Below are 72,089 nucleotides of genomic sequence, written 5' to 3' on the forward strand. Positions count from 1 at the left end.
CGCTATATCCATCCTCATTTCAGTGAGCAAATCCAGAAGTTTGTCATCTCTCCCACCTTCACCACCACCTGTCTGTCTTTTGACAGGTTGAACAACTCCATTCAAACTTGAATCCTCAGCCATTGTTATTAAAGAGAGAATATTCTCAACAGGACACAGGAGCTCAGCACCTAAGCAGCCATCTCTGGAGCAGGCAGTTCTAGAATCCTCAAAAAATACAAAGGTTATGGTGTTTAAGCCACAGTCTGCCAAATACTGCCATCTGCTGATAAAAGTAAATTACGTTAGATTAGAGCAGGTCAAATGTTTTGATAACTTGGGCGTCAAATTTCAAGACTCTGGTGCATGGTCTCAGCAGGTCCTTAAAGCAGGGACCAACGTGGAGAAACATAGTGGGGGAATTAATTCATTTTTTATTATATATGGCAGTGGCACAATATCCCCAGCTTTTGTATAAGAAGCAGACTTTACCCACAGCTATTTAAGGTACTGAATTTTGGGGATATGCCAATACTGGGAATGTAGCTGCCATAGAACACACATTTTTTTAAACAATAAACTCTTCTTCCAAGCATTGCACCTTCCTCACTGGTACAACTTGAATGTAATGTTGTCCCGATAGGTGACCAGACAGAGTTTAAACCTGCTTTATATTGGGATCTTTTATGGAATACAGATGATCTGGTTATTTATTGCGAAGCTTTAAAACATTTGGTATCATTGAATGGGGCTTATAGTGTTAAATGGATTACACATCTGAAACACACTCTTGGAGCTTCAGAAGTCTGTGACCCAACAGAATATGCAAGAGTTTGCCCTGGTTCCATGGCTTCAAATCTGAAGGAGGTGATACAAATAAAATTAAGGGAGGAGTAAGAAGTTAAAGCCGTATTGCTTAAATTGGGTCCGGATTATTTATTCTTACAGCCACTGGTTGATGATCATATTTATCTTGATTTCATCTTTCCCCCCTTTTAATGCTCACTATCTGTTTGAGTGAGACTGGGGATTCTGCAGACAGCTTTCTTTTTACCAAAACATAGTATGAAAATGATTCAGGACTATGCCCCATGTGCAGATTAGCTACTGAAACGTTAACTCATTTATTGACATGCCCCTGTACACTTGATTTGAGACATTGTTACCTGAAACCTTTATTTAGGGAAATGGGGATCCGTTGTGTAGACGAGGCCATCAAGTTTTTAAGACAAGATTCACAACCTCATGTTATCTTTGCAACCGCTAGATACTCACAGTGAGTGAGGCTACACAGATCAAAGATTTTAAAGAATATTTCTGAGGGAACGTAATGTACTGAGCCCTGTAATATCTATATCTCTGTGCTTTAATATTGGATTATTGTTGGATGATTCGGAACATTTGATGGACAATTTGGTTTGACTTGAAAAGTGATAGCGGTGGCCACTGACTGAGCTCATTAGATTTATTTGTTTATAATTTATGATATTGAACTATGATTGAGATGAATAAGACTTCTTATTTTATTTATTGTTCTGGAAACTGTAAGGGCTGTAAGTTAACACTTCCTGTCAGTATTCTTGCAATTGGATTTAGTTTTTGTGTCATGATCTTTTTTTCCGCATTATCACTTCTCCACTTTACTATAATGTTCTCATTCATTCTATTCCACCTTCTGCCTACTTTTTGAACTGTATGAGGGGAAATGTTTTATGAATTTTTTATCATTATAGAACTTGAAGGCTTTTGAACCCCAAATAAAAGTTTGTTTGACTGACTGATATTTAATTATCCTTCCATTTGCTTTTGTTACACTGGAAACGTCCTAAGTACAAGTGACAACCATAGCACCTTTGGAATTAAGGTGTGGTCTCCAAAGGGCTGAGGACTGTTATGGTTTGTTTTATATCATAGCAAACTGGTTTTTCCTTCCTCCTTGCTAGTTGTCAGGAAGTGTTATTGCCTACCCACAGTGATCATCCAGACACTGTGTGGTATTGATATGATGTGATATTTTATTTATATTGCGCTTATATACAAGTGTTTCAGAGCGCAACCAAGCAAAGGGAGGGGAACAGGGGAGAACAAAAACAACGATCTTACCAGGCCCAGTGACATTGAGAACGCGCAAGTGCATGGGAGAGGGAAAAAGGGGGAAAGTGCATATAAGGGGGAAGAGGTGGAAAGTGCGGAACAGAGGAGAGAACAGAATAAATAAATAAGGGCGATAAAACAGTGGTAGTGTATCCAGCAAGTGGCAAGTGCTAGGCTAAGCAGATAGGGTATATCTGATAAGTGCTGAAGAGAAGTGGGTAGGTGACTGTATGGGTACAGATACAGACCCCAGTGCAAGTGGTGGCCAGGAGGCAGTGCAGGGGGGTGGCAGGGTGAGCACATACTTGGACCCGAAGGACAGAGGGTGGCTAGATGCAGGGTGCCGAGAGAGAAAACAGGTCAGCAGGGGAGAAGAGGGGCAAAGGCAGAATCGAAGAGGAAGGTCTTGAGGTGCTTCCGGACCGGAGATGATTCTCCTCAAGTTTCAAGGTGGCAGGGAGGCTGTTCCAAAAGAAGGCCCCAGCCAAAGACAGAGATCTATCCCTAAATAAAATAAATAAATAAAAGAGTTTGGCCGAGTTGTTAGATGCCGCATAGACACAGGTTGGATGTGGACTCTCTTTTTGGTGCGGACAGAGAGTCAGTATTGCCTTTGGAGCAGGACAGTTTGTCAGAGGATGAACAAGAAGACCTCTATTTCCTCTCAGCCGCCCTACACTTACGTGTAAGTGTAGCTAGGTCAGAGTCATACCAAGAATTGCACTTGGCTTTGGACTTCAAGAGGATCCTCATGCCAGGGGCAAGAACATCAAGAATTTATGGGGGAATTTAATCTTTATTCTTATGTATTGACTTTCTATATGTAAAGAAGGCACGGCACTTGTCCCCTGAAGTCCCTAGATGCTTTCTTTCTTGCACAAAGTGTTATCCTCCTTCCTTTAATGACAGATCCCTTTCCTGTTTGGGCAGATTTTGCCCACATTAGTGGGTCCCCTGTGGACCTCGACATTGTACCCGCAGTTACTACACTTCACAGCACATTATGATGTCACTGAACATGTGAAGACTTGGCCACAAGCCAATCTGCTACTTGGCCACTTCGGCATAAGCCTTCCGCTGAGGTCAAGAGGAGAACAGTAAATGAAACAAATCTGGGGATCATCGGAATGCTGGTGTGCTACTTCATGCCTATAAATATCCCGTTGATTTTCTCTATGTACTTTTCAATTTTTAAAATTTGTATTGTTTCGAAACAGTTTTTTTGAATTCATGGTTTATTTCTGCAACTATAGAAAGACAGGTAGTAAGAGAAAGCACGGAACTGGTTAACACTTCTATGAGTCATATCCCAAAGATTCATGTCTTCAAATGTTCATGTAAACAAGATTTCTTCCTAAGGTTCAAGAAATATCTGGCAAAGAGCAGGGTCATTTGCAGGTCATCCATGCATATGTGATGAAAGACAAAATAAATCAAGGGGAGGACCCAGAAATATGTATGTGTTTGGGGACTGTGAGCTTCCTGCTAGAGACACTCACATGCCTTGGGCTCCGTGGGGAACCCTTGACTAGTGGAGCTCCACCGGGGTGCTCTTGCTCACAAGGAATTGGAGTGAGCCGGTCCAGAAAAGATGGCAGTAACTTTTTACTGGCACCTTTATGTACAGACTGGCTCACTTGTAATGAGGCCTCCTGTCTAGTACTGTAGCTTGCACACTCTGGGTAGTTGATCATTACTCTGCGGGGTGGGTGAGAGTAGCAGGTGGCCAAGGTTACAAAGGGAGGTGTGGGCTTGACTACCTACACATTCAGGACAAGACCATTTTCAAAATAGTCTGCCTAGCCTTTAAATGCCTTTACTGCCTATCACCACAGAACCTCCAATCCATGCTACTAAGGCAGCTCAGATCGTTTGACCTCCTAGATTCTCCTCATTGTTACCCTTTGCTTTTGTCTTACCTCCAAGGAAGGCAGACAGACTCTATGCAACCAAAATGTGTAGTACCCTGCTCCTTCCTTCACCAGAATTCCAATCTCCTCCTCTTTTGGTGAAAACTAAAACAATGCCTCTTTTATCCTGTGTATCATGAATAATCTGTAAACAACTAGGTCTTCAAATTAATCATAAAGACAAGATGGATCCTTCTCGATACTTCTCATAGGCTAAGGTCTTCATATATTTCTTGAAGAGACTACAGTCCTGATGCATAATTTCTGATACATGAAAGAGACAGATCTTTATTTTCTAAGACAAGATGATGATGCCTTGTTGAATAACAGATTTCAAATATGGCACTTCATGATGGATTTCTCCTGCTTCTATGCACTCTATTGGAGTTATTATTACTCAATGCAATGGTATTCAATGTATCAACCTCAGAGGGATAAAAGGCTGAGTTCCTGTCTGGATTTGAGCCTATTGCCCTGCAGGCTGACTCTACAGATGTCTGAGGCAGGCACTAACCTTGCTGGGCTGTGTTTCCATCGGGAGCAATACATATGGCGGATCCACCTCTGCAATGACACAGATGGGCTAGAAAATGGTGCTGCAGAAGGCTGCTGAGAGCGTTGCCTGTGGTGGAGATTGAGATTGTGTGGATATAGTTTGTCTCCCTAGCAAGAAGCAGGCCTTCAAAGGTTTACCAAAGAGAAGATGGTGTTCACCAGGACCCAAAAGCGACACAGCTCTTGATCTGGTATTTGCCAACAAAAAAGGCAACAGAGGGTGGAGTATGCTGGATGCAAGGTAAACCCAGACTTTATTCCCAATACACAAAAGGCCGGGGGGAAACAGGATTAACAAACAAGCTCTCACTCTAGTTCCCCAACAGATTACAGCAGTTTATAAAGTGCTGATTTGTCACTGTTGATGTCATGATGACAAACAATTTGCAAAAACCTATCTCTATCATTTATTGGCTCACACTACTTAGGTTACATATATTTGATATATGTACAGCAGTCATGATAGGAGGGCCCCTATCTAATAGTTCCACCCTGGGGACCACCCAATTCATATAACACATGTGTTACTTCACCATTAATACATTTCGTTGGTTGGAATTAAAATGGGGTAAGTATGAGCTCTCATTCATTGGCAGATAGTGTGGCCACCCTTGGCCATTGATAAAGTGTGATGAATTTGGAGTTACATAATGTGGGTAGCGAGATCTGTGTGCCACTGTTATTTTGAATAAAAGAACAGCTCTCATTATCCCAGTCCCATGTCTGTGAAGATCCAAGGCTGCCTTTGGACGTTTGTCTGTGTGGCACCCCCTTGCAGGTGCATTATCTCATTCTTGGCTCCTTCTAACTAACAGCTGCTTTAGATAATGTGCTACTGGACCGTGTTTCAATTTGCAAACATTTGCATGTATTCAGATTTTAGCTATCTCTGCACGTGCGTGACTTTTCCTGCTGGCTATTTCAGGCATCTATCATTGCATCAGCAAGATATTTCTTTTACTTGCTGGTGTTTGCACCTGGACATTAAAAGTTTGTCCGCTTTCCACTGCACAGAATTAACTTTAATGGTGGAACACTCACATTCCTGTGAAAACCTCCCTGCAACTTTGACATTCCTTTGTCGTGAGTGGCTGTGATGCTCTTGCAGGCTGCTAAGATTTATTTATTCCATGGCTCTTTTTAGGCCTAGATCAGTTTGTAAAGCCTGTCTTGCTGTCCATTTGCCATGTTTTAAATATGGCAAACGCTGTATCTAATGTACTCCTCATGCTGGCATTTATCTGCTGTATTTTTACTGGGATCTAATGCATTTTCTGCCATACATTGACTTCCCTGTAAATGTGTTTTGCATCTATCCCTGCATGCATTTGAATCTGCTCCTAGCAGTGTAGCGAGTCCCTCTCTTTGGTATGCTGGAACCAGGCTTCTCTCTATCCTGGTGTCAACAATATGCTCTATTTTTTATCTAGTTTTAGTTCATACACCATTGTCATTTCAGCTAACTATTTCTTTATGTAAGTTTACATGTGGTGCTTATTTAAGTGTAAGTCATGGATTCTGCATTAAGGGATGTGTTCTGTTCACATTTATATTTCTGAAATGGAGTAAGGCTGTCTCAGCTTGTATCATTTTGCACCTGCTCAGTGCTGGTGAGTACGGTTGGCAGAAGTTGGTACTTTTGTGTTTATCTGTACCCTTACAATGGTTTCTTGTGGAATATGTATGATGTATAAAAGATCAAGGTAGTCTAATTTTTCCTTTTGCATATCATGTATGAGGGCAAGAGGTTCTAAACACAGATCCCTTTAAAACCAGGAACATCCCATCTTATCTCAGGAAAAGAGTATTATGGTGCTTGCATTAGGAAGCATTGAAGAGAGAGCCCCGACCTAAGGTTGTGTCTTGTGGGCATTTTGAAATGATATACATTGAAACTTCCTCATGTAAGATCAAAAGAAGCAAGGGCAAACGTTTGACAACAGATCAGATCTTGATATTGAGCCAATGCAGGAATTCCAAGAGTGGGACTATGTGATCCCTTAATTGCAAGGCGTTTATCAGCTGAGTGGTGGCATTCTTCTCAGCTGGAAGAAAAGAGAATAGTTGAGTTGGCATTTCTACAAAAAGGAAATTAGGCCTCATTACAGGTCCAGAAGTAACCCTGCTGGTGCTACCGGCGGGTTGCTGCCGGACCCTAAAATATTACCGGCACTTGACTTCCCGGTGTCCAGGAAGACAGGCGCTGGTACTTTCGTTAGTCCCCATTCCCATAGAGTCCCATAGGTCTCTATTGGAATGGGGACAAAGGAGCACCGGCAGTGTTGCTAATAGTTGCGGTGCTCCCGTGAATACTCTGAGGGCGGGTGCCATCAAACCTGACAGGTCGGACCTGCTGGGTGTGAGGGAACCGGCCCACAGAGTTATAGGGCCTCATTACAAGTGACACGCTAAGGGGTTAACAGCGCCAGTAAATGTGCTGGTGCCGTTAACTCCATACCGCCTCATTATGAGGTTCCCTCGTGGACTCGCTCTGGACGTCTGGTCAGACCAGATGTCCTTTGCGGCTCCCGTGAGGGGACCAGCATGCTAACAACGGGCCCGCCATTAATGGGCCCGTTGTTAGCTTGCTCCCCATTCCCATTGAGCCCTATGGGGGCGTAAATGGGAATGGGGATGGTCCGGGTTCCCTGAACGGGGAAATACCGGGCGCTGCAAAGTCAGAATGGTCTGGTATTTCCCCATTCAGGGACCACGGACCCGGACACACGTTTGGAGGCAGCCATGCCCTTTTTAAGGGCATGATTGCCTCCAAACTCGTAATGAGGCCCATAGTATGCCAGTCTGGAAACAACAGTGTCGGTAAGCTTACAGGCACCATTGTTTCCGAACAGGCACACTTAGAAAGAGGCCCGCTGTCATAATTTTGGTGAATTAGTACCTGGCAGACCATTAAGGTGGCCATTCTTCTTTACAAAGCATACTGCAGGAGCTGTAGCAGTGCTAGTGTGAGCATTAATGGTCAGTACAACATTGCATTTAGCAGCAGATGAGGAGACTAGTTTTGGGCCGTGGGTAGAGACTGATCTTTCAAAACAGAGTTATACTCTAACACTCAAAAGTTCCTTATTAGACTTACTTTGGTTATAGCTGATGCGTGATGTGAAGTCATCCAGGTTTCGATATATTTTTAGGACTTTAGCTAAAGATTGACAACAGTGTAGGCTATCAGAGAATTCAGACAATGCTGTGTATCTCCTGCATGAAGGATACACTTGAATCTGCAAGTAAAGATCTAATCCATGGGGGCGACTATGCAGATGTTGAAAATCAAAGGTGAGTGGATAGCACCCTCGGGCACTCCAGAGAGGGCTTCAGATGGAACAGTTTAGTATTTTTATTACGGAGGTCAGGTAGGAAGCGATTAGTCTGTACACAGGGTGGGTCTGAAAGCCACAGATACATTCCGTTATGATGTCATGGGCAATGGGTTTGAATGCAAACTAAAGGTGGCTTCTGGCATTTGAAGCTCTGGGATTTTAGGCAGCAAGATTAATTTATAGTTGCCTAAATGAGAGAAACAACTATAAAAGCATGTTGTTGGGAAGTGGAAAGAATTTGGGGTAATAGATCCTTGAAGGTTTGCTATTAAAGCATGGTGGGAAACCTGTTGGTAGACTAGAACCCTCTGGTTATCCTGACAAGTGCGTGGATTGCAAAATCACAAAGTCTCTGCCTTGCATACAACATTTTGGGGCTAATTACTTTGGAGTGGGTACACTGGATGGGAAGAGAAATAAAGTAGCTGAGATGTTGAACAAAGGACAGCGGGCATACAAAAGTAACCAGCTTGCTAGGTGAGTGAATTAGAAAATAAAGAAAAAGCAATGACCAACATGCAGCGCCCATAGGCCCATTGCCTTGGGCGCACCTTCACCTTCCTCTGCACCACAAACCTTACAGATAGCTAAACTCCATTATGCTTTGAGAGCATCTGCACCGCTCACGCAGCCAGACCAAGTAAGTACTGATGGTTCTTCTAACTGCAACAGCTACTATGGGGCAGATGGCCTCCTGGTAAGGGTGCTAGTGCTCTGCCCTGGTAGGCCACCAAGTAGCAGGCCAGAGGTGTTGGATGGATAGCAAAATAAAGGGCTACTTTCAAAAGCAATTAATTTCATTCAAGGTGCACCCATTTCTAATCTTAAAATGAATTATTAATAGTATCGATAAAGCAAGAGATTCAATTTGTGTTTATTTCTAGAAGAGGTGGGAATGCCACATTATGTCCTTTCGACTCGCAGCCAATTGGTTCCTGCAGCGGTGGCATCGCTGTGGTGGCATGCATGACAGGATGTCACGACAAAGCACACCAAATCTATCCAGCTTACAGTGTGCACAGAAGAGGCTGGGCCCTACGCTCACGGACACTGCGCTAAGCATCTCTCTATATTTCTTTTTTCTTTCATAGCAATGGATGTTTTGGCTCATCATCCACACAACTATAATTGTTTTACTTTTCGAGTGCTAACATCTTCCTATTATAGTCTCAGTAACATAGGAATGCAGTTTACCACCACAAGACCATGCAAAGCACTGGAAGTGAGATGGCTGTGGCTGATGCATTTATCAAGCTCATAAATTGGCTGTTTTTTAGCACTACATGTTGCCATGCAGGTGTTGTGGGTATGGAGGTTGGGCTTCTTTTTTTTTTTATCAGTGTTGTTTGTGTGATGCAACCGATCTTAAGAGCATCAGGGCTTGGAAGAAGAGCTGCTAGTAGTGTGTCCTCTGGTTTGTAAGGACCAGTCCCTCAGGTGAGAGACACCCAAACTGTCAGAGTCAAGCACTATAAACCTTCAAAAGTGAACCCCAGAAGCAGGGAGTAACAGTGGAAGAATCCAGGACCTGGCAGTGAGTTACAAACATAGGGAACAGCTAGGGAGATAGCCACTGTAAAGTTAATTTGTTAGCATAAATAAGTTGAAGTACAACTTACTGAAGGTATAAAATAGTTTCTTTATAATTATGGATGTGCCTACAACCGACATGTAGATCAATGTTCCAGTGGAGCTTTGGAGACGTGGCTTCCTCCATCAGCCTCAGCTCATTCCCTGTGTGTGTGTGCTACACCCGTGCCGCCAAGCACTCTGTCACAAGTAGCATGCCAAAATGACGCGTAGTGAGGCATGCGACCAACGCGAGCGTAACACTACATCATCCCCAATTGTCATTAATAAAGTTCATTCCGACTGAAAAGTTCTCCTTCTTGGTCTATCCATTTCTGGTGGCATGCAAGTTTCTCTTATCTTCCTATGTGCTATCTTCGTCTTCTCTTGAACCTTCGTCACGGTTATTTCAACTTCTTCCTCTTCAGTCAGTGAGCTGTTTTGTTCTGCTACTTCAGGTTGAGAAGGGAGTTGATGCAAATTCTTGGTTTTACGTTCCTATTTTCAGGTTCAACTTCTTTGTTTCTTTGATATATATATTTTTTAAATATTAATGAATTAGGCAAACAAAGTTGGCCTTACACAAATAGGTACACCACAACGTAAGCGTGTAATGAAAAGAGAAAAAGAAAAATACGCACAATAATAAAATATAATCACAATTGAATAAATAAACCAATACAGTACAAAACAATACAATACTTAACAATCCAAGATAAAAGAGATTCATACTCATATCAATGTAGATATATCACTACTTCGGCCATGTTCCATTTCTTGCCACCTTCAATGGTGTCACCATGCACATCAGCGACAGTCATAGGTCTCATGCACCTGAAGAAGAGTTCTTGTCCTTCTTGTTTTGGTTGCCTTTACTTTAAACAACACTCCACGTTTTGGTATAGACATCTAAGCTCCAGGTAAGGCCACATATTATTATTCAATGGAGTTGGTAGACTTACTGACCTCAGTAGGATAGAATGCCGAATACCGCTGCTTGCGATAAAATAACTAGGTTCACTGGTCCTCCCATCTCTCAGCTGAGCTATCCCCTGCTCCTGTGGTTTTCCTACAGACATGCTGGGCGACTAACTCCCAAAAGCTCTTGTTAGCAATGATCCTGAAAGCTTCCTTTTTTGTGCATCAATGAGGGCACAAAGAGTGTTTGTTAAACCGATGTTGTCTTGGGAGGATAGCTCAAGGACAATGTGCTCGTCTTGGAAACAAGAATACATGGAGCATCACAGGTTCGATCCCTGGGTCCGCGCTTAAAAACCTCTGGGTAATAAGCGTGTTATAAATAACCCATCATCATCATCATCAGGTGGTGAAAAAAGTTTTTATTAGCAGTTTGGAAGTGAATGGAAAAAATAGGACGTCACAATATTACTGCCTGTTTCTTAAGTCTTCCTGATGATCAGTTTGCAAACACTGAGGGAAAATACTTCTAGCGTATGTGTGCATGTGCATATACTACCTCCAATACCACTGGAGCTCTTACCTCCGGTGGTATTAACATAAGAGATAATACCTGCATTCACCATTGCAGCCCGATGGGTATTTAGGAGGGGGAGTAACACAATCTCATAATAGGGTGGATAATCACCCGTTATCAGCGGTGGTACATTTAATTCCATTTGTGGCTATTAGCTGTGCCAATACCTCCAAAGTGTGATGAGCTACAGGTCATACACATACGGCAGGAAGCGCATGGTGCCTAAGAACTGTGTGAGGAGCTTGAAGTTACATCAACAGGATAAGCAACTTGAGGCGCATGGCCTGCCAATGAATGGTGTGTGTGAGCATGGACAGGACTTATAAGAAGCTTGGGACCACTGGATAGACAGTGTCATGACCTTTGGGCACTCAGACTGGATAAGAAGGTGAAAAAGACACAGTTGATCAGGGTGACCAAACGACCAAATACCCCACTTGTATACTTCAGTGAGTATTAAAGACACATATGACTTTACTGTTATTTTGCAAATACATTTTATTTTACTCAAATATAGGTAATTTGGATACATTCATGAATTGACAAATCAAAATTAAACAGGACGAACGCACACGTGTCAACTGTACTAATGTAACATCTTTAATACTCACTTAGGTATACAAGTGGGGTATTTGGTCGTTTGATCACCCTGATCAACTGTGTTTTTTTTCACCTGTCTTACCTTGGTAGGTCAGGGTTTTGCCAGGAGCCCTATAGATTATACTGGATAAGAAGGTGGACTGACAGACTGTGCAGTTGAAAAACTAAGGTCCTCAGCCAATGGTCATGAGAATGACTAGGCAAATGCTCTGACTACCATAGCCTGTTATGTTCAGCGGCAAACTTCATGTGCAGCTCCAAGGTACTCTTACATCTGATTCCGATGGGGGAGGACATGGAAAGAAAGCTGGAAAACAGCTTTCGATGCTTTCTCTCTGGATCTGCTCTTTTCTCTGAGTGAACCAGTTCTTAGGGCCAGACAGTAGATGAGCTACTGGTCATACACAACTATGGAACTCACTTCCACTCGAGCTTAGATCTGAACCGTCCTTTCACAGATTTAGACACTGTGCCAAAACATGGTTACTGACCAAAGAAATGCAAATCTCTCATCCTGACACTATTAGCATGCCTTCAGCCTGCAACCCGTGTAAATTTGGCTTCCTTTACAAAACCCTCTACACTATCTGTAACTGCTTGATAATGCTCGAAACTCTCTGGACTGTCCACCAAAGGACCATGTTGTATTATATCTGTATATATGTAACTGCCTGATAATGTTCTAAACCTCTTGTACTGTCTTCCGCAAAACCATGTTGTATCATACTGCTATGTTGTATTCATCTTAAGCGCCTGGATGCCCCAGGGCCAGGCGGCGCTATACAAATAATAAACTAAACTAGCATTCCATGGAATATCTGCACAGCAACATCCATTCGCATGGGAATACCACTCGTGTAGGGGACATTGCTTGCACAGCTATTCTAAATCGTTGCAAAGATGCTACAGCATGGGGAAAGCCCTCTAGTAAATGACTCCATTGGGGAGCAGGCCTATAGTGGTGCCACAGCAGCCAAACCCCCAAACACATTCCACCGCTCACCACGGATGGCACAGGAACTCCTTCCCGCATCACACTGAGAGAAATGCTCCTCAGTGCAGTTGGGGCACCTTTGGTGCAAGGGAAGAAAGAGCACAGAAGCAGCCACAGGAGCGAGGACAGAGACACCACCGCCCTTCCTGGCCCGCATGTGCTCACCACCTACAGGCTGTACCTGGCGCCATCAATGACGTTACTCTGTGTGCTAGCCTCCACGTGCACCTTTATGCAAGGCTTTTAATGCAAGCATTTCATGAATACCTTCGGAATTAAAATGCTGATTTTAGTAATCAGATGAAGACTAATACAACGTACACTTTATTTTACTTCTCAACAACCAATACAGAGGTCGCATTGGTTGTTCAGAAAAGTATGACGTTCCTGGCAGGCAAATCGCTTCAAAGAGTTGAACAAAAATAACAATGGGGATGTATTTGAATAGATGTGCAGTAGTCAGCTGTTCTAAAATGTTGTCTCCTTTTTCAGTGTGGTCTTTATTTACACAAGTTCCTGCACGCTATAGAGTATCGCCGCTCCAAATGTCAAATGCCATTAGGACCACAAAGAAAGCAATAGACAGCGTATCGACCAGTGGACCCCCACCCTTCCATTCAAACATGTTCCCATCTTCTTTTTGGCTCACCTCTGCGAAGCGTTTTGTCCACAATTAACTGCATACTTTTCTCAACCGGCAGTATGCCTCGATAAAGATCACGTGTGACCCGAAAATGTTAAAATTAAATGTACCTTAACATTTACATTTGTCCTCAGTTGATTGAAAAACATTGAAAAAATACTTCAACGTGATATGTTAAGTGTTTGCATTACAAGTCTTAGTAAAAGGGGGACTGGGCCCCATAAACGAAAACATGCTCACATTACTCTTTTTGGGGTCAGAAAGGAGCCCTATTCAGGAAGACACACACAATAAACATTCATTTCCATCTAAATGTGACCAGGTTCTCTGCTGGGATTCAAGGGTGCCTATTGGGGTGACTCTAAAATCCTCAAGGTCACCACTTCATCAGCCCTTCCCCAAAGCAGGGAACTTCCACATGCTTCACCCGGCAGTAACCTCTCCACATGAGCAAAGCTTTTCCCTAGTTATTCAGGCCGGTATGGAAAAGATTAGACACGACCACTGCCATTCCCAGAATTCCCCACTCAGTCAAAGGCAATACCTGGCCAGGGAAAGACCGTGACTGGATCCACAAAGGGCGAGTGAGAATGTGGGAGGGAGACCCCAGGGTAAATGTCCAAGATGGTTGATAGAATACCAGAGTATATGTCCCAACCCAGGCCATTCCAGTTGCGGTCCCAAAACAGGAACAGGAGGACTACATCTTCAATAATACCCTTGGTGGGTTAAAGTAAAACCTAGACTGCCCCGGGATACAACAATCACTACCACTGGGACAGGGGAGCTAGGGGACATGGGGCCAACCCACAGAGGTTCTCCTTAAACCTCACCAAAGGTACCACAGCAGAGCACACACCCCTTGTACCTAAGCGGGGAGAGGGTACACCCCCTCCCTGTCATATTGACACAAGTGGGAAACCACATTTACGGCCGAAGGACTTGAAACCTGCCTGCGTGACCTGTTAAATCAGGGCAGATGGGTGAAGATACATATGTGGAAAAGGGCTTATCGAAGGAAGTTGGAGGAGGGAAATCTCCAAATTTAATAACAACACAGACTGTGGAAAGTGAGAATGAATTAATGACATCAAAGGAGGATAGAGGCAGAACAGATAAGGAGGCGGAGTGTGATTATCAGGAGTTGGAGGAAGGTTTGGATTATCCAGAGAAGGACAATATGACAGGAGAGGTGTGTTGTTGGGACCAGAGGAATTTTTACAGAGAAAACTGGCCTTGGTGAGCAGCGAACCATATATCTGACTGAACAGGGCACCATATTGCTCGGAGGTGAGCAGGACAAGTATCTCTGAGGGAAATTGAAGTTGTAGATGGAAGGTGAGAAGTGAGGAAGCGGTGGGTGAAACAGCAGGAGTAGTTCAGAAGAATTTACGGGTGGGGAGGGGCAAAGGATTAAGAAGGAAGACATGGCCCAAAAAGGTGAAGAATGCAAGGAGGGCCCCAGAGTGCTGAAGAGCAAGAGGGAAGAAGTTGAGAGGGACCATGGGAGGTGAAACGGGTAAGGGGGTAAAGAGTGCTCAAGAGACCAAAGCAGAACAGATTGGCTAGATCTCCTTTCTCTTCTCTAACCACCCTGCCACTCACCTAAACCTGGTCCTGCCTGACCAGCCAAAGAGACCCTAGAAGACAAGAAGCAGTGTGGTGGTCCCCTAAGCCTGAGGACCTTTTTGTGCCAGGCGGTCCTGGCGAGAAGCAGGCTGTGGGCTCTCTAAAATCCGACAGCAGGACAATTCAGGGGTGATACCTGCACACACTTTGAACATTTCAGTTGGACATTTAATTTGTTCACTTTCCCTAATAAATAATCAATTTATCTTTAGTTGATGTATGTGTCTGATCATTGATTACCCAGCAACCATCCTGACATCTTAGAGCTGAATTTAATTATGCTGCTAAACTTCAGTGGTGCATGCTCATTTCAGAGCAGGACAGCCATTGTTCAATGCATCACCCACCCCACCCACACACTTTTTATTCATCAACACGTTAAAGCCATAATGCAGCAGATGGACACCATACGATATTCCAAAACAACTTGTGAACTCTCAATGATAGCTGGACAGTGTTCTGGGACATAGTGGGCTTACTAATGTCAATAGTGCATTTGACCACACCCATGTTATCTTAGCTCTAGTACAGGTCAGAGAGTAGAGCTTCAGAAAGAGTTCTGCTCGGCACAGAATTACTACCCACATGCTGTGTGATTCATGTATGCACTTCTGTGATGGGTTCCCTGGATCAATCTGCGACTAAGTCATCAAGAAGAACAACTGTCTGCCCCACATAATAAAGCCATCAAGTGCCATGACAGACAAAACAAAACAAGTTGATTTATTTTGGATTTTTTCTGTCTATGTAAACATCTTTTGGTTATGTATTTGGTAGGATGACATGTCCATGTCAACACATGTATTCAATATTCGACTAGATGTTTATTTCACGAGTATGTTGATTTTTGTTTGACAACACTTGAGCATAATTCTTTCCTCTGTCATGCTGTTTATTCAATGAACTTCTACACATATGCATTATTGTCAAAATAGTTTAGTAGAAATGTTGTGCTTGACATGGCTCCTGGGCCTACCTGCAGACTGCTGTAAAGAGGATGTGGAAGGAAGGAGGGCAGAGATCGTGGAACTGTCCCCGGCACACCAGCCTGTGCGGAAAGGAATCTTGGCGCACACGTAGCCAAGCCAGGTTGGCATTAACCTGCACATGCACACAATTGACAGATACCATATACCTGCCCAACAAAAGGTTTGATGATGCAACATGATGCAGGGCACGTGCCGAGCAACGAGGCTGTTCTGGAACTTGGAATCTTGCTTCTGGTCGGGGATCTATCCTTCCAGAGAGGAAGCTGGGAAGGGGTCATTTCCAGTTTCAATGTTAGTTCCAGCTAGGTCGAGTGTGAGCCCTGACATACTGGCAAGGATTGATGGTGATTGAGAGGAATCCCCCAAGGGTGAGAACCAATATGTCTAATCAAAAATAGGAGTTTATAGGTACTCACTAAGTATGTAAATATCACATTGAAATGCGCTGAAAATGTAGGTGGAACTGTTCTGTTGGATATTTTAAAATAAGAAGCTAAGATTATGGCACAAGTGGGCCAAACGGATTTTTACTGTCTCTTAATTAGAGAGCCAACACAGAAAATGATTAGGCAGATTGCAGATGTCGTGACTGAGGGGGTACAGAAAGAGTGGCTCAGTCACGAGCAAGAGGAATTTTGAATGCAACAAGAGGCTATCATTCCACCACTGTACATCCACTCTAAAATACCTAATGACTCACAGAACCCCCTGGATGAATGATTGGAATTGGATCTGCGCTTGAGCCAGTCTCATTTTATTGCACAATGTGTTAGAGCATCCGTAAGAGATAAATCATATGCAGATTCTCTGCCCATAATTAATTTAGTCAACAATGCAGGCTTTGATGCAGCTACTTGGATTTTAGTCACTTTGGAAGTTATGAGTCTTTATGCAAATACTCCTCAAGACGATGGAATTCATATCTAATTGAGCACCCTTGAGAAGGCTGGGTAAAAGTCCCAGGCACATTTCAAAGAGAAAAACTAAACTAGTTTAGCATTGACAAAATGTGTTTTCACTGTACGCACAAATGCAGAGTTCTGCAACCGTCAGATCACCAGATGTTTTGGACTAACACTCCCATAAGCCTAAACCAGGATACTCAATGGTGAACGATTTTAGGAGTCATAGGTCAATACATGCTGAGAGCCACAGGTTGCAGAGCATGGACTCAACCTCTGTTCCCAGTGTAGAGCAGCAGACATATACGTCTTCGCTAGTGCCCGCCCACTCACCCCTGTCATACTGGAATAGTAGGAAACGAGCACTATGTTTGACACCAGATATCGTTCCAATACCGCATCGAAGATTGAGAGACATTATGCACTCAGACAACCATATCAAATGTACCCTTGCTTTGACGTGGTGGAAGGATGTCTACATACACCATTGGACATAGAAGAGCTGTAATTGAAATTAGGCTGGGGCAGAGTGACGCCATGTAGAGAAAACACAAAGATGCACTGAAACACTATGTACATATATAAAGAATAAGAATGTAACTGAAGTAATAAGAGAAATATTTAATCAAATGCAAAGAAATCATGTGCACCAGGGAGACAAGTGATAAAAGATGAAGTGAATGTACATACACAGAAACGCAAGGTATATGAGACATACAGAAGCTTGCTGCAGAAGAAAATATAATGCAATTAACCCGGACTCCTGTTGAAACCAATCAAGCTACCTCAGAAACAGACTGGGGCTGCAGAGGTAAGAGGCACTGGAGAACAACTTTGTGTGAGGAACAAAGAATATCTATTAGCCGATGATCAAGGATGCCACATCAAGAAATAATTGCAAGGCACAAAGGAGTCAAGAGGATAACCCATGTAACTAAGATATTAAGTAAAGTACTCTTGGATTAAGTAAAGAAGAAAACATCTTCAAGTGCCAAGTACTGGACAAGCAAATATGCAGAAATCTTGTGTGAGGTAGAGCAACCAAGTCTCTAGAGGTCATGATGAGTAATGACACTCAGCATAATTGAATTAAATAGCACTTAATAAAAGGTAAAAATGGACAAAACCGTGGTCTCCACACACATGATTCAGAACAAGAATACAAGGCCTATTCATTAAGCTCCCGACGAAAGTAGTGGTGTACCTGCACTCCCTTAAAAGTCCCAGAGAAGAGAACAGTCTGCAAGGTCAACTACAAAGAAGGAGCTTTGGCATAGGGCCTGACCGAAGAGAGATGATAGACTAATTGGGCGAGTGGGTAGTCAACGTTGTTCTCTCCACCCGGGTTTCCTTTTGCTTACGTGCTGCTAACAAGCTGGAAGTCCAAGGTTGGGGGAGAATGCCAACCAGTCAAAAGGATCTATGTAGCAGTATACTATACAATGTTGCAGAAGGCAATCCTCTGCTGTTATTTTGCTATTAATCTGTATTATACATATTTAGAGGTAGTTCAAGGCGTGCCTACCAGATAAGGGGAATCCAATAATGATACTAACACTTATACAAACTATAAGTACATATGTTCCCATAACCAATACTGCCCATCAATACGTTTGTGAAGTTTGCCTTGTAGGATGACATCATAGCTGATGTACATTGAGGTATAAAGCCTTTGTATAATCAAATCAGTATTGGGAGTGTGTGGACAGCAATTTGTTATTGGCAAGGTTTCCCTACTTTTTTGAGCTGATAATAAAGTAGTATTTTGGCATATTCTCTGGGTCTGTCTGGTTATTTGGGTCTGCGATCATTATTGGTAATTCCATCTAGCACTTTGAACACTCCAGGTATGACTGCACATCTTGGTAGCAGTCTGGATGGTTTTGATCCAGTCGGCCAGGCCCAGATCCAGACTCTTGAATTATCAACAGCTTTCACCATTAGCCATAAGATCAGAGTTTTCTGCAGAGGGCAAAGTAATGACACATGTGTGACAGTGAGACGGTTGGCAGGGGCCCCATTCGTAAAATTCCTGTCCGGTCCCAGCTGGTGCCCTGTGGACAGAAGGCAAAGTGGTCAATTGGGGAAGGGTCGATAACGAGGGACTCGAGTTGGGCACCGGATGTAAGTAGAGCATCGAAAGTGGCAAATAAAGTGGGAGGTAATGTATTGTAAGAATATATATATTACACGGCCCACGGTAGTGGCCGTGTAGTTATGGTTAAGTTGCTGTTTCCATAGGAAGAACACTTTTTGGGCGGCCTATAACTTCGCTTCCCCTGGACGAATCCTCACCAAAATCTGTAAAGGGAGTATATGGGCCACTTTGAATATTTTTGTAAAGTTTGGTGAGATATGGTTCAGGGGGGGCAAAGTTATAGGGGGGGGTACCAAAATATCTTTTTTCCAATAGACTGAATGGGGGAAAAACTTTGCTCACGCCTACAGCCCACACCGCTGGATGGATTCTCACCAAATTTGCGGCAGGGGAAGCGGCTTGGTCCCGAAAGCATGCTTTTGTAAATTTGGTGAAAATCCGTCCAGTAGTTTTTAAAAAAATAACCAAAAAGTAGGTCACACAAAATTAGTGATATCTATGCCCGATCCGCGGACACACTTCCCTGTTCGGTCCGCGGACAGTGTCCTGATTGGTCAAACGGCTTGCGTCATGTCTGCGGACATACGACGTGTCCGCTGATTGGATGGTGAAGAGCGTGAAGTGCGTCAGTTTTTTGGAAACGCCTGCCATCTTGTATCCGTGGACGTCCGCGGACAGCGCAGTGTCAAATGGTGGGGAAATACAATTTTGGCAAGTGTGTTGGTCTGTAAGATTGTTTGGGGATGGTGGGGGGTAAGAGATGGTTCAAATATTGTATCTATTTAGGTGGTAGGCACCGCTGTTGTGTTCGTTATGTCCACAGACAGTAGCGCTGTCCTTGATGTCCTTAATCGTCCCATATGGGGATGTCCCAAGGACACTATACCTGTCCGTACTGTTCGCAGGCAAGTTGAAACTGTTCTAAGAACACACGCCGTGTCCGGGATGTCCGCAAATTAATGCAAATGGAGGTGTCCTGAGGACACTATACCTGTCCGTATTGTTCGCAGGCAAATTGAAACTGTTCTAAGAACACACGTTGTGTCCGGGATGTCCGCAAACAAATGAAAATGGAGGTGTCCTAAGGGAACTATACTTGTCCGTATTGTTTGCAGGCAAGTAGAAAGTGTTCTAAGAACACACGCAGTGTCCGGGATGTCCGCAAATAAATGGAAATGGAGGTGTCCTGAGGACATTATACCTGTCTGTTTTGTTCGCAGGCAAGTAGAAACTGTTCTAAGGATACCCAAGGTGTCAGCAGACATAAAAAATGCCATGAGGCCTAGTTAAACATGTTTGATTCTATGGGTGTGATCATAGTTAAAAATGTTTGATTCTATGGGTGTGATCTATGGGTGTGATATGCTGCGGTGGTTGCCACCAGGGCCTAGAGTCTTCGGCCATGCACCCAAGACTCTAGGCCCTGGCAGCAACCACTGCAGCATATCACACCCATAGATCACACCCATAGAATCAAACATGGGTGTGATGTATGGGTGTGATATGTTTTGGAGTTGTGGCCAGAGTGTACCCAAGACCAAAGTTATAAGTACTGAAGTTATAAGCTACTATGGGTGTGATATGTTGTGGTGGTTGAGGCAGGGTGCATGGGTGAAGGCTGTAGGCTGTAGGCTGTTTACTTTGATTTGTCTACTTTGATTCTATGGGTGTGATCATAGTTAAAAATGTTTGATTCTATGGGTGTGATCTATGGGTGTGAAATGCTGCGGTGGTTGCCGCCAGGGCCTAGAGTCTTTGGCCATGCACCCAAGACTCTAGGTCCTGACCACAACCACTGCACCATATCACAGCCATAGATCACACCTATAGATTTGATTATCTTTCAAATGGTTTCAATTATACTTACTGCATGATTTGTTGACATTCAATACATTTTTTTACATGAGTTTGGTACCTGGAGGAAGTATTCTTTTTCAAGTTCTGTGATAAAAGAAAAGAGCATGTTAGTGTATGTATTCTATAAAGACTTATTACATTTCATAATAGATATATCAGCTTTTTTTTTTTGACCCTCATATTTGGTTTACAAACCAGTTTACTGTGCATTTTGCTCAGTTTCTGTGTTTGTTTTTGAAATCATTGGGTCTGTGGGAAAAATAAAATCCTTGTCGGATTAAAAAACCCTACAGTCTATTTGTTTGTTTCCTTTCAGTGTTTTCTTCTCTTTTCTGGTTAATGTTCTATCTGTTGGATTGTTGCAGATTTCTGAAGCAGTTAGATGCCTGTTGGCATATTCTAACTGTCTATTTTCTGTTACAATTTATTGGTATTCGTTTATCTCTTTGGTAGTTATACAATCTTGGGCTAGTTAGATACCTGTTGGCGTATTCTAACAGTTTGTAGCTTTTTCATTGATTTTTTTTAATGTTGAAGTACAGATTAGTTATTAAATTTTGGTTTTAAGAAGATTAAAAAAGTGTTTGTAAGGTTTGCTGGTAATCTCTGCTTTAAAGTAACCATCCACATTTTTGTTGCAGATTTCTGAAGCAGTTAGATACCTGTTGGCGTATTCTAACTGTAATTATATATTTTTTTAAATTTAGTGATATTCATTTATCTGTTTGGTTGTTGTAGGCCATGCACCCAAGACTCTAGGGCCTGGCCGCAACCACCACAGGATATTACACCCATAGATCTTGTTGCAGATTTTTGAAGCAGTTACATATCTGTTGGGGAATTCTAACTGTCTATTTTTTGTTATAATTTAGTGGTATTGATTTATCTGTTTGGTTGTTGCAAAATCTTGGGGCAGTTAGATACCTATTGGCATATTCTGTCTATTTTTTGTTATCATTTAGTGGTATTGATTTATCTGTTTGGTTGTTATAGAATCTTGGGGCAGTAGGATACTTGTTGGCATATTCTAACAGTTTATAGTTTACTAATTGAAGTTTTGTTAATGTTTAAGTACAGATTAGTTATTAAATTTGGTTTTAAGAAGATTAAATAAGCGTTTGTCTCTGCTTTAGAGTAATGGTACTATCATTACATTCGAACCATCCACATTTCCTTTTTATATATGCGGTGTAGTGACCTGCATTGGTTGTGGCTCCTGCGTGGTAGGATATACCTATTGTTGTGAATGTTTTTTTACCAAGTGATACTTGACCATGTGTGAATCCAGTCAGCTTGCAGTTGTTTTTGGTACCATCTGCATTGTAAACGTAGAAGCATTAGTATTAAGTATTTACTATGTGTTTGTATTAGTAAGGTGGAGAGATTATCTGAATTGCAGGTAGTACACAATCTGCCATGGTTTGCATGTTATACAATTTGCTGAAATGGAATGGATTCACAATTTGGTATGGATACATACACAAAGCACTCGTTAGGGATTTCTTCTTGTGTAACATTGTTGCAGAGAGTGCAGGTATGTTTTCACATGTATGAAATCTGGAAGATTTCATTTATAGGTATGTTTTTGTTTTCTAATTATTCAGTAAGTACATTAGAAATTCTTGTGGATCTTCTTGTGAGTTTATAGTGAATTTCACCATTCCAGCACAGTAGTCCAATGTTTGTTTTATTCCGTGAACACTATACGTGTTGTCAGGATTGTTTGTTGCGTTTCTATGAAGGACTAACATTTGCAAACACAATTGGTCTGTACTGTGTAAGTAAATGGTGTCAACAATTGGTGGCAGTTGAAATAGAATATTCATTGCTACATTTGCGTAACAACTTACACCAGTTACATTTGAAAATTTGAATGGAACAGGTAGTTCTGTGTCCAAGTCATTTTTTCGGAGTGTATGTTGCCTCTCTGAAGAAGTACCTAAGTTACTTTGACTTATAGGTTCTTCTTTACCTATGGTAAATGATGAAGTATTAGCTTCTTTTACTCTCTTTGGAGGATTTGCAGTCAGATTCTGTTGCATTTCTGTTTGAATTTGTTTTCTTTTACACCGTTTGATTTTTTTGTGGAACAGGATATGCTTTTAGATTGGGGGTGTATAGTGAACGTAGTCTATTGTATTCTAGAATGCAATGAATATCAGCGTTGACTTTACTTGCATCAAAGTTGATTAGAAATAGACGTCAACTGTACGTAAGCGTAATAGTGCTACGTAGCTCATGCCTTCTTTAAAGACTGTGTTACCAATATCTATCAATGCTTTTTCATAGGGTAAGACCTTGGGATATATGAATGGTGACTGTACATGCAAGAGTTAGAGAAAATTGTTCTCTGCGTACATAAATGTCTTTGAAGAGAAGGAATTGAGCTGTTGAGCGCCCTATCCTTTTTATTTCTGAAAGTTTGTCAAAGATTATATTGACAAACTGAATATTGTTGTCAAGTGGGTATGAAAGCCAACAACTGTACCCAGTGCCCATTTACTAAGCCTTGCTCCACGTCCAGGTTACGTTTAAGCATTACTCTACAGTTTAAGGATCATTTAAATATTTTTTCCAAGCCAGCTGTGTTGGAGATAGAATTTTCTAAGGTATTTAGTCTGTTTTGGCTTGCATTTCTTTTTTAACTTTGTTTCATTGAATTTGGAACAGCTTGCAAGAGTTGGCATTATCAGAAATGTTGTATGATTAGAAACCTTGGACCACCCACTTGGTTTGTTACATTAAGCTGTGCAGAATATGCATGGGAAGATTTACATGATTTCCTATGCATATTTAACAAAAACAAAACAAACATAGATATACTAACACCTGGAGAACTTTGCTCTCTAGAGCCTGTTAATGTTTCAAGATATTTCCACCATCGTTTCATTGCTATGCTACACTTTATTTGTAATAAAACTGTTCCTCCACTAGGAGAAGTGCAACACTTCTTTTGGAGAAAAGAATAAAAAGCCAGAGGAGCACCACATATCCACATGCTTTTATGGATTAAAGATGTTCCTAAATTTGGTCAGGACAGTGATGCCACAGTTTTGCAGTTCATCCAAAAATATGTCACTTGTGAAATCCCTTCGCGAACGACAAATAGTGACGGTCATGCACAAATTGTACAATTTCAAAGACACAAATGTGGCCAATATTGTCGTTGCAAATACAAAAAGAAAGGGAAATACTACACCAAATGCTGGTTTGGTTTCCTCTAGAACAGTTACAGAAACAGGTGAAGTAAACAACTTCATGTCTTCAGTTAGACATAGGCCCTCATTACGACCCAGGTGGTAAGTTACCGCCTGGGCCGTGACTTTACCACCATGGCGTAAACTACGTTTACGCCATGGTGGTTGGCGGACTTACCGCCCCATTCCGACCTTGGCGGGGCGGTAAGTCCCCAATCCCCATTTACCCTTCCCCATTCCCATTTTTGCCCCATGGGGCATAATGGGAGTGGGGAAGGCGTTAATTACGCCACCGTAAATTACGGTGGCGTAATTAACTCCATGGTCCCTTAGCGCCATGGATTTTAACACCTGCTAAAAGTAGGTGTTAAATCCGCCATGGCGCTAAGGGACCTCGTACTCAGGCGGTAAGGGTCGGCGCTGTTTACGCCGGCGTAAACCCCTTACCGCCTGAGTCGTAATGAGGCCCATAGTGTTAAAGGTGAACCACCTAAGAAAAACGTATTACATAAAAAGAACAGAAGAATCAAAATATATCAATGATTACAATTAAATCATTGCCCACTTATGGAATGCAAACATAGATGTGCAGTACATTGCAGACAATTCCACTGCAGTTTCACGATATGTTACAGCATACTTAACAAAAGCAGACAAAACAGAGCTTCAAGACCTCTGGAATGACCTATCATCAGACAAAACAATATCTCAGAAATTGTACAGTTTAGGCATAGAAATGCTCTCTCATAGAGAATATGACGTCTACGAAGCTGCAGATCATTTAACCGGTACTGCTTTGCATGTAAAATCTGAAAGTATAGTATGGCTAAGTCTTGGTCCTGCTAAATCTAGAAAAAGAGTTCTCAAATCATATGATGACATAGAAGCAATAGCCAAAAATGATCCAAACAGCCAAGACATTTTGAAAAACAATATACTAGACACATACTACCCGAACAGAAGTACCCCTTTGGAAAACATGTGTCTATAACACATAGCCCAAAACTTTGCATACAAAAATAATCTAAAACCTGATGAAAACAAAGGTAGATATACAGTGACAGATTGTGAAGGCAGCTCAGTAAAACTTACCAAACCAAGTTTAATTAATCATATCAAAATGTCATTAAAAACTCCTCAACAGAAAGAACTATATTACATGTCCCTCTTACAACTTTTTAAACCATGGAGAAAATAAGAAAAGGTACTAGATAACTATGACTGCTATGAAGACGCTTTCAAAGCAAATGAAAGCACTATCACTGATGTAAACTTTATGCAGTACAAAACAATGTTGCAAAATGAACAGCAACATCAAGAAGAACTCTAGGCCCAACTAGATAAGGACACTCACGACATTAGTCAACCTTCTGTAACAGGAAGCCAAGAACCACTGGGACAGCCACTAATAGCAAATGAAGTAGAATTAATTATAACAGAAGTAGAAAACACCATGGGCCTCATTACGAGGTGGGCGCTAAGGGATTACCAGCACCGGTAATCCCTTACCGCCCTACTACGAGTTCCCTTTGCGGGTCCTTCCTTAACGCCAGGCGTTAAGGACGGGACCCGCAAAGGGATACCGGGGTCAATGATGGTACAGCAATTTGCGGTACTGTTATTGCCACCTTCGCATTGAGCCCAATGGGGGCTCAAATGGGAATGGGGAATGTCTCTGGTGAATGGGAAATTACTGGTCCCACCAACCTCGGAATGGACCGGTAATTGCTCCATCCACCAGACCCGAGTCGGAACGATTTTGGAGGCAGCCATGGCGCTAATAGCGCCCTGGCTACCTCCAACCTCGCAACGAGGCCCCATGTGTCACTATGAAGAAGATACTGAAGACTTTACTGCACTACAATCAAAACTAAACAAAGAGCAGCGCACCATTTTTGAAGAAGTAACAAAAGAAATTGCACATGGTGTACAACATGAAAATAAAGAATGTACCTGCCAAAATTATAAACTCAGTGGTGAAGCTGGTTCAGGCAAAACATTCTTAATCAAAATCATCAGCAAGTTCCTTCAACAATTGACAATCAACAAACTGTCAGCTGTTGTAACTGCCCCCACAGTTTTAGCTGCCTACAGCATAGGCGGTGTCACTTTACACCGATTACTGCTCCTTCCAGTAGAACACCAAAACAAATTAGATTATTACAAACTTTCTACAGAAGCTGCAATGGAACTATGCAGAGTGTTAAAACAAATGAAAATGCTACTAAAAGATGAAGTGAGCATGGTCTCCAACCTAATGTTGGCTTTGATCCATCTCAGATTGCAAGAAGTACTTAAAACAAACTACGAAGAACTCTTTGGAGGAAAACACATTATTGTTTTCGGAGATCTTCAATTGACACCAGTGAAAGGTGAACCTATTTTAAAAACCTTAGGACACAAACTCTGCCGTAACACTATTGGCAGCATAGGAAATGTCAACCTTTGCAACATTTCATATACAAAGGATTAACGGAAAACACGCGCCAATCTAGAGACATCACCTATGCTAACATTTTAAAAAGTATTAGAGTTGGTGTACTATCTCAAGAAGCACAAACAATATAAAAAACCCGGCACATCCATGCACTTTATGGCAATAACTCATCTGCTACTGATGTTATGGAAGAATTAGCGCAGAAAAATGTCAATTGTATGGCCTTAATGCCAACTCTTGAAAGCTGTTCCAAATTCAATGAAACAAAGTTAAAAAAAGAAATGCAACCAATAATTGAAATTTGCTCCACAGACAAACTGGACGTACATGGTATTACACTACCAATGTGTCAACAAGCCACAACAGACTAAATACCTTAGAAAATTCTATCTCCAACACAGCTGGCTTGGAAAAAATATTAAAATTATACAACGTACATCTCTTTGACGTCGGAACCAGTATTCTTTTCTACCACGCATGTTTGCAAACAGATTTGTAATACTTGATTGTAAAACCTCATCTTTTTCTTGCACTTTTTGGATTAATTGCATAGCTGACATATTTTGAAACTGTGTCCCCGATTTCAATATGTGTGCAAATCCGTAACATAGAGTTGCTGGTCACTTTCAAAGAGTAGGTGGAATATGTATTCCACATTTTGTCTAATTCTGGGATCTTCAGAATACATTCGTAATGAACGGTATTCTGATGCTGTTATTTGAGTGGGTCTTTCATCGTATCTTCCTCCTTTGCCAGTAGGAAACAGTAGAGGAAAAGCACATGCTTCTATACTTTTTTCCCATATGCTCATTGGTGATCCTTTGGTTTGTCGCATTTAGAAATGTTTCTAGAGCATCATCTATGCTGTCTTTAGAGTGCAAGGAATGAATTGTATAACGGTCTAAAATATTGGATATTGCAGCTGGATCCAAAAGTTCAAATTGACCAGTTTCTCGTGACTCTTGAATTATTTCAGTTGTTCCCCTTAAGTTTTCTTCAATATTTATTTCTTTGTAGTACTCATTATTGTCTTTTAGATATTGCAAGGCTTGTCCAACTTTATGTAAGTCGACGAATTGTTGCCAAATTTCTTTGTCTTTTATTGGTACACCATTTACTATGATAATTAAAGATTGTTCTATTGGACTTTGCACTCCTAGAGTGTGCACATTTTCTGTCAGATTTAATGGTAAATAAACTACTTTGCCACGAATGCCTTTCACCAATTCAGAGGGAGGTAATTTTGCTGTTTTTGGTTGAAGATGTATTATTGCTTGAAATGGGTGTACTGTTTGAATTATGATGCTCTCATATAAATTGACTTGTTGTAGGGTTTTTGGTAGTGGGAATAATTCTAAGTTATTTGTGATAGCAAGTGAAGGAGTTTGGTTGTTGTCAAGTTTTGTAGTGCAGTAACTGCAAAGTATTAAAGGGTCAGTTATTTCGTATTTGTTTTCTGCTATAAGGTAGAGAGCTAATTCAAACCATTTAGAATCTTCATTCTCGTCTATTTTGTATGTTATGTCTATAGTTTTTTTATTAGTTTTATAAAAAGTTCTGCGGCAACACACACACACATAGTTTGGTATTTCAGCGGATGTACTTTTACATTTTAGTATTTCTTTTTTGTATGTGTGTAGTAGAAGGTTGCCATGTTTACAATTGTTGCTAGTTTGTTGTAAAGGTATTGCATTTTGTAAGTGGCTTTCACTTCCAAAATATTTTTTCTGGATATGGTCAATTTCTTCAAGTAGTTCTTTGGCTGTACCATGTAGAAGATTGTTATTTAAATTGGCTAGTGCTAATGCAGGACTTTTAACATAGTACAGTTTATAGACTAGATTTCTTATAGATGGATGATGTGTTGATATCATTTTGATATGATGGAAGGTGCTTTTGAAAATTGGTCCTGAAATGCAGGCTAACGAATGTCCTTGTAGCCTTGTGTATTTATGCACTGGACAGGTATCCATATTTTGCAGCAGTTTAATTTTGATTTTGTCTTTTCCTTTCACATATTGATTGAGGAATTGGCATAAAGATTTGAAAGATTTTTTGGGAATGTTACACATTGACATGCATGACCATTTGTATACTGGATGTTTTCGTCCAGTCAAATGGAGAGGTCATTCTGAGTTTTCAGGGGATATTTTTGTAAGCAGTATTTCTTGTTCCATTATGGTATTATTAATTTTTTCATAACCTCATCGACTGCTATGTATAGCAATCATATTTGTTTGCTTTTGTTTGTATGCTTCTTCATTAAAATATGGTTTTGTGTTTGTGGTGTGACTCCATTCACCTCCACAGACATTTAAGAAGTTATTTTTGTTGACATTCCGTTTCTTGAGAAGTCTTTTTTGTAATTTACTAAATCATTTTGTTAGTGGTTTCATTCTTTTTAACACTAAAATAAATAATTTTCTTTTGAGTAGGAATATTAATTTTCTACGGTAGGTTTTAAGGGTTGTGTATGATTTCTCTCCTGTTTTTATAAGATTTTGAAGGACTCTGTGGCGGAACATTTTTGCAAAAATATTTTTTTTGGTATGTTTACTTGCCTTTATATCAAGATTTATAGGAGCAGTTTTAGCAGTACTGGTAGCTGAATTCTTGATAGTCGTTTTCTGTTACATTTTACATTTCGATAGAGGAAGCAAAGTTTCTGTACTTGAAGCATGTTTTGTTTTGCTAAATGACTGTATTAGCTTTTTTGTTTGAACTTTTTATACAAATTCTGCTAGAGATGGATGCTTATTTTGGATACTTCTTTTTTCATTTGCTCTACTTCTACATTGTTTTCTGTGGACTTGCTTTTTGGTAGGCATTCTTTGGGGTCTGTTGAAAAAAATAAAGAAGGTATGGGTTGGGTTGTTCTGCGATGCATGTGTGCTGTGTGCATGAGTGTCTGATTATGATGGTAGAGATGTATGTGATGGTGTGTGATTGTCTATTGGGTGTTACAATACTGAGGTTCAGATGACAGTAGAAAGTAAGCTAGTGGTGAGGAGAAGCACAAATACGAAATCTAATGGTATAGAATTAAAACAGTTCTTTGTTCTGCAATAATAACATTCTAGAGGCTGAGTTATGTCATTTGTGCGCCGAAAAACAGGGATTTGTGCGGCATTCTGCCTGCTAAACCCTGTTTAACAAATGGGGATTTGTGGGCAGAATGGTGCACTAATCTTTTTTTTTGGTGCACAAATACCATCACCCTGATTCATGGAATTATTTGCTTGAAAAACGCAGATTTGCGCGCCTTTCTGTCCGAAAAAACCCATACTTCAAACTGGGATTTTCGGGCAGAAAGACACGCAAATCTGCGTTTTTCATGCGAATAATTCCATGAATCAGGCTGCATGAATCAACCGCACAGTGTGTTTGAGTAACAGTAAGAATGTTATGGTAGTATTGTACTTACTTTTTTTGTGTGGAAAGATTAGGTTTCTTCTGAGTTGTTGTTTGTACTTCGGATTCTGCTGCTTTTCAAGAGAGTGCTCTTCACTGTAATTGTAAAGGAAAGAAGTTAGTAATGTTGTGTGTATATAGTATGTAGTTTCCTTTGACTATGTGAAGCCTTTACATTTTATTTACATTATGTTAGTTCAACATGCTATGCAAATGCGTAGAATAGAAAGTGTATGAAACATGCTTGGTTTCTTAAGGCTGTGTTATTGGATGTTAGGAGACAGAAGAAATAATGATATACTTATTTTGCAATTATAAGATACATGGCAGATACTGTATAGAAAAGCATGGAATGTATGCATTTGTGAAGGTGTGGGTAATAAATCAGAAGGATGTGATTTACAGGTAGTGGTGTTGTTGCAGTCGGCAGTTTTTCAATGTTAGTGTCTATCTGTGTGAGTGTATGAAGGTGCATGACCTTATCCTGGCTGTGTGTAATTTTATAATACACTATTTAGTGTTTTTCTACAATTGTACTGTTATTTCTCCCATCTTCTAATATTATAATTTTTTAGATAGCTGTGTGTGTAAAAATTTGTTTAGATAGCAGGCAGGTTTGGAAGTGACAGTTGATTATAGCATATGGGAAAACTGACAGTAAGTTCATTTTATAGGTTATACAGATTAAGTGACAGTTACTCTGTTTATATGCATTCATAAGAGTTGTACTTGTACTGTGCAGAAAATATGCATACCTGTAGTTTGTATTCATGCATGTGGATATGCATGCAGCTGCAAGTAGAAATCTTGGAGACTTGTACAGTAGTTTTTGTAGTAGGTGCTTTCCAATGATATGAGACTTGTACTCAGAGTAATCTACAGTACATTTGAAATACTGAACTCTGATGATGCAGTTAGAGGTAGAGGTCTTGAATGTGATTGGTGGATGGTTGTGTGACTGTTTAGCTGTATCCAATGAGGGAATGGCACAGAGAGTGAAGTGGAAATGGTAGAAGGGCTGTCTAGGTTACGATATGTCCGCGGACATAAAGGAAGTCCGCGGACACCGCGTATTACATACAGGGATTTTGGGGTGGAGAGGCATGCAAATGAGAATGAGCAGAGGAATTGATTGGTCCGTAAAGTTTGGTGGGTGTGTTGTGTAAGAAGGGGAAGGTCTTTTTCCTGAGAGAAGAACAGTTAGCTGTGGCTGTGTGTTTCAGAAAACAGATTGTCTGGATTTTGGGAGACTCATGGATACATTGGTTGGAGGTGCATGCACAACGCTGTGGAGTAGCTGCAGATCTTGGATTCCCTCATGTGGAAGTGCACTGGCATGGAGTACGCGGAATGAAGTGGCTAGACTTGCTACCTCTCGGTGCTAGTTTGCAGACAGAGCATCATCCAGACATAATTATAATTCATTGTGGAGGGAACAGTTTCGGACATGTGTCAGGAATATCTTTGCAATTTGCAATGAAAGATGGACTTGGGAAGGTCATGGATATGTTTCCAAATTCCCAAGTAATTTTTTCTCATATTGCGCAGAGACAAATGTGGCTGCGTTCTTCTTCATTTGGTCCACAAATGGAGAAAGGGAGGTGTAATGTATGTCAATAAGGCTGTTTGTGCCTTTCTAAGAGATGTTGGCATGTCCTCTTTTCACAATGAAAATATTATGTTTCGTAGCACAAACATTTTTGGTAGTGATGGAGTCCATCTTACTTATACTGGTAATCAGATTTTTCTGAGAAATTTACAAAATGCATTGCGTCCTTTTGTAAAAATACAGCCAGCTTTTTTGCAGTAGGTGTTGATTGTTTTAAGTTTTTCAAATACAAAAAAAATACCACAAAAGGCTCTTTTCAGAGCCACCACTTCCTCCCAGAGAAAAATGCAATAATTTTGATAGGGCAACACACCAAAATTTTTGATGTTCACGAACTGTCCGCGGACTTCTAAAAAAACAAAAAAACAGGAGCCTGCTCAATTTATTTCCCACTTCTATTTTTTGACTGTGAAAGGTGGCTCTGAAAAGAGCATTTTTTAAAAATGTTTGTTGTTTTGTTGTTTTTTGGTTTTTACACACGACACACTAGGAGAGGAGGGGTAAGGGGGGACACCGACCACAGGGAGAAGAAAGGGCGGGTCGAGAGAGGAAGATGTACGGTGGGCCTTACTTAGGTAGTGAGCAGGTCTTCTCCTACTCTGAGACCAGAGTCTCAAAAGCACTTCGAAGTCTCTCCCCACTGCATAGTACTGCGTTGCAGTACATACACAAAACTGTGACCCTCGAAAGATAAGGATCATCAGCATTGTGAATGGCCTGTGAGGCAGCTGGAGGGATGCGCTCTCCCACAGGAGTGTCTCTTGTGGTGAGAGGAGTGGAAACAGAGGATAAAGTAGAGGAACTCAACCTACTACGTTCGTTGCAAGGTACAACCTTACGACCAGCCCCACCATGGAACGACTTTAGTTGTCGTTTCATAGTAGTCATACCAAAGCTGTACGAACCAAGCCTCCCGCGACTCAATACCAATTTGCACTTGTTGCAGGTGACTTTGTTCACACGCGCCTTGAATATGTTACCATGAATGGTAAATAACCACCACATCCAAGATTCAAGGCGAGTGCTGGTAGTAGGGACTTCCACTACCTCATCCTCGTCATCCTCTTCATCCTCCTCTGCATCCTCACGCCTGTCCCCCTCTTCAGGCCCTTGGGGAGGTGGTTGTGGTGGAGGGGTTGGGGGGTGCTGAGGCAGATGTAGCACCAGGTGGAAGAACAGCAGCCATGGATGCCATCAGGATACAGCAAAGGCAGCATAATCTGGAAGATTGCAATCCAAAGTAGACAGTGTTCTGTCAGATAGCCAGAAGCACAATGAGGATGAGCTCTGGGTGTGGCCTTTTATAGGGGTGCTGGTGCGCAGTTCGCGGACAGGACAAGCACCCCAAAAGTGCTCCAAAAGTTTTATAAAATATGTAGAAAGTCAGGGTTATTGTCTGGGACATGTGCTATGGTGCATTTTTAGTATAAAATATTGTGGATTGCGCGAAAAGGTACTTTTAAAATGTTCGGGGACCCGGACAGTGTCCACAATTCAGGACACACGCTCAGCGTGGGTGTGGTCACATGATGGCGTCACGAACATGTCCGCGAATGGAAGAAGCGTTTGGAGGACATCAAATGCACGGGAACGGTTGTGCGCATGTGCGCGGGTGTTCTACAGACAGTGTTCGGGCCCTGAAATTATTTAAAAGTGCGACACAAGCGACATGAACACTAACAGACAGGTGCAATGTTCGGAGAATTTACGGGTGTGGTGTGGATGTGCGTAGATGTTCTTTAGGCAGTACGGACAGGTATAGTGTCCTTAGAACACCTACATTTTGGTTAATTGGACATCCCGGACACAAGTGTATTCTTAGAACAGTTTCAACTTGCCTGCGAACAGTACTGACAGGTATAGTGTCCTTAGGACACCTCCTTTTTGATTAATTGTGGACATCACGGACACCAAGTGTGTTCTTAGAACAGTTTCAACTTGCCAGCGAACAGTACGGACAGGTATAGTGTTCTTACGACACCTCCATTTTGGTTAATTGCGGATATCCCAGACACCGAGAGTGTTCTTAGAACAGTTTTGACTTGCTTGCGAACATTACGGACAGGCATAATGTTCTTAGAACACCTCCATTTTGGTTAATTGCGGACATCCCGGACACCTCGTGTGTTCTTAGAACAGTTTCAACTTACCTGCGAACAGTACAGACAGGTATAGTGTCCTTAGTCGCCCCCATTTTCGTTTGATTGCGGACATCCCGTACACTGAATGTGTTCTTAAAACAGTTTGGACTTGCTTGCAAACATTACAGACAGGCATAATGTTCTTAGAACATCTCCATTTTGGTTAATTGCGGACATCCCGGACACCTCGTTTGTTCTTAGAACAGTTTCAACTTGCCTGCGAACAGTACAGACAGGTATAGTGTCCTTTGGAAGCCCCCATTTTCGTTTGATTACAGACATTCCGTACACCCGCGCTGTCTGCGGACACCTCAACTGCTTTTAAAAAAAAAAAACAAGAACTGAATAATAATTTTGCTTTATTATATAGAGATGTAAAATTTATGAAAGCGAAGGGGAAGCAGAAACTGAGACAAACACAGGAGAATTGGGGGTTTCAAGAGGATTGATAGGAGGTGAAGAAGGCATGGAAGTCTCATCAACACGTTTTTGTTCATGGAGAGGGTTTGGGGATAATTGACTGGGAACAGAGAGGGGGGACAGGTACATGTGGGACAATGGTATCTAATTTTTTCTTTCAAGTGATCCTCCACAAAGTTTTTCAAATTGTTGAAATTTGCCATGAGCATGTCCATTTTTTTCTTCCATGCGCTGGAGAGTCTTATCCAATATATCTTTTGGTGTACTATTTTCAATGTTTGTATGGTCTGTATTCAGTGAAAAATGTTGTTAAAGTGACGTGGTTACAAGTAAAACCAAACAAAACTCCCCAGAAATTCATCAGTTATGCTAAGGTAAGCAACCACAATTTATGCCACCACCATGCACTTCTAAGACTAACACCCAGGACATCAAAGATGACATCACATATCTGGGCCACTTGTTTTTGTTCACTGAGATATCTAAGCCAGGTGGTTTTCTTCACTGACAGTCAAAATATGAAAATTGAAAAGGTGCTATATATCTAGACGTTAACCTTCTTGTATGCTCTTACAGAACTTTCCTTTACGGTTTGGTCTCAGCTCATTGTGAACATATATGGGGCAATACGCAGGCCTCAAACACACAATTTGTTTGTATACATGATGATGAACTTTAAAGTTACTGACATTTTATGGGGATGTTGTTTCTTTCTTCCTTTCTTTCTTCATAGTTTCCCTGTATGTGCCTCTGATTTGTATACATTATGGGTCTTCATATGTATTGTTTGTACTAACACAATTATGTAGTAAGTCTTGAATTATTAGCTACTTATTACATACTTAACATTAATCAAAACTCTGATAAGTTAGCATTAATTATTTTACTATTGAAAAATGTTCAGATAAAAAAATTGCCTATCAGTTTGCATGATTAGATTCCTGTAATAACAACAACACTCTAATGTAATATTTTGTTTAGAAGAGTACATTCTTTAATACATTAAGAAGATCATGATAGGTCTTACGATCACCCCTGATATCTTGTTACCAACATTATAAACACAACCTCTTGTAGGAACTTTTCATCAAAATTAATTTCGTATGTGATGTCATCAGTGATGTCATTAATGACATTTGTGATGTCATCTTTGATGTACGGGTTGTTAATTTTAGCAGTGCAAGATGGTGACGCGAGTTATGGTTGCTTAGCTTACCATAAGTGGTGAATTTCTGGGGTTTTTCGATTTCACTTGTAACCATACTGTCAATTTAACCGTTTTTTCTGTGAATATCATAGGCTTTTATGAATGAAAATGTTTCATGATGTTATATCACTGTATATAAGTTATTAATAATTCCTCTTTTAACATATATCAATGAACTGCAAACCTCCATTAAGAATCATATTTTTTTGCAATGCATACTGCTGTGTGTCGTTATCAGCAGCACATGCTGGGGATGCAAGTCATAGATGAATTGCCTAAGACATGAGGCTCGACCATGACCCCTGCCCGACCAAACCACCCACGTTATCCACTGCACCTACCTTGCATCCTAGTTCAGTGTCCACTATACCCTCATAATGTGACCGATGGCCAGTGCTCATGACTTGCAGCCATGACCAGTCTTCAGAATCCCTGGGACATGGGCTTCGGCCATACCCCATTCCTCAATGGGCAAATCAGAGGAGAGATTTGTCCTTGCCAAGGGCTGGTCCAGGCAGCAAAGTTATATCACTATTTTTTGTACTTACTTTTTGACACTTTCAAAAAAGTAAAACACAGGAAGGATTTGCAATATCATGCTTTCATGTCCTTGCTGATGCTCCTTGTGCAAGTTTGCTGTAATCCCGTCCAGCAACTTTGGACTGCAGCAGCAAGCAGAATAATCTTTCCCATGTAAAACTAGGGCATTCGTCCTTGCCAATGGCCAGGCCCACTATCCATGCAACAAAGTTATATCACAATTTTTGGTACTTAAATTTTGACATTTTGGAAAAATAAAACACAAGATTTGCAAAACCATGCTTTCAGGGCCTTGCTGATGCTTCTTGTGCAGGTTTGTTTTAATCCCTTCCAGAACTTCAGGCTATAGCCACAAGCAGAATATTTTTTCCCATTCAAACCTAAGGCTTCGGCCATGGCACATGCCCCAATAAGCAAATCACATTGTCCTTGCTCATGGCCAGGCCCATTGCCCAGAAACCAAAGTTATATCACAATTCTTTGTACTTACATTTTGACACTTTAAAAAAAAAATAAAACAGAATAGATTTGCAAAACCATCCTTTGAGGTCCTTGCTGATGCACCTCGCAAATGTTTGCTGCAATTCTGTCTAGCACTTCGGGCTCTAGCCACAAGCAGAATTTATTTTCCCATTCAAATTTTGTGAATATCCATCCAGTGGTTTGGACTGTAGGCATGAGAATTTTTTTTTCCATCGAGTCTATGAGTATTTCCACAAATTATGGGATCCCCCTATAACTTTGCCACCCTGGACGAAACAGTACCAAACTTTGCAAAATCATTCCAACTGGGTCATATACTTTTTTTGGCAAAGTTTGGTGAAGATTCATTGAACGTTGCCAAAGTTATAAGACATCCAAAAAGTGTTCTTCCTGTGAGTTCAGTAACTTAACCATAACTGTTTTATATATTATACGGTCTGCGGTAGTGGCCCTGTAGTTATGGTTAAATTGCTCAACTCATAGGAAGAACACTTTTTGGACGGCTTAGAACTTTGCTCCCCCTGGACGAATCCTTTCCAAAATTAGCAAATAAAGTATATGGCACGTTTACATTTTCCTTGGCAAGTATGTAGAGGTTTCATCAAGGGAGGGGGGGCAAAGTTAGTTTTTTTTCCATAGATGCAATGGAAAACAATGTTTGCTCATGCCTACAGCCTAAACCGCTGGACGGATTTTCACCAGATTTGCGGCAGGAGGGTTGGGTTGGTCCCAAAAGTGTGCTTTTGTAAATTTGGTATAAATCCATCCAGTAGTTTTCTTTAAAACGGGCTAAAAGCAGGTAAAAAAAAGTTAGTGATATCTGGATTCGGTTCGCGGACCCACTTCACTGTACGGTTCCTCGAACGGGCATCCGATTGGCCTGGAGGGCGACGTGATGTCCACGGACATAGGAAGTGCCCACTGATTGGATGGTGAAAAGCTTGAAGTGCGACAGATTTTTTGAAACACCTGCCATGTTGTATTCGCGGACATCACCCGGATTCCATGGACATCGTGGTAAAAAGATATAAAAAAACACAACATTGCACTTGTCAAACATATCAAACAATCTCTGGGGAGGTGAGGGGTCATGAAGATGGGATTCAGATATGGCCGTATGAAGCTAAAAAACGGGTGTTTTCATGGCCGAAGTCCGCAAACAGTCTGGATGTTTGCGGACATCTATGCCTATTTCTGCATTACAGGGTTGGTGAAATGCAGTTTTTGGATGGCTTATAACTTTGGCGCCGCTCAATAAAACTGCATGACATTTTGGGATTCTAGACCTGATTCTGAATGGTTTTGCACAGTTTGGTGGGATTCCATCAAGAGGGGACAAATTTAGAGGGGGTCCCAAAATAGTGTAAAGGGTTATAAATGTGGTGCTATTTGAGGAATCTACACAAAATTTGCATAAACATTTTAGATGTAGATATAAATATTTTTGTAAGGTTTGGTGGCATTTTGTCAAGAGGGGGCTACATTAGAGGGGGTCTCAACATTTTTAAATGGCTTATAACTTTGTTGCCGCTTGACGAATGTGGACAAAAGTTTCCAGAAAGATTATAGACCCAACCTTGAATGTGTGTGTAAAGTCTGAATGGATTTTGTCAAGTGGGGGCTAAGTTATATGACTATTGTATGTACATACATTTTGACACTTTTGGAAAAATAAAACATGGGCGGATTTCCAGCAAACGTATGTAAGGAGCATTTGTCAAGGACGTTATATCATGGTTTTGCAAATGTGCCCATGTTTTATTTTTTGACAAGTGTCATAATGTAGGTACAAAAAATAGTGATACAAATTTGGTGACTGAGGTATATAGCCTGTGGGCATGGGCAGTGGCCAGATTGTCCGGATAATGGCATAAGTACATGACCCGGACAATCTGGCTACTGGCCATGACCACGATGGACGACAAATGGAATTAAAGTGGCCATGTCCACCTGGGACCGGCTATGTGTTAAAATTATTCGAAAGTGGGATAGGTTTGAAAGGGAAAAACAATTGTGCTTGTGGTAATATGGTCATATAGTTCTCTCTTCGCCTTCTGCAGGCTGCCATGGAAAGGGAACCGGGGCTCTGTACAGAGCCCCGCCTTCCCTTTCCATGTTGGCCATCTTGGAAAAGGATTTTCCTTCCTACAGAGGTAAGCCACATGTGTCATGCTGTAGGTAGAAAAATCCTTTTTTTAGCACCCTGTGTTACCACTTTGGGATCCCATGGGTGCTAATGGCCCTCATCCCCCATTGCAGGGGCTGGAACAGGGATAACAGTCCAGAGGCCTCATTATCTGCCCTCGTTTCGCTTGGGCCGATAACTTGGGCTGCCGGGCCGTTATCCCCCATTCCAGTCTCTCGAATGGGAGAAGAACGCCACATTATTTCCATTAGCATAACACAAAATGCTAATGGAAATGTTGGAAAATCATATTGAGTCTATGTACTTTACTGCGAAATGTCAAGTAGATGGAGTCTATAAGATTTTTTTTAGTTGTATTTTTTAACTGTGAACGGTGGTCCCTAAAGGAACCTCCCTTTTGTTGTTGTTTGATATATTTTTCTTTTTGCAGGAGAGGTTAGAACGTAAGGTGGGGAGGGATATGAGGGAAGAGGCACCAAGCACTAATATGGAGGAGCAGGTGGACAGGGGAAGATGTTGCGCGTGTGTTACTTCTATGGTAGGGGGCAGTGTTTCTCATGCTTCTTGATTACAGCTTCCAAAACCCTTCCAAATTGCTTCCTCCTACCAAGTGGAGTGTTGCAATATATACAGAGGACTGTTGTCTTCGAAAGATATGGATCAACACCCTCTTTTTTTGCTTGCAAGGTAGCTGGTGGGACTTTGTGTCCCACACCACAGAAGTAGGCTGTGTGGTTACAGTATTGGTTGAGGAAGAAGAGGTGGAGGAAGACAGCATACTACTTGCTAAGAGAGGAGCAACCTTTCTGAGAGCATTGCAGTTGTTGGAGTTGGTCTGGAGGTGCATGGAGGTGGTCCCCTAGGAGTACTGTTCAGGTAGTCAGCAACTGAGTTGCACTCAGTGCATTTCACTTTGGTAGCTTTAGCCTTTGGTACATTTCGAACAGTGGAAAATAACCCACACCCATGATTCACCCTGGGTGCTAGAGGTAGGCACTTCCTCTACCTCATGTTCTTGGTCGTCTTCATTGTCTTTGGAAGTACTGATTTTTTTTGTTTTGTTTAGTAGGTCCTCCAGCTGGTGGTGGCTCTTGGGGAGGAGGGATGGCAATAGCTGTTTCCATTTTTAAGATAAATAGCAGTTTTGCTAATATTCTTCCAAGTATGTGTTTTGTACTAGATTGTTAATGGATAATGAGTAAGTTTAGGTGTTGAAGCTGTGCAAGAATACATTTTGAGCTTAAAGGTCCATAGAAAATGCAGTTCCAAACTGTCCTCGAAGCACGGACCCAATCGAGAAGTGCAGAAGTGTTCATGCTGCGTGCAGGTGCATGGTCATGTGGCACTGTCCGGAAGGTCCGCAATGACATCAGACGTTCACAGACATCGACAGACGCAAAAACAGTGGAAAAAGTTGCAAAAAGTGTACAGAAGTGTTAAAAATTATGCTAGAAGGTGGGAAATGGCAGAGTTTTTAGGTGAAACTTTGTAAATTGGACAGAAATGTTGCTATATTAGGGTAAGTATAATATTAGTAAGTTGCAGGAAAATAGCATGCACTGGTATAATCCCATGAAATTCACTGAAAAAACGTTGCTAAAGGGACATTATGGTTAAGTTGCACTAATATAAATCTATGAACTTCAATCAAAACATTTTTTTAATGAGACGTTATGGTCACAAGTAAAAATGAAAAACCTCAGAAATTCACCAGTTATGCTAAGCTAAGCAACCATAACTTGTGCCACCACCATGCACTTCTAAGACTAACACCCAGGACATCAAAGATGACATCACAAATGAAACTGATGACATCACTGATGACATCACTTGTGAAATTAATTTTGATGAAAAGTTCCTACATGGGGTTGTGTTTATAATGTTGGTAACAAGATGTTGGGGGTGATCGGGAGACCTATCCTGAACTACTTAATCTATTAAAGAACATTGTATTTGAGTGTTGTTAATACAGGAACCTAATCTTACATAAACTTAGGCAATGGCTGCAGCATGCACCATAGAAGTACAATATTTATAATCTTGTAATTTTGGATAGTAAAACAATGAATGCTACTAATCAGAGTTTTGAGTAATGTTAACCATGTAATAACTAGCTAACAATTCAAGACTTACTACACACTTGTGCTAGTACAAACAATACACGTGAAGACCAACAATGCATACAAATCAGAGCCACATACAGGGAAATTATAGTAAGGAAGAAAGAAACAGCATCATCATAAAATGTTAATAAAATTAAAGTTTATCTTCATGTATATACATGAATTGTGTGTTTGAGGAATGTTTATTGAACCATGTATTAGCACCATGAGCTGAGACCAAACCCTAAGGAAAGTGCTTTAAGGAAATAGGACAAGGTTAACGTTGATATATATAGAACCTTTTGAATTTGAATATTCTGACTGTCAGTGAAAAAAAACACCTGGCCTATATATGTCAGTGAACAAAACGAAGTGGCCCAGATATGACATCAGTGATGTCATCAATGACATTTGTGATGTCATCTTTGATGTCCTGGGTGTTAGACTTAGCAGTGCACGGTGGTGGTGCGAGTTATGGTTGCCTAGCTTACCATAACTGGCGAATTTCTGAGTTTTTTCGGTTTTACTTGTATCCATAATGTCCTTTTAACGCCGTTTTTTCAGGAAGAGGAGATTGTTTTACTCGCTTTAGTGATCAAACATAACTGACAAATTCTGATGTCCCCGTTTAGAAAAAGGATGGAGTAAAAAGCTCTGCTTCACCAGGAAAGTTATCACTGAATGACATTAAAACATGGCTGATGTTTGCACAGTTCCTGCGCAGTAAAAGGAACTGTACCAGAATTATAGATTTTGAAAAAGTAGCCAGCATTTCAATGGAAAAATAACAAACTGAATAATTTAGATGGCCTGGAAGCGGCCCCGGTTTACAACTGGGAGATATTATTAGAACCCAAGCCACATACACAACAGGCAGACAGGGTTGTCTGTATGGCAATGTATTTCCCAGTAAGTAATAGGTATATCAGCAGATTAAAAATAATTGGCATTCGGTCAAGGACTAAGAAGCTATGAAGACTGTAACTTTTTTTATTTTCAAGTGAGGTGCAAATAATAGGGAATGGCTGTGAAGATAAAATAAGAATCAGGAGTAGGAGAATATTTGACCATTTTTTGGAACATCTGGTACAGAGGGAACCTGTGCATGTGGGAATTGTGTAGCATCCCTAATCACAATGAGCTCAAGAGAGTTAAAATGGCAATAAAATGTGTTTTTTAATTGCATTTCTCAAAATGTGGTTATTTGCATAACGTGTCCTTGTGGGTTACTGCATGAAGGGCACACATGATGGATGGTCATGATAAGGCTGGTTGAACATCCATCTATGATGCTTGGGGCTACTACCCCTATGATATTGGTCCAGCTCTTTGTTCATCTTCAACAAAAAGCTCTCAACCTACAGTGGATGGCGATTGAGAACATTCCCCTGTTCCGATGCAGGTGTAATGTGCACGAGGCTATCCAAAAGTAGAGATACGGGATCCAGCCCCTTAATGTCGAACAAATGGCCTCAACGACAAAGAGGAACATAATATAATGCAGAGTGGACCTTAGGCTTTGGCCATTCATTGAGCCAAGCACAATGCTCTATAGTGGCTATATTACTGTTCCTTGAATTGGAGGTCATGAAGGGAGGAGTATGTAAGGGAAAGCCCCTTCCTCCCATATGGCAACTGGATTCACGGTTTGGAGGTGTTTGATCGTCTGATAATTGATCTCGGCAAACCAAATGAGCCCGCTCCAACCCCGGCCACCACAACCCCTCCAATAATTACCTGTTTGCTCGGCGCCAGTTCCTTTTCACACCTGCAGTGTCAGATCCATCCCTCTAACCAGTGCTTAATTTGTAAAAAAATAAGTGCCAGTGCCCAAAAAATATTGGCCCCTTAATGCCGGGCGCGGCCCCGCCCAACAGTGCAGACGCGCGGCCCGCGCCAGTTCAGTGCTAGAACTGTGCCTTACCATTCTCAACAGTTCCCTTCCAGGAATCTCCCATACTAACCGCACTCAAAGTCCCTCCCCGGTCCCCGCCGAGGCGTGGATCGTGATTGAAGTCTGCACGAAGTACCTCACACTTCCCAGAGGAATCTGTTGGGTGGGAGAGCGGCGAGGCATGCCCTCCTCGAGGCAAGTCTGCAGCCTCAACACTGCCAACCGTGCTCTAGCAGAGTGACCCCTGACAGTCAACCCCGCTCCAGCGCAACACGTGAAAACCATCATTCACCACACTCTAGGTCTAGGATAGATTTTAAACCACAATTAATCACCCAACTGTAGTATAGAGGCCCTCAACGCGGAATCACTTTGCTCCAGAACAAACCTTCAAAATCACCATTCAATCACCACACTCTAGGATAGACATTAATCCTGGCTGGCATTCATAACACTGTCCATCACCAAGCGGCAAGACTAGTGCATAGCCAAGAAACTTGAAATGGCGGCCGATGACTGGACTTGATCCGTCTTCTCTGCTGACTAGTCTGCTTCAACATTATTATTGCGGAGGCCGCGCGCAGGCCACCATTGCCACCATATCCACACGGCGGCGCAATAATAATGTAGGCTGCGGCATGATTGATTCAATCAATTCATGCCTACATTATTATTGTGGTGGCCGCAGGCCTCCATATCCACGGCGGCCGGGTATGCCACAATAATAATGTAGGCATGACCGCCACAATAATAATGTAGGCATGATTGATTCAAATTCAATTCATGCCTACATTATTATTGTGGCGGCCGCTGTGCAGGGGAAATGCCAGAGAAGCGACAGAGAGCAGGCAAGTCTCGGACAACGAGCAAGGCAAAACTGTCACGTGCAAGCACATCCAACAGACACCCCAACCACGCTATATTGATATGTATAACATCATGTCTAGGCAGAGTAGAGAAGTATGACGAATTGTAAGACAAACGTCCACCAGATAATCCAGACAGAGCAAATACCCCACAGTCCATCTGATTTGACCCACAACTGTTAGAAATGTTTACGCATCTGAAATTCCAACATGCGCTAAAATTAAATGAAACCTTAAAGACAGCAGACATCACCCTTCCCTTTAATTCCAACGCTTCAAAGCATGCTTAAAATGTTAATTTAGTGCACTCGACTTTAGATTTGGTAAACTATCGCTAAACAGGCTGGAATGAACCTAAAATATCCAGGGAGGAGGAATGTATAATTAACACGGTAGTAACGTGATATACAAGGTAGTAAAGGGGACGTGATATGGTCCCCGAGGGTTATGTTTCCTCGGCTTTACCGCACTGCATGACACATCAATGGCACGTGACAGGCGGGGTGCTGCGAGCAGTGTAGGAATGTCCTGCCGGCGGCGCTGACAGCCAGACCCCAATCTCTCCCCACCCGCCTCCCGGATACTCACATGTCCCCCACGCGGGCCACCATATCCACGGCGGCTCGGGCCGCGCCCGCTGCAATAACAATGTAGGCATGATTGATTCAATCAATTGATGCCTACATTATTATTGAGGCAGCCGCGGGCCACGGCCACCATATCCAGGGCTACAGTATTATTGCGGCGGCCGCAGGCCACCATGTCCATGGCGGCCGAAGCCGCCGCAATAATAATGTAGGCATGATTGATTCAATCAATTCATGCCTACATTATTATTGCGGCAGTCACGGGCCATGGCCAACATATCCACGGCTACATTATTATTGCGGCGGCCGCAGGCCACCATATCCACAGCGGCCGAAGCCGCCGCAATAGTAATGTAGGCATGATTGATTCAATCAATTCATGCCTACATTATTATTGCGGTGGCCGCGGGCCACGGCCACCATATCCACGGCTACATTATTATTGAGGCGGGCGGCCGCAGGCCACCATATCCACGGCGGCCCAGGCCGCCTCAATACTAATGTAGGCATGCGTAGCAAGAAGGCTCGTATCATGATCGGCTGCGCTGCTGCAGCTTTTCCTTACATTATTATTGCGGCACCGCCGGGCCACGGCACCATATCCACGGCAGCGGCCGTAACGCCGCTGCAATAATAATGTTAGTTAGGCCTGGTAGCGGACATGATACAAAATATTATATCAAATGCAAACAAAAAATGCATAATTTTTTACAGTCCAGAAAGAAATTACTTACTGTGCCTGCTGCCCTGATAAATTAAACACGAAGCAACTAGGCAATAGAACTTCTAGGCCGCAATGCGCTTTATGGGATCACACGTGCGTGCAAGGAGGCTGAGGCTCTGTTCTCACGAGTCGCTGCAGCCACGCCTTAACAACAAGTAAAGTGAAGGTGGCGCCGCTCTACAGACCCACGTGATCCCACCCCCCACCCCACATCACCATGTCATTTCAGTGGCTCACAAGAACAGCCAATGAAAACTATACATTCTGTGTTACTATACAGAATGTGTAAAACACAACAGAATGTTGGTTTTCATTGGCTGTCCTTGTTGTGAACTCCCAGGCCCGCCCAGGCTGAGGCCCTGCAAGTAATTCATGATTTATGATGGAAGCTAAAGCTGGCAGGAAAGTTTAAAAACAAAGCAATTACACAAAGAAACAAAGCCGAAGCAATTACACGTGGCCAGCCGGCCCAATCATGTTCCGGTGCCCGAAAAAGAGTTCCGGTGTTGGGCACCGCCAACCACTGGCACAAATTAAGCACTGGCTCTAACGCGGGTTGGATCCAACGCCGGAGAGTCCCTTTTTCTTCTTTTTTTTTATTATGCTAGGGATTCTAGAAATACTTTAATAGGGTAGCAGTCCTAACAGTTGGCCCGAAAGCAGTGAGTGAGAAGAGTGGTGAGAGGGGACTGAGATTTGTATTGTCCATTGCTCTATGGAGAGTAAAATACAGTTCCTGGCTGACTTTAGACAGCTCGGAAGTAAAGGGAGTCATGCAAGCACGCCGAGTTTGAGCAATGGCTTTCTGACCTGATCAATATTTATTCAGGTATTTGTATAATTGCTTATATTTGTCATCATCATTTGGACATTAACCCTGATATACAACCTCTGGTTTAGGGGAAAAGGAAGAGCTGGAGTGGTGAACTGATCTCCCTCTAATTCCAAATAGACAAGACTAACATACAATGCCATGGGTTGGGTAAGGACAGGCCACTGTCAGAACTTGATGATTAGAGAGGTGCTTACTTGGACATAGCAAGAGATAAATATACAGCCTTCATGTAAGAAAACTCTCATGGCAAATCATTCTGCGATGAGTTTAAAGTGAATTTGAACATGCGATCATTGAAGCAAGTAGGATAGAGAACAAATGGCTCTTGCAAATGCTTTTTTTCTTGTGTATTCAGTGGTTTCATTTGCTTATATTTTAGATTAATTCAACAAAAACTTTGTTAAGGGGATGTTATGGTTAAGTTGCACTACTAAAAACCTGTGCAATTCTCTAAAAACCCTTTACAAACATGCCATTATGGTTCAAAGTAAAACCGAAAAACTCCTGAAATTCACCAGTTCTGGTAGGCTAAGCATCCATACCTGCCCGCACCACTTTGCACTGCCAGCACTAACACCCAGGACATGAAAGATGGCATCACAAATGTCATTGATGACATCACTGATGATATCCCATGTGTAGCCCCTTTGTTTTTGATCACTGCCAAATATATATATGTATATTCAGTTAAAAAACTTTGTTAAAAGTGACTTTATGGTTACATGTAAAATCGAAAAACCCCTGACATTCGCCAGTTATGGTAAGCTAAGGAACCATAACTCGCGCCACCACCATGCACTGCTAAGACTAACACCCAGGACATCAAAGATGACATAACAAATATCATTGATCACATCACTGATGACATCACATGGCTAGCCCCTTCTTTTTTATTCACTTCCATATCTAGGCCAGGTGGTTTTATTTACTGATAGTCAGAAACTTACCTTTCACAAGGTATTACATTTATAGATATTGCTATTCTCACATGTTCTTACACTACTACCACGGGAGAAACAGAAGGGGCAACAAAAGCAATAGAGGGCTTGGAGTTGAGAAAAGGATGCAGAGCCAAGCCAACAAATGACGCGAAAGAGGAGCATTTACGAGAAGAGGAGGAGGCAAAGCTAGAGGCAAGAATAGCAGAGTTGAAGGAGAAAAGGAACGTGTTAGTGAAAAAACTAGAACAGAAGGAACGGGAACGGGAAGTGAAGATAGAATAAGAAAGGCAGGAGACGGCGGAGCGAGAAAGCAGAGAACATGAGGAATTAATGGAGTACAAGAAAAGGAAAGGGTTGAGGCTGAATGATAAATGGCATTCTGGAGATGGAAGATATTGTTGGATAGCACACGTTAGTACGGGGAAAGCAGGGAGAAGGAGCTAGGGTTAGCCCTGGCAGGGGGAGCGCAGAATGAGAGAGATGCAGAGAGAGACGAAGACGAAGAAGCACTGTGAAAGGTAAGCAAAGAAGTAATGGAAGAACTAGATCGGGCAAGGGTTGGACAATGTAGAATGGGAAGAGAAACAGCTCTGATGGGTACCGAAGGGACACACAGGGAGTAGCATGGGAACGGCCAGGATGTGCCAGATAGAGTCCGTACCACAGAGTGCAACAGGAAGAGGAGAAACGAATGCGGCTAATTTTACAAACATTGATCTCAAAAGGGTAACCCACTCCCACGTAAATTGACATTCTCAGACGGATTCTGAAGTGAGGAACACGCAGATAGTAATGATGTAGGAAAGAAAGGGCTAAGCAAACTTTACATTACGTGAACAGGCACAGGAATGTCGTGGGAATGTAGGACTCAAGATGACAGGAGTGGAGGACAGCACACTGACAAAACGACTGAGGACACAGCAGCAGCAGTAGCACCGCACACACCCTACACGAATAGGCTCCAAGACTTCCCCGGGTGCAGAAGAGATGGGAAGTGGTAACACACAACAGGGGACACACATGTCAGTGGAGCGGGCACACAGAAACACGGGATGCCCCACACGGGTCACACAATATAGACATCACAGACATTGGAGCAGACATGGAAGATGAGAGAGGAGCTATCCAGAAATGGCAGTATAGACGGTCACCGGAAGAAAGGGCTGAATATTCACAGATGCCATTATTAGAGAAAGGGGGAACCAGGCCACAATGTATACATTGGAAGCACGCAGACAGGGAAAACATTAAGAACAGATTGCCACATCTCAGTGGAGGAGCAGGGAAGTGGCTATATGAAATGGAAAAACAAACAGCAGGGCACAGGCTGGCAGTGAGGGACATGAAAGGGCTGCTAGTATCAATACAGGGTGACGCAGCAGATGGCATCTGGAAGAGGGCAGGGTTCCCAGGGGTAACAACACAAAACACAACACATGATGGGTCCCCATTTGAGAATTGCAGGCATGCGGTATGGCAAACACTAAGGACACAATACCCTCACACTTAAGACATAGGGGCAATTACGTCACGAAAGATGCGTGACGATGAAGATCCCATTAGCTACATTCAAGAGATTCAAGGGCTTTGGTGCCTCGAAACTCGAGAGCCTTGGGACAAAACAATAGCCATCTTCTACCACATCTAAATACAAGGAGTGCCATGACCGGTGCAGAGACAACTGAAGAAATTAGTGGGAATGGAGGCCAAAGCAACAAAAAAAAAGAAATACAACTAACAATAGTACACCATCGTAGATTATGGCAGGAAAAGATTAACCAGAAGGCGGAGGATAGAAAAGCAGACAAAGCTATATTAGTGCAGAAGAAGTTGTCAAAATACGCTTAAGAGGGAGCAGCAATAACCAGCCCTGCACCACCAACCCAGATAGCAGTGTCCCAACCGCAACCACAGCTCCAACAACAGCTGCCACAGCAGCTGCCCCACTTGAAACAGCCCAGCAGTACCAACCACCAATGCGGGGGATACATGGGTATGGGCAGGTACCAGCAACATTTTAGAGGAAGGGGAGGGTACACAAGGGGGCAGGGCTTTGACCCACAAGCCCACCATCCTGGAGAGCGGTTCCGGGACTATCTGCAACAGGGATTGCAAGGCCAAGGGGAAGGGAGGAGGACGATTCCCATGGCAGGTGTGAGAACCACCACAGTGCTGGACGTGCGGACAGTCAGGCCATATTTCTCGCACATGCAGCTACAGAGCAGTACAACAAGGGTGGATGAGCAAGGGCAACAGACCCACCAAGGTGGCCAGAATGGGTACTACCAACAAGCAGGGCAACAGCCAATGGTACAACAGCAAAACATCCCCCAGCCACAGGCACAACCCCAAATAGTATCAGGGATATTACAACCAAAACAGCAGCAAATGCAACAACAGCAACAGCAAAACGCAAGATCAGTACAGCAACTGACACACTTACAGGACGACTTACAGCAACCAAAGGACATGACAGTGGTAGTGCCAGTGACAAGAATGGAGGGGTAACAATAATGGGACACAACCCTTACACTGGCAATGGACACTATTTATACCCGCAATAGGACAGCCCACAGACTACCTTGCTGTGTCCCATCCTGTCGGTAACACCTAACCTTGTGGAGGAACCTCGCATAAAGGTGACGATAGGTGACAAGACTTTTTCCTTTCTGGTTTATAGGGGGCCACCAGGTCATGCGTACAGGAGGGGAAATACACGTTTTCAGGCAATGCCATGAACACTCAAGGATTTTCCTGGGCTCGAGAAGTGGTTCCATTCACTGATAACATCCCCTTATCTATTGGAGATGATGACCTATCACTACCCCTACAATACTCTAAACATGCGCCTGTAAATATCCTGGGGCATGACATAATGAGTAGATTGAACATGACCATATCCTTCACAGACAAAGGTATAGTGTGCTCCACACCAGGCATACACATGCTCACGGCAAGGCAAATACTTCAGGCATATTGTGGCAAAAGGGTGCAGAGGGGGGAGCCTGTAGACCCTGAAGTGTTTCAGTACGGGACAGACATGGCATTGGCATAGCTACCAGGGATTGCAGGGAAAGTGTGGAGAAGACCAGGTGAGTACCTTTTTAGGCCAGAGACGCCTGCAGATTAGAAGAAAGGAACATTTGTGTCAATAGACATAGAAGGAATAGTGGCACAAGAAGATTGGATTGCAGTACACGCCCTAGACAATGAAGGGAAGGCATGGAGGCCAGTAATAGCACTAGCAGAAGGGTGTAGATTGATGCATGTATCTGATGAGGAACTTTTTTTCATAAGAAAAAGGAACACGTGAGATGATGTTGGGGATGAGTGTGTGCCTTTGGCTATGTTTAACATACAGAGAAGTGTGCCAGAAAATGGCAATGACATTAGAAGCACCCCTCCCGGCACCACCCCTATTCAGTGAGGAAGACTTAGCAAAGGTACCAACTTCACTATGGACAACAAGTACCTATGATGTAGGGTGCATTAAAAGCATAGGGGGAGTGAAAATAAAACTGAAGAAAGGAGCAATTCTGCCTAGAGTTAGACCGTGCCCACTGTCAAAGGAAGCAGATGAGGGCATTTATGAGACAATAAGTGCCCTCATTGAAAGAGGCATCCTTGTCCCATCATAATCCCCTTGCAATGCTGCTGTGTACCCCATCTGCAAGGCAAACAGGGGTTCATTGGGATTTATACAAGATTTGAGACCTCTCAACCATATTGTGGAAGCAGAATACCCAGTAGCGGTTAACCCAGCCACAATACTCTGCAGCATTCCAGCCGAGGCTACACGGTTCACCGTGATTGACCTCAAAAATGTATTTTTCTCGATACCACTGCACACATATTCTCAAGACCTAACGAGCTTCATGTATCGCAATACGAAATGGAAACACACAAGATTGCCCCAAGGGTACTGCGAGTCACCATCCACCTTCAACAGGGTGATCCAGATGGCTCTAGGGAACTAGGGCACATCAAGACACAGAGTACTATCCTACAATATGTGGACGACATCCTCATTTGCAGCACCACAGAAGATGAGTGCAGGAAGGACTGTATTAGCAGAGAAGAGATATAAGGTAGACGTGGCAAAATCACAATACTAGGAAGTTCTGTACATAGGTGAAATGATATCTTAAAAGGGCAGGCAGATAGCACCACAGATGGCAGAGACAATACTAAACACACCACAACCACAGACAGTACGAGAATTACAACAATTCCTCGCTCTTAGCAACTATTGTAGAGCATGGGTGTTTGACTACAGCACATACACAGGTCCTCTGCTCACAGCCCTCAAGGAAGCTGCGGTGGACACGGAAAGTGACAGATGCATTCAATGAATTAAAAGAAGCAATATCAACAGCACCAGTCCTGTGTATTCAGACTCTGATGGGATGGTAATGAAAGCAGAACTCACACAAACAACAAGTATGGGCCACAAACCTACTGCACACTACAGCGGGCAATTAGATCCAGTAATCAAAGGACATTTTCCCTGCAAACAACACTTGGCTGCTGCAGCTTTTCGCTTTTTTTGTAGAAAAAGCATCATCAATAACTATGGGTTGTTCCACAATACTTTATGTGGAGCACGCCCTCTTTACGATTCTGCACAAGCCAAAAAACACACTGACAACACATAGAGCAACAGGGTACAAAATGATCCTCTCACGACCAAAACTAAAAATGGTAAGGTGCAAGAATCTCAATCCAGCACACTTCTTGTCAGAAGAGGTCGAGGAAGGAGAATATGTTCATGATTTTACAAAAGCTATGGAATACTACTCAGAAACACGCAAAGTAGAGGAAGATGCACTTGAGGGGGGAGAAGTACTGTACATTGACGTGTCATCAACAATTGACCAAGGTGATGGGGTGAGAGGAAAAGGGGCAGCAGTGGTAAGACTAACAAAAGATTGGACAAGCGAGGGTGTAAAATGCGTTAAACTGCCACCCCAATATTCGGCTCAAGCAGCAGAACTAGTGGCCCTCATATTAGCCCTTAAAGTGAAGGGAAACGGGTCACTATCTATTCAGATAGTGCCTACGTGACCTCTACAGTACATTCTGGCTTAGCAAGATGGTTGAGAAGAGGGTTCAGACGGGCAGATGGCACACCAGTACAGCATGCTCTCCTCCTAGGGGAACTAATAGAGGTTGTAACATACCCAACAGAGCTCGCATTAGTGTAGTGCCAAGCACATACTAATGGGGAAGACCCGATAGCAAAAGGAAATGAAGCAGCAGACTTCTATGCAAAGCATGCCTCATATTTTGGAGAAGTATGGGACCTCCAAGAAAAACAAAAAGAGAGGGGAGGGGCAAGACAAATGCTAATGAAAGCAGGCCCAATGACGGAAAAGGAACTTTGGGTGAAAAGAGGGTGCTCAATGTCCCCTACAGACACCCTGTGGAGACAAAACAATACAGGGAAGGTAGTTATGCCCCTTGCATTATTAGAAATAACATTAACACAACTACACCATCCAGCACACAAAGCAAAAGAGGTGATTGCGTTACACATTGGGGAATCATGGTATAGCCCTGAATTAAATCCCCATGTCTCAAATTTAATCAGTAATTGCCTCACCTGCCAATAGTTTACTGCCGGCCACACACTTAAGGTGATCAAAGGAATAATACCCCGGCCCGAAGGTCACTTCATACACCTCCACATCGATTATGTCGATATGATAAACATATGTCAAGGTTACCGCTACATGATTGTGGTGGTTTGCCCCTTCTCAAGGTGGACAGAGGCGGGCCGTGTCCAAATTTGGATGCCCTAAGGGTGGCCAAATTCCTGGTTGGGTAGGTATTTCCAAGATGGGGCATCTGCCAGGTCCTTCGATCTGACAACGGTCCCCATTTTGTAACCAAACTACTCCAACACATTACTACATTGTTAGGGACCAAGTTTAAGTTCTCGTGTGCGTACCACCCACAGGCCAATGGAATCTGCGAACACCTTAACAGACTCCTCAAAGAGTGCATAGCAAAGTACTAAGACAAATTGTCTCCACTGCCTACCATTGGCTTTATTTGAGTTGCGGAACAAACCCGGGTCGGATCACCATCTCACACCCCACGAGGTACTGCGCGCCAGATGCATCTCCCGTTAGCTCCATCCACAAGGGCCATCAAAGATTGTGAAGGAGCCACCAAAGAATTTTTTGGTAATGAAATGTATGAATATGTTAATTCACTTGTTTCTAGAGCTTCTTTTATTTCTCAACAGATCCGACAGACACAGGGGAAGTCGGAGAATGATATACAACAAACAGACAAAACTCAAGAGCCCATAACAGAAAGGCCCATCAAAAAAGAAGACCAAGTGCTCCTTAGGAGTTATCTTAGAAAATGGAACTCATCCAGATTTACAGGGCCATACGTAGTTGTGGCAGTTGTAGACAGGGTGGTAAAGCTTGAAGGCAAGACCGTTTGGAGTCACCTCCACGACATCAAGCCCTACCAAGCATCGACCTCGCCCCAGCACACCAGCGACAGGGCCAACACTACAGCAATGACAGACACACAGGATAGCAACAATGCCCCACTAGCAATAACATCAAACACAGATATTCCTATGAACACAAATGAACAAGAGCATACTCATCACCCCATCACCAGATGCTCACAAGCACTTGATCCCTTTAATTGAATTAATGAACTGAATATCATTTTTAAACAATACAGAATTGCATGATGCCCTGATGTAGATATGTGAATACTGCATGCACACACACATTAGGAATACATTATATTAACACTGTCTTAGCATATTCTTTTTTTCTCGCATATGCAGGGTTCTGCGTCTAAGTTAATGTGTATGAATAAATGTTAGAAATAGGTTGGAAAATTGATTCAGGTGTTACACCCATTGAACACCCTGAAGCACTGTCTCATCAATATATTCATGCAATACGAAGGCCCGCACACCCTAGACCAAGGCCACCACGTGTATATTATGTTGCCTTTATAGAGTATGTAGCCCAAACATACCCACAACTCCACAACGCCCTACCCATACTTAGAAATAGATCAATGTGTAAAATCTGGGAGGAACTACTTGCATGGCCATTAAATGATTATTTAGTCAACCGGGCTTGAAATACTTACAAATACTAACATAATAACGTTCATCGCGATTTTCAAGTGGGCAACTTTATCATCTCATCAACAACTGGATAAGGTGGTAAGAAGTGTATATATAGTTATGGTTAAGTTGCTGTTTCCATAGGAAGAGCACTTTTTGGGCGGCCTATAACTCCGCTCCCCCTGGACGAATCCTCAACAAACTTTGCAGAAAAAGTATATGGGCCACTCTGAATATTTCTGCAAAGTTTGGCAAAGTTTGGTGAGGATTCTTCTAGGGGGGGAAAGGTTATAGGAGGGGTCCCAAAACGTCTTTTTTTCCCATAGACATAATGGGAAAAACCTTTGCTCACGCTTACAGCCCAAACCGCTGGACGGATTTTCACCAAATTTGCGGCAGGGGTGGCGGCTTGGTCCCGAAAGCATACTTTTGTTAATTTGGTGTAAATCCATCCAGTAGTTTTTTAAAATGACCAAAACATAAAGCAAAAAAATTAGTGATATCTATGTCCGCTCTGCGGTCACACTTCCCTGTTCGCTCCGCGGACAAGATACCGATTGGCCAAGGGGCTGGCGTCATGACCGCGGACACACAACGGCTGCAGTGAGCCGTGTTCTGCGTCAGATTGTTTGGATGCTCCTGACATCTTGGATCCGCCGACAGCACAGCGTCCACCAGCAGCAACATGCTATTTTTAAAACTATTTTGCTGTGTCAGAGTCATGGGAGGTTCAGACAGTAAGAGATGGGTGAAAAACTGTATTTGTTCAGGCGGTAGGTGTTAATGATGTATTCCCTATGCCCGTCTTGTTTGGGATGTTTGTAAGTACAGAAAATGAGGGGTCTCATAAGGGTAGTATTTCAGTCCGTGCTGTGCGCAGGCAACTTGAAACTGTACTAAGGACACGAGTGGTGTTAGCGAACATTGAAATTGAGTACATGCTATTTATTTGTGTGCCACCATGGGTATGACATGCTGCGGTGGTTGTGGCCAGGGCCTTGAGTCTTGGATGCATGGCCATAGGCCGTAGGCCGAAGGCCATACTTCCAAGACAGTACGCCCTGGTCACAACCACCACAGCATGTCACAGCAATGGATACACCTGCAGTATTGCTTATCGATCAGATGGTTGTGGGAGTGTGTAGAGTCTTGGGCACTGGAGGTATAAGCCACTGCACACTCATACATTGTAATATCTATGGACATACAGCTAGGAGTCTAGCCTCTGGCCACAACCACTGAAGCATATCACACCTATAGATACACCGTACTACCGCACATCACTCAGGTGGTGTTTGGGAGGGCCTGCAGTCTTGGGTGCATGGTGGTTGTGGGCAGGTTTCCTGCCACCAAATTCATACGGTAAAGTGGAAGTTGGTGCTCAATGTACGGCGAGCAATGCCTGCGTCTGTGTTGTAATGTTTTCAGATTAATATTGAAGTCGGACTGGCGTCCTATGTTTTGAAATCTGAGGTGGCCATTTGGAGTGTTTGATGGAAACAGTGGTTTACGCGCCGTATGGGAGTAGTGGTTCTCATGATAGGATGCTCATATGTTGTTGCAAAGTGAGAATGTATTTGCCTTCTAAGTGAAGGTCAGTTGATTTGCTTTTTTGGTTGCAAGCTCAGTAGGCCCACGCATTCAAGTCAATTCATAAGGGGCTATTGTTTTTTGACCTTGAGCGAAAGGGAAATTTTAAAAGCTACGCAAGGAATCAAAGCTTGGAAAAAAAATACTATTTGATAAGGTTTTAGTTTAAAAACGCTTTTAAGGAACATGAAATATCAGTTCACGAATATTCTTTGATGCAAACAGTTTGCTGTCTGACTTGATGATGTAAGTTTGTACACTAATTGTGAGAATGTAACTGAAGTATTATATTTTTGCAGAGTTGTAATTTTCCTCCAATAACAGAGAGTGTACATTGTTCGCGTTTACAGGCTAAGACTAGAATAACCGTTGGTGACCGTTATTTCTTTTACTTTGAAATGTTATGCTTGCCCAACATAGCTTTGTGTATCAGTTTGCAGGTTCTTTTGGTCTTGTGTAACATTACGACATGCAATTTTTTCTTGCTTGTCCATTCATGCTGCCTCCATAACTGAATTAACATCTCACTGTGTAGTTCTCCTTTTTTTAACTCTTACGGCGAGTGCTGTTTATCTGCATTTGTAGGGTGTCATTATACGTACCCATGGTGAACTCTAATATTTTTTTAAAATGTCATGTTTGGACACTTACATTTATGTAGACTTTCCCACAATCTTTGTGTCTGTTTTGAAAATTTTTCCTAAAGGTTGGGTATTGACACAGATATTCTCTTAGGTTTTCCGCCTAGCTACATTTTGCCGTACTGTGCGTGCCACGGTTTTCAGATGCCGAGAGATGGCTTCTTTCCACGCCAGATGCAACTGCTGGTGACCGGGTGCCTGTCCATTATAATGTTATGGTATGACAGGCCAGGGCCTGTCCCTACGCTGAACTAGCAAAAAGGAGCGACTGTGGTGTAAAGCAACGGTGCTGCCGCCGTGTTGGAAATACCTGTGCAAACAAATCGAGTGCTTCAACAGAAACGCATACTTTGTGTATGCGAAATTAACTGCATGTGTCTCTCCATGAACATTTTCAATGTTGGCCTTAGTGTCATTGCTACAAATTATTTGGAAATGGAATTAGTCCGTTCATCTCTGACAGTTGTTTGTTAAATAAAAGTACTTTCCAAATTCTAAAATGTTACCGTTTTCTTTTAAAATCACGTTTATCATTTCGAAATGTAAAGTAGCACGTTATATGTCGCTGTATGTTTATTTACAGATTCTGCGTCACGGTACATACTGTTGCTTTTTCTTTGCTGTCATGGAAAGCGAAGAGGGGCTATGTATGGAACAACCACCTTTCCTTTCGATGGTGGCCATTTTGAAAAAGGATTTTGTTTAACCAGAAATCCTATTTTTCCGTGGCACACGTTAATGCTTTGCACATCTATACTATTATTGTCAAATCTAATTGCGTCTATATCCTTTACTGTGAAAGGTGGTTCTTAACGCAACATTTACTTCATTAACGGATGGCTTTTTTTTTTGGTAGGACAGCTAATAAGGCCATTTGCGAACGGAAATGAGGAAAGACGTATCAAACAGTGATATGAGGGAGTGGGTGGCCGGTGCAAAAATATTGTACGTTTGTTATTTCTAAGGTTGGGGCAGTGTTTGTCATGCTCCTTCATTACAGTAGTGCTGTTGTTTCTTGGGGAGGATGGATGGCCTTAGCTGATGTCATTTTCAGATAACTAAAACTTTTGCTGAAAGTATGCAATGTGCACTCCATTGTTAATGGCTAACTATCAGTACGTGTTTGGTGCTGTGCAAGGCACGTGTTGCAGGTGGACGTTCCTATATCAATATGAAATCTGTTTCCACATTGTCCACAACACAAAAATCTTACTGTTAAGTGATTACAGATTCTGGGACACGTTACAGTGCTGTGCACCAGCATATTGTCAAGTGGTATTCTCCACAAAGTGTTTAAATAAGTCAGAAATTGCTTCACATTATGGTTACGTGGCACTACTGTAAACCGATCATCTTTAGCAAAAAAACTTTGCAAGAGGGATGGTATGGTTAAGTTGCTCTACTACAAACCTGTAAAATTGAGCAAAAAAGACTTTGTTAAATGGATGTTATGGTTAAGTTGGCCTACTAAAAACCCGTAAAATTCACTAGAAAAAACTAACATTGACAAAAGCTGCAGTAAACAAAGTACAGGAAGAAAATGACAAATGTCTCAAAGAATGGGCAAGGAGTGCAAGCTTGCTGACATGGTAGGATAAAGAAGACAGACCAGTAACAACATCCCTCTAACAACATCGACTCCATGCTACCAACAAGACGGGGATATTGAAGTGTGGACAAATGAAGGATGCAGGCGGATAGAGAAGATTTGAGACATGGTATCAGTCATAGGAGTACTGATTAACCATTATTGGGCACGAGGGTCAAAAGCATACAACAAACTGCCACCTAGCTGGGAAAGGATTTGCTCCCTGGCGCATCTCAATGTACCCTCGCTAGTAGTGCCACAGAAACATGTCAAAATAGATGACTTCCCGAAAATGGATGAAGGCAACAAACGAAGGAAAAGATCGTTATCACCTACTACACTACCACCGGGTCATGACATCACCAAAGATGCCTCATTACGGAGTGTAAAGCAACAGGAAAATTACCTATGGGGCAAATCAGAAGCTAAGTTCTATGAAGTACCACCATCACATAGGCTGTTCAGCAGGACTGCCATGTTCCTCTCGGCAATAATACACCTAGGGTTCCAGACATATGCAAATGCAAAATGGCTCCAGATAACACGATGGGAGCTAATGATGACAATAAATTCAACAGTGAATCGGAGCCCATAGAGCCAAGGTTTGCTCCGAAAGTACTTTAAGACAAGATAGCTGCACCTTTGAGATGGATGGGGGTGCAGATTTATTACTCCAACACCAATCAATAAGGACAACTCAAACGGGGGCTGATGGAAATCAGCAGTGATGCGATCGTCTTTCTCGCTTCAACTCCAATGAGCTTCATAAAAATGAAAGCATGCATACTGAAAACTCATCCTAATTGACGTATAACACTCATAAATTAATCTGAAATTCTATTGGTTAGGAAAAGGTAACTTTAATATAGGTACTATATCTGTATATGGTAACAGAGTGACGGGATTGGGTAAACACTGTCAGGTGGGCGCCTAAGCCCTTCCTTCAAAGATGACTACTGTAGACGCCACTAAAAGTACGATGTCCCATTGGTTCTACTAACTATAGGACCCTAGATTATTTGGTCCATTGTGATTGGGATGGCACCAAGCCCATGCATAAAATTCCACTTTGCTTAGCAAACACACAGAATGGTCCGCTAGGTGCAGGGTGCCTCTTAGTTACCTGGCCTTTCTCCAATTAAGGTTACAATCAATCATCACTTCAACAACTATTTGTCAATTATGTTACTGTGGTTGGCCTGGAAACTGCATCTTCTGTCTGGGAAAGTTCCGATATCTCTGCCTGGGCGGATGCCAAGCGTAGGTGTGAACTCATGCTTCTCCTCGCTCGGATGGTCACGTGCTTCCCATACCGTGAATTTGTCTAGTTTCTCTCAATTTGTGCATTTGATTCTTATTCAGCTTTCCACCACCCTACGCCTCCTTATCTTGACCTTTCAGAGACAGGTTATTCTGTTCTTAAGTTTCAATTATATGTAGCTACTGTTTGTTCCTTCTATTGGTATGACCTTGGCTCTCCTGACACAAGTTGCATCTTCCGAGTTTCGATTCAGCTGTCTCTTCTCATTTTTCTAGAATATGAATCTGTGCTCATTTGGCCTTTAGTAACCTTGGTTGATTCTGCTTCGTTTGAAAAGTGGAGTTACACTTGTAATACTGTGCTTTGTTTTGAGGTAGCGCCATGTACAATGGCGATTGCCGCACTATTCTTCTACATTGCAAATCTTACTGTTTTCATAGCTTTCTTGCGGTTCCAAGCATATGTACAAGTGTTAGATGGTTGAATATCTTCATCCTGTTTAAAGTTTAAGCTTCTTTGTATTTCAACATCGATCTCCCCTTTTAGGTTCACAATATCCTTATTCATGGCGTTTCGTCTCTGGGTGTCATTCTCGGGTTGTCATTTCTACTACTTGTACATCAGTCCGGGTCCTTGTGACATCACCATTCCTCTTCCATTAAGACCTTTTTGGTTTCTTCCGGGACTGTACTTAGGCAATCTTCATTTCGTCTCATTTGCTGGTAAGGTTTCCTTAATGGATACCTTACTGTCCATGGTTTTCTTGGTATCGGTACTTCAATAGATGTTGCTCTCCTAATAGATACTGGTTCTCATACCTCTGGTCCTGGATGCCATCATGGCTTGTGGATGGCTTCAAAATATTGGCGGGAGGCCTGATCCTGGGGTTGGCCTCACTACTTGGGATAAAAGCATGCATGGTAAGATATAAAACAACAGCAGAACAAATGATCGGGATGAAGCTACTTCTGCCTGCAAAGGATGACCAACACACAAACATAATACGTATGGAACGAGAGAGACTAAGACAACAGCTAATGGAATCAAACATGTATCCACCATCAATGAAATTAGAAACCCAAGAAATACCAAGATTTATGTTGGAAAATGGGTCTACTGCAAGCCTGGAGGAGGATGCATGTACATGCATTGGTTATTTGAAGATCATGTAAACCACTATGGACATTTGGCTGGGATCACGAAGGTATGGCACTTGAGAGATGACAGGTCGACCAGAGGGGGACTGAAGAGGAAAATCTGAATATCCCTTCCCTCCTGATGGGACCCCCAACCGGAAGAAGCACCCCCGTCAGAATTGCTATTGATCACACGAGATAGCACCAATCCCCATCGCTCCCAGCATAATCACACATCACGAACAGTGCCCAGTCACTCGACCATACAACCCTGCTGTGGTATGAACTCTATCCAATCCAAGCAAAGACAACCAAGACCGAGCTGGAGATGATTATATGGACCAAATTCATTGACGTTCCGCAAGCCCTGCTGCAGGTCGTTAGAGACTCCATGATGACATAGTCACATTAGACAAGAAGCACACATGCAACCTGCACAGTCGGGACACTCACACACAAATCCACACGAAGAACATACGCGTACAGTTCTATGAGCTAGATGACAGTGACATATATATACTGCCTGCTGCTTGATTGTTATTTTGACACACAGGTTCGTTACCGCACCGCAGAAACGCAAGAAGCCAGAAGAGCTTGTGTATATGCTTTCAGACGCTACATGCTACTAACCCTATGGCTGGACAGGAGCATTCAAGAGACCTGAACAACCATGACAAATCCTAACCTATGGACAATTATGTCAAATGTATAACCAGAGCTGAAGTAGGCTTCAGACAAATCCAGCACACGAGAATCATCTCACAAGAAATCCCAAGACTGCAAATTGCTGTGCAAGCAGAATAACCCTGGCAGGGACCGCCATACCAAGGTCACGATGTTGCAAGTGACATTCCTCTCTCACCACGCTATGGTGGGCCCAGCTGTTAGGTAGAATCACCTGCAGTACCCTTTGGGAACACTACAGGCTATTAGGACTACATGTGTAAGCACAATTTCACCTTTGGTACAAGCCTTTACTACACAGTAAAGTGGTAGCGATGGCTGAGCAGACAGACTTATCTCAAGAGTTTAAGTGAGCAGTAGAACAAGTTACACAAGGGACCAACAAATACAGTGATTCAAATATACACTTACTCACTGTTTCTTGGTAAAAGGATATACATTTATTTACTCAGTCAGTTAGAAAACATTACACTAGCATAAGCAGCTCAATATCATACACTAATAAATCACCTAAATACAACCGGTAAATAAATGAACAAGTTTATCTCTAATGAAGTGGGAGCAAAATGGCACTTCAGATACTTAGTAAAGGAGTAAAAAGACAAAGTTATAAGAATAGACTGCCCAAATACATTCATAGGCAGTGCAAAAGATTTCAGTTAATGCAACCGCAGCCAGCAATTCTTCTCAATAGGCCTGGGCCAAAGCCAATGGTTCAGAGTCTTTTGTATTGGATAGCACAGTTCTGGTAGATAACAGTTAAGTCTTTGCCACAGAGAATAGAAGAATTTGGCTTGATGAAACGTTTGATGAATGTTTAGGGAAGGACAAGCCTTCGTAGCTGAGGAAAGTTTCACGCACTTTCTCGATGGCCGAAAAGATTTTCAGACCGTGTTTGCACAGAACCTTTTTGATGAAGAAGAGCTGTCGCAGAGGCAGTTGTTCCTGGCAGTTCGAGCAGATCTCACTGTTACTGAGCTTCAGTTATTGGGACAAGAAGGAGGACGTCGGGAGGTTCCTGCACTGCCAGGGATGAGGCCAAAAGCTTTAGCAAGATGTCAGTATAAGGTGTGAGTGCCTTCACAAGCTGGTTTCCTTCCCTCTGGCTATCCGGTTTTCAACAGCACGCTGATGAAAATTCGACCAGATGGGGACGGTGTCCAGGCAGCTTGCGAGTTGGTTGTTCCCACCAAACTCAAGGGAAGAAGTTAACCTTGAAGGGCTTCTCTGTCGATGGAGTTTCAGGCAATTTGGACCTGTAGCAGGGCTTCACCAGTCATCCAGGAGTTGCAGCAGTCCTCTTCCTTCAGTTCATCTTTGGTTCTTTTGTCCCAGTGGTCTACTCTACTTTCCAGGTCTCAGAGACCTGCTTTTAAACAGTTTCCCCTCATACATTTCAGCCTGGTTGTCACTCGCACAGCAGGGTAGCTGTCCTTGCCGGACAGTAAGCCAGCCAATCACGCCAGAGTGCATTCAGGTCTCCTAGGAAACTAAGCACAGGGAGTTTCGGGCACCTCCCTCACATCATGTTCACACCAGACAAACTGACACCACAGGAGGTCTTCAGCACTGAAGCCCGCCAAAGGCCAATGAACAAAGGGACCAAACCTGGTTTGGCACACATAGACAAACACAAGAAGGACCTTTCCTAAAAGAAATGGTGAAAAAAGATGACCGGAGTCTCTTTTTACAGATAGGTCTTGGGCGCCATATTGAAAAACATGGCTGACCCGATTTTTAGCTACCGTTTAGAGGTTGGGAAAAATCATGGTAGTTTGATCTAAACCACTGCCACCAGCCATTTAAAGTAGGAAAGAGTAACATTTTACTGTTATATGAGTGTTTTGCCTCAGGGGAAGCTAAGCACCCCCTCCAGCACTCTATAGGAAGATAGTGTGTGCTGGGTCAATACATTTAAAGAGACTAGTAAAATCAATTTAACTTTACATGCTCTGGGAGACGGTAGACAGTGCCAGAGAAGGTATTTAAACCTTGGGGAATCTGAAAGACATCCCTGTGCCACTGCACTGAAGTTGCTGTGTGACACACAGAAAAAGATGATGCCTATGGAGTTGTTTTAAAACTCCATAACCAAAGAACACAAAAGTAAAACACACATCAAAATACATGAAAGCGTGGGAAAAAAGGCACACACTGTTTCAAGGTAAAAAAAATTAAATCCTAGAAGTCCAGCAAAGTTGCTGGGGGTCTCAAAAGGTAAGGGAAATTAGAACATTTTGAGAATTTTCCCTAAAACAGCTACAGGGGAAAATATTCCAAGCTACAATACAAATCAAATCGAAGTAATTTGGCTGCACCAGTGGTCTCCCCACTGATCCGGATGACCTGACAGGATGCCAAGGCCTGGAAGCTGAGAAGATGCCATCGTCTCACGTCTGGGACTGAGCTTGCAACAAAATTGCAACAATCCATCTACAACATGCGCTCGGACTGGACCGCTCTCATGGCATTAGTAAGACCTCCCATTGTTACACACTGTCACATAGTTACACCTTGTTGATACACGTTGTATGAAAGCACTTGTCTTGCAGGCTGGGAACAATGGTAGTCCAAGGCTTGGGTGCCCGTGGCCTAACCAATGAGGACACTGGGGGTTAGGGTCTGGCGGCCGGAATCTCCAGCCAATCATCAGGGTTTCTAATGTAACATTTCTCAGGTAGCAATTTTTAGGGACAATCCAACTACACCACCTGACAGAGTGGCCACCAATAACCTTATACTGGACCTACCGCTCTGGGAGCCAACTCAGATGGCGTTAGGTTAGGTTTTGATGAGTGACACTGAGTGTGATGCCACAACTGTACAACTGTACAAAAACAAGCCCAAAAACGATGAGATCTGCCTGGACTGGATTTTGCTCCATGCGTGTTATACCTGCCTGTGTGCTACAATAAACAGCAGTAACCCTTTGCTCCTTGTGTGGACTTCGACTTCTTTGGGACATTGGAAGGAGTTAGGGCCTTCCGTGAGCTGGAGGTCCGCAGACCCTAGGTACGGCTCTGCCAACATCAGAAATTACCCAGTGGATTCTGCTGATCTGTCTTTGACAAATCATTGTGATGGTGCTGAGTTTGGGTTTGCCCTTCCGAGAACTACCTGCTCTACATTAAGGCCAGTGATGCCATTGTGCATGGCCAAGCATTGTCGTTTTCCTGAAGTGGGTGCTGGAAAGCCTGGCATTACATGTCCCTGATTTTTAGCTACATCCTTAGACTGCTGGCTTCTCCAACGTAAGGTGATAAAGAAAGGTGCCCCTGCTGTTCCACTTTGCCAGCATTGGGATTCAAAACTACTTTAAATGAACTACTGGCCCTTTTTCAGAGCCCACATGTTCAAAATCTAGGTAAACAGCCTTGTAGACAGGAATTTAAAGTTTCAAAGATGAAGTGGGGTATCGCCATCACCCACTGCTTATTGGGGAGTCCATTTGCCTTGTGGCACTCCTTGCAGCCCCTGCCCTGGAATCCAGTGAAAATGTTGCCAGGAAAAATGTAGTCAGTAAAACAATTGTGGTGAAAATACCTGTGGAGTGAAAAAGTTGGCAAGCGCAATGCAGCTAAAAATGCAGTGTGTCTAGGGTTAAGCAGGCTATTAATTAATCTTGTATAACACACTTAATACTGGGGACCAGTCCCTAAGCGCAGAAGAGGGCTTCATACTTGTGTTTATTTATTTTATTAATATAGCTCACAAGGCCCGAGGGCATCCGGCATGTTGCTCTGCATTGTGTTGCTTCCAAGACAAACGCATGGCCTCTGAGCTATCCTCCCAGCCATTATTGTGGGCTTCTGATTGCCTGGTTTAAGGCAAGGATGGGGTATGGGTTAGGATTACAGTCAAGATTTTGGTAAGAACTAGGGCAGTGCACTTCCCCAAATCAGACAGCAGTCCCAGAGGCGGGCAGGAAAGAAGTGCTGGTGGAAGTATGCCTTCCTCATGGGGCGAAGCACAAGGCCGCAGCATCAGGGGAGGCAAACTGTGCCTCACCCTGTATCAGGCAACAGTAGTCATGGATCGCGGTAGGCAGTGGGTGATGGTCAAGATATACCTCAAGTGACCCGCTGCCTGTTTTACGGTGGCATAAGGGAGAAGGGTTCATGCACAGGTGGGCGGCCATGACATGGGGCACCATAAAGCCGCAAGGCAGTAGCAGCAGGGGAGACACGTTGCACAGCATGTTGCACCTAACGGCCATCTCGGGTGCTATTAGGTTGTCAGCACTGTGAGTGTCTGCTTCTTTTAGGGGCAGAAGGATGTCCATATGCACCACTGGCTGAACGATTATGACATGATAGAAATGGGGCTAGGAAGAGATGAGTGAGCAGCAACAATACAGGGAACCAGTATAGGTGTGAGGCTGCAACATTAGGGGAGACAAGCTGCACGGCACATGCACCAGATGGCAAGTGTTCCGGGTCTGGGGTAGTTAGTGGGCATCATGTGATTGAAGTGTAAAAAGAAAAAGTAGTGGTACAATGTGGCCCACCCCCTTTTCTGCCCCAAGCCTCACCACAACTCACCCACAACTCGCTGTCATCCCCTCCACTGAATTCAAACCCCATAGTAGGTCCGTCCTTTCCTCCGCTCCCTCCAGCAACCAACTTGTTTTGCAAGAGTCGTAGCAAAACTGAAGAAACAGTTAATGTGTGAGGAATTGAACCCTCCACATGGTGGGCGTGCGCTCGCCTGAGATTTTTTAAAATTCTTAAATATATGGAATGATGGTAGACTGGCCTCAGGAAAATATGTGGGGCAAACCATACACATTTTCCAATGCACATATCACAATAAATGCATAGACCCGTGGCACAGTCCACCCCATCATATTTAGTTGGAATATGACAGGAGAGCAGGGCACAATGTCATTGCATGGACACCCTGATTAACTGACGATGGCTCCATCAAACCACCCTGCTCATTTGTCAGACTCTGCAACTGCTTGCAGCGATTAACCTACCAATAGAGGATACTTCAGACAGGCCCCCATGAGGTGTGGCTGCATAGGATAACACAAGAGAGAGGAAATCCAACAAACCTTTCAATGTAACTGTGCCAACCTAAAGCCAGCTCCCTCTACTCAGCATTTATCACAGTGAAATGACATGTCTATGTCTATTTGCAGTAGACAACCCCTGCTAGGGGGACCTGATTCCTAAGGTACAAGAATGTGATTTGCAGAAGCCTGAGAATCTGGTTTCTGACATCTTCAAGGGAGATCTGCTGCTTTAAAAAGAAACCACACAGGGAGAACCATTATCCCGAGAGATTCCTTGATCACAACAGACAAGAAGGTGTGTAGGAGCTAGTATCACAGGGGAGTGACTCCAGAGCCCTTTCTGTTGAGAGAAGTATTCCACCCTATTGGTTCTGGGACACCTCTTTTTCCTGTTGCAAAGTACTCTAGTTATGACCTCACACATGCAGAAAATTGTTGGTAGGGATCCCAGGATTGGTTTCCCATTGTAGGCTCAGCCTACACCAACCACTGTGGCTCACTTTGCTTCAAAAGAGGGCTGGAGCCCCTCTTTTGGTAGATCATCGGAATACGTCACTTGAAGTTTAGTTTATTTTAGTTTATTGTTTGCTAGTTAAGCACTTATACAGCAAATACATTCAGTTTCAAAGTGCCCACAAGGCAACAGGGAGGGAACATGGGCTTGCAGTACAATTAAAATATACAAGAAATACAGTGGGGAAGGGACAGCGAAACCTACTATGGGCCTCATTACGTAATGAACGGTGCCGGTAAGGGACCGGCACCGTTCATTATGGGCCGCCACATTATGGGTCTGCTCGCGGATGGAGGTAAGGACGTCTGGCAGCAGACCACGCGAAAGCAGACCAGGATGCTAACAACGGGCCCGTTATAAACGGGCCCGTTGTTAGCATCCTCCCCATTCCCATTTAGCCCTATGGGGGCTCAAATGGGAATGGGTATGTACCGGGTTCCCAGTCCCGAAATGGGGATTATTGGGCCTGCCAAAGTAGGCATGGCCCGGTAATTCCCCATTTTTGGGACCCGGACCTGGTACCCAGTAAAAGCGCCATGGCTACCTCCAAACTCGTAATGAGGCCCTATGTCTTGTGAGTATTCAGAACGTGCAAGTGCAGCAAGGAAGAGGGCAGTGGTGTAGGTGCTGGGGTGTCCCTGCTCGCGGGTGAGCCACAGATGAAGTGCAAGGTATGGTAAGTGTTATGTCGCCAGAAGCCACGTTGGGTGGAAAAGTGTGAGTCTCCAGTGCAGAGGGTGTGCTGAGGCAAGTGCTGAGGGTAGGCAGAAGCTGGAGAGATTGGGTGTGAGTGGTCAGGGGCTCTGAGGATGCATAAGGGTCCAAAACACCAATCACAGCAACTGTGAGATCAGCAGAGGAGGGAGGAAGCAAATGAGGAGGAAAAGAGGGCATTCTTGAGGTGCTTTCTGAACTTAAGAAGGTCCTGCTCAAGACGCAGAGGGAGGGGAGGCTGTTCCATTGGAGGGATATGGCTGAGGAAAGCAAGCAACCTCCCACTCTCTGTTTAGCGAAACGCTTTACACACAGGGAGTTGGTACCAGAGGAACATAGAGGTCTAGAAGGAGGGTATTTTGTAAGATAGAGTTGCAGATGGTGTGGTCCCCTGCCCCAGTCAGCCTTGTGGATGATGCAGAGGGATTTGAATTTGATCTGTCCAGCAACTGGGAGCCAGTGGAGAATTTTTATTGCAGGAGAGATGAGGTCCCTGGGCTTAATGCCAAGGATAAATCTTGCTGCTCTATACTGGATTAGCTGGAGGGGTCGCAGAGTGGAAGAAAGAAAGCTGAGGAGGAGGCTGTTGCAATAGTCTAGCCTAGAGACAACCATGGCTCAGGAGACATTGAGCCTCTGGAGGAAAGTGAGAAGGGGGCGAATTTCTTTGAGAAAAAAGAGTTGAAAGTGGAATTTCTTAGCAATGTCCTGAGTGTGAGGGAGGAAGGAGAGAGAGGACTCAAAGATAACTCCAAGGTGTCTGGCTTCAGAAGAAGGAGCAGGGGGAGAGCCCACGATGGGAGGCCAGAGAGAAGGGAAGAAGGAGGGAGCAGGGGCCCAATCGGAAGGATCTCAGTTTTGGTGGCATTGAGGTAGAGATCGTTGGAAGTGCACCAGGCCTGAATGGCAGATAGGCAGTCAGGGATGAAGGAAGATGTGAGTGAGTCAGAAAGAAGTCTGAAAATCTGGAAAAGAGTTGAGTGTTGTCTGCATAACACTGGATGTTGGGGGAGAAGGAGGAGATGAGGACTGCCAGCTGAGAATAACTCATCCTTGGACCCTGGCAGAAGGTAAAGTCTGCCTTACACTTTCGCCAATGAAAGAAGGCCTGGTTCATATGGCTCTTATCTCCTTCACTCTTGTCTAGGGTGAGTCTACTTAAACCCACAGATCTATGCTCAAGACTGAATGGATTATTTGCTTCCCTTCATGATTGGAAGACTAGGGTTTGCTCTGCCTTCCCTCTGCTTACCGATTTTCTATCTTCTCTTTTGTCGTGATAGGCTTTATCGATCCAATCTCTGATGCTCCATATATCAAAGTTCTCTTCTAGGGTTACTCTGGATTTCCCTGACGTTGCTCCTGGTATTGGGAGGAACTCTTCTATACAACTCCATTGTATCACTGGACTTGGCTCCATTAATTCCTTTTCAATGCGATCAATATTGTGTTCCCACTGTCTCCTCTTTCATTCTAATTCTTAAGCTACTTCTCTTTGCTTCATTGCTTCCCATCTAACTCTTTCTTCTTCCTTTGTCATTTCTTCTCTCCTTACCCCCTCTCTTCTTTCTTCCTCTTCTCTTCTCTTCGTCTTTGTATTCTTTTATCTCTTAATGTCTGCGCTTCCTCCTCTTCTCTCTTCCTTTGTTGCTTATCCAGTTCTTGTATTGCTCTCTGTCGGTTGTCATACTTCCTTTGCCCCTCTGCCCTTTTTTCTTTCTTTCTTTCTTTTATTGCACTTCCTGATACATCTGTTCTCGCCGCTGTCTGCTCTTCCTTTTATGCTCGTCTTCTTTCAATCGCTTCTCTCGCTCTCTGTCTTTTCTATCCTGTTCGTCTTGATCTTCTATTTGCCTAACTTTCTCAATGCTTTTCCCATCTAGCTTGAGTGAGATCTGTCTTTCCATCCATTAGTTCCGTATGAGTGTTACTTCGTCAGCTTTATCCTTCTCTCCTTTCCATCTCTTGATCTCTCGTCCTATATCTGTCAATACATTTGATCGCTTGCTTTTATCTTCCCTTTTTTGTAAGACCTTAAAGATCTCCTCTTTTCTCTTAGTCTCCTCTGGACTATCATCACTACTATAAGCAGGCGGTTTGTATATCTGTTTAATATACCCCATGGCTGCTTTTAGGTCCTTTAATGGATACAATCCTACGTCTTCCATGCTATCGCTTTTTACTTTGGGCGAGGTAAGGGGAGTAGAAGGCTCAATAGCTTCCTCTTGTCTCAGGAGGATAGCTTAGCGGGGAATGTGCTTGCTTTGGAAGCAAGACGACATGGAGCAACACAGGTTCAATCCCCGGGTCCACGGTTAGAAACCTCTGGGTATTAAGCGTGTTATAAATAACCTATCATATCATATACACTGGTTAAGCATCCAATCCTCAGGTGGCGGATCCTCTCTATCTTCCTTGTACATTTTCCAAAGCTCTAAAATAGCTAACCTTTTCTCCAATTTCTTCCCAGTGTATGCAGCGTGCAAGTATGTGGTCATGTGTTGAAATACTGCTTTCAACAATGATCACCATTGTGGCTATGGCTTCAACATCTTGTCTGCCGTGCCTTTCACCAATTCTGCACTGTACTATTTGAGCTTGGGCATATGTTCTGGCAATGTCTTACATAAATGCATCAGAGGAGTAATGTCTCCCATTGTGACAAGTCTCAATTGACTGTCAATACTTACCAGTGTTTACAAAAATATCTTTTATGAAAACAACAAATATGAGTGCGCTCCAACAATCGCCACGCAAAATTCTATTTTTTCAATAATCTCACCCTTCATCTGACTCAGTACCAACAGTTTCTCTAGATAGGTGCTATATCTCCTTAACCTTTTTTTAAACTCTCCTTACAGAATTATCACTCTTCGACACCTGAATATACCACAAATGCACAAACAGAGACTAGTCGACTCTTCACATTTATCCTCAGTGATCTCTCCTCTTATTTACGCCCCTAATTATACCCTGATCACAGGATTTGTATGGACCTGTCCAATACGAAGCCTAATTTACTTCGACTGAAGTACATAACAACTTCTTCGGACCCCCTTAGGTTAGGACTCTCAGGCCTTCTCTCTTATTCACAAATAAAAAAAATAACATGTTACTTTTCCACATTACTTTTAAAATACCCGTTACTTTTAAACTACCTGCTTCTTTTAAACTACCATAATCCCATCCCCTTAGTTTGCTATTATCCTTAGTCTACTCACCATTCGGTCTTTCAGCTCGAGGCCTTTGGTATCGACCCCCCCCCATTCCCATCGACCACTTTCACCTGCTGTCTGCAAAGCGCCTATGGAAACCAGGAGGGAGTTCGTCAAAGAGGGACCCGTCCCACCTGTCTCCATTTTCTTGCAGGAATTCTATATCAGCCGCTCTCCACAGGAAACCTTGCAATCTTCTGGCTAGATGGCGGAGGTTACTTGATCGTCCGAAACACTAGAGTCCTACTGGTCGATGGGTCTTTTTATCCAACCATCCTCTGCTACCAAGTGAACCCTTATGGACCTTTTAATTAAGGTAACACATCGTATGATGGATGGGATGGAGAATAACTCCCACATCAAACAAGAAGACTGACTCAGGAAGTTGGCAAAATGTCTGTTTTATTCTCAGTTGTCTAAAACAGGGAGTACAATGGATATCAATGGACGTTGCACAGCTTAATCTCAATATATTTCATAAAAAATATTACTTTTTTATTGGTTTTTAAAAAAAAAATATTTACTTAGTTGGCAACATATAGGTACAGCAGAGGAGAAGGCATCATTTCTGCATTGATAGTATTGGCGTCCATACATTCAACAGACTCATCTATATTGGACAAAGCAATCATGTATACAGTAAGCACATATGGGTATGGCAAATACATTTAAGAGCATCCCTGGGGGATCATATGTCAGTGTTTTTACACATTCATGTCTATATGTGCCAGGTAGGAGTGGAAGTCGCTCCAGTTATCTTGGGGTCTGGCCGTGGCTGGAAGAGTACAGATATACTGTTCTTTGTTCTCTCGTGTCGAGGTCAGCGCTCTAAGCCATTCAGTCTCTCTAGGGGGATTCTTGTGTTTCCAGTGGAGGAGTATAGCCCTTTTAGCTATCATGCATTCCACATTGACAAAGGCCCTATTATCTCAACTCACTGTGCAGGGCCACACACGAAACAGGGCTCCCAGCGGGTATTTTTTCCAGCGGGGTGCCCGATATGTACGACAGCACCACTAAGATCCTTGTCCAAAAGGGTTCCAGTTGCGGGCATCCCCAAAACATGTGTAGGTGGACCACTGATGTCTCATTGCACCTGGGACAGCAGTGTTCTGTGGGTTATCTTGGAGAGTCTGGTGGGGGTGTTATAAAGACGGTTCAGTATTTTAAATTGCATACATTTAAGTCAAAAGTTGAGGGAAACCATTCTGGTGTGAGTACACATGCATGCCCATTGGTTGTCTGTAATTTCAGTGGACAGTTCCTCGGACCATCGGGACCTTGCTTTCGGGGGGAGGGTTATCTTGTCAAGTAGCATTTTATATAGTGTAGATACTATGTGACTGCTGTCCCCTGAATTAGCAATGTAAGCCAGTATAGGAGTTTCGGGAGGCTCACTTGGGTACACCGGCCACCTGGCGGCCACCTCGGAGCGAATTTGGTAGTATTGGAATAAGTCTCGCCCGGAGTCATTGTGGCCAGGTTTGGGAACAGGCCACAATGAATTGGCCGTTTGGGAACAGGTCAGCCTTCGCCCTGTAGCCCAGTGCTTCACAACAATTTTTGGTTGTCCCATCCCGGAGCGGTTGTAGCCCGGGGAAGTTCCAGACCGGAAGCCAGCGATAAAATGGGTGTTCGGCCCCAACGAAGGGGAAGATCAATTGCCATGCTTTGAGTGTGGGAGCTACCGGGTCCAGCAGGGAGTGGTCTTGTAGAGGAGGTTCCAAGCATGATTCGCACTCCTGCCACCCATTTTGAATTACCAGAAACGTTCACCCTGAAATATGTGACGTATGATGAACAAATAAACCAGCAAAGAGCCACAGTTGGGCTCTGTCCAGTACCTATCAGACTGACAGCACTTATTGAAGTACCAACATCTAAGAAAACCTGGACAGTGAGGTTCCCACTGAGAAAACCATATTGACAAATGAGACAGAATAATGATTGTCAAAATGCAATACCTGAAGAAGCCAAGAAGATACTAAAAGAAGACGAATGATGACGTCATGAGAACCCGGACTGACTCACATATAGAAGATATAACAACCTGTGAATGATGAAAAGAGACGAAAAACCATGGATAAGTGACATCCTGAGTTTAAAGTGAAATAATTGATGTCAAATGTCATAAACTTATGCCAGGAACGCGATGAGGATATTCAGCCAGGTAAAACGTGTACATATGCAAGGAACTGCAAGAAGCAAGAATTCATGAGGCTTGTTTAAGCTTAGTAGTAAGATAGATTGCAGCAAGCGCCACTTATACATATTTACCTCAAAAGGAGCATTTTATACAAGTATACTTCCACTATGCACAAGAGCAGAATCAACCAAAGGTTATTTAAGGTCTCAGGTAGAGAGCCTTGCAACAAGCAAATCAAGAATTAAAGACATAAAGAAACTCAGACGAAGGCAAGTCATGCCAA

This window comes from Ambystoma mexicanum, chromosome 3q (assembly GCF_040938575.1).
Source record: "Ambystoma mexicanum isolate Mex_15411 chromosome 3q, UKY_AmexF1_1, whole genome shotgun sequence".
Lineage (NCBI taxonomy): Eukaryota > Metazoa > Chordata > Amphibia > Caudata > Ambystomatidae > Ambystoma > Ambystoma mexicanum.